Source organism: Saimiri boliviensis, chromosome 20, assembly GCF_048565385.1.
Source record: "Saimiri boliviensis isolate mSaiBol1 chromosome 20, mSaiBol1.pri, whole genome shotgun sequence".
Classification (NCBI taxonomy): Eukaryota; Metazoa; Chordata; class Mammalia; order Primates; family Cebidae; genus Saimiri; species Saimiri boliviensis.
Window position 1 is genome coordinate 34,888,316 of NC_133468.1, and position 52,567 is coordinate 34,940,882.

The 52,567-nt window shown below is 56.6% G+C and overlaps 1 protein-coding gene and 1 long non-coding RNA gene across 10 annotated transcripts; one reads left to right on the plus strand and one right to left on the minus strand.

Moving 5' to 3' along the window:
* Positions 1 to 4,053: 4,053 nt before the first annotated feature.
* Positions 4,054 to 48,992, plus strand: ELN (elastin). 9 transcript variants are annotated; one of them, XM_039460511.2, is made up of 37 exons: positions 4,054 to 4,226; positions 11,507 to 11,548; positions 12,637 to 12,666; positions 14,047 to 14,079; positions 16,266 to 16,295; positions 17,422 to 17,457; positions 18,822 to 18,914; positions 19,172 to 19,294; positions 19,378 to 19,428; positions 20,152 to 20,199; positions 21,775 to 21,846; positions 23,024 to 23,053; positions 23,751 to 23,822; positions 24,725 to 24,766; positions 25,162 to 25,221; positions 25,516 to 25,566; positions 27,522 to 27,599; positions 27,684 to 27,746; positions 28,820 to 28,921; positions 29,995 to 30,045; positions 31,845 to 31,952; positions 32,186 to 32,227; positions 33,189 to 33,275; positions 33,445 to 33,501; positions 35,997 to 36,176; positions 36,265 to 36,324; positions 37,554 to 37,652; positions 38,263 to 38,301; positions 40,528 to 40,560; positions 40,646 to 40,705; positions 40,958 to 41,038; positions 42,566 to 42,604; positions 42,824 to 42,877; positions 43,576 to 43,620; positions 44,620 to 44,649; positions 45,731 to 45,781; positions 48,111 to 48,992. In XM_039460511.2, exons 1-37 carry the CDS (start codon positions 4,145 to 4,147, stop codon positions 48,152 to 48,154), a joined length of 2,298 nt encoding a protein of 765 aa, XP_039316445.1. In that variant the 5' UTR covers positions 4,054 to 4,144; the 3' UTR covers positions 48,155 to 48,992. The 9 variants fall into 9 exon arrangements, with proteins under 9 accessions (XP_039316445.1, XP_039316447.1, XP_039316450.1 ...); XM_039460513.2 differs by lacking the exon at positions 44,620 to 44,649; XM_039460516.2 differs by lacking the exon at positions 42,824 to 42,877.
* Positions 18,084 to 19,210, minus strand: LOC141582479 (uncharacterized). The gene is made up of 2 exons (XR_012515333.1): positions 19,155 to 19,210; positions 18,084 to 18,233 (listed from the first exon to the last, which is right to left on the minus strand). It is a non-coding gene; the product is annotated as an uncharacterized LOC141582479 (long non-coding RNA).
* Positions 48,993 to 52,567: the final 3,575 nt, after the last annotated feature.

Sequence of the window (52,567 nt, forward strand, 5' to 3'; positions counted from 1 at the left end):
AGAGGGGAGCTGCAGGGATCCCTTTCATTTTCCAGCTGAGCTGCTGGCTCTGGGCCGACGCTGCCGAGCACCCCACAGAAGGTGACCGCCCTCTCTGGCTCGATCACCAGCACGAAGGCAGGGCCTCTCCTTTGGGACTGCTGGTCACGGATGCCCCTTGCCCGCCCCCAAGCAAGGACATGCCTCCTGCTCTGTCCCTCTCCCCTGTCCCCAAGCCCCGTCCCACCTTGCACCTCTGCAGGATCCAGATTCCCCCTCCAAGAATATCAGAACTAAGACCAGCTCATCTCGCCAATCCTCTTACGGTCTAAGCCGGCGCTGTCCCCGGCGGCGGCTGCTGGCCACGTGTGGCAGATGGAGCACTTGAAATGTGACAAGTCCAAACTGAGACCCACGCTTGACGTCAAATACACACCAGTTTTAAGACTTGGTACAAAAACCGAATGCAAAATATCTCAATAATTTTTATTTTGATTGCATGTTGAAAGGATTATACCTTAGATATGTTGTGTTAAATATATTATTGAGAATAGTATTAATTACGTTTTATTTTATGTATGACTACTCGTAAATTTAAGATCAGAGGAGGGGCTGGACTTGGTGGCTCACATCTGTAATCCCTGCATTTTGGGAGGCCGAGGCGGGCGGATCACCTGAGGTCAGGAGTTCAAGACCAGCCTGGCCAACATGGTGAAACCCTGTCTCTACTGCCGGGCATGGTGGCGCATGCCCATAGTCCCAGCTACTTGGGAGGCCAAGGCAAGAGAATCGCTTGAATTCAGAAGGCAGAGTTTGCAGTGAACCGAGATCATGCCACTGCACTCCAGCCTGGGCAACAGAGCGAGACTCTGTCTCAACAAAAATAACAAAAGAAATCTGAACTTTGTCTGGATAGCAACTGAGGGTGTCTGAACAAAGCAATGACATTCTCAGAGCTCTCCAGAGGCTGGGAACTCTGTCCTTCCAAAATGGGCGCACCGAGAGGAGCTGGAAGACAGAGATGGCCTGTAGGTGACTCATCTGGTTGCTCCTTGGTAGCATTGAGCCAGGCAACAAGCGTGCAAGGCTTGTCGATGAAAACAGCAAAACCAGAGCTCACCAGGCAGCCGAGTGCACCCAGTAGCCCCCTGTGGGCAGTTCCGCGTGTCTGACCTTAGTTAATCATACAGCTAGGCAACAAGGGGACACCAAGCCGTTGAGCACTGATGAGGTCTTGAATGAACAAGTGAATGAATGAATGAATGAATGAAGGCTGATGACTGTCGTCTCCAGTCCTTACATTATATATTGCATGCTTTGGGCTACACAGCACGGATATTCAGTACGATGGATTTGATTCTGAATTGAGGCCTCTTTTGATGTACAGATTTGATGTACAGATTTACATGTACAGATTGCAGGTACAGATTGTGTGTACAGATCACATGTACAGATTGCATGTACAGACTTACATGTACAGATTTACATGTACAGATTGCAGGTACAGATTGCGTGTACAGATCGCATGTACAGATTTACATGTACAGATTTACATGTACAGATTGCAGGTACAGATTGCATGTGTGCAGTCCCATTGCATGTATGTTCGTGGAACTCCTGCCATGAGCAGAGGCTGCTAAGCAGAAGCAGCGCACAGGCTGAGACAGGACGCAGGGCCCGGGGCCCGGGGGAGAGGTCTATTCCAGCCACCTCAAGTCTATCCCTGCGAGGGCCCCTCCACACCCCTCCTGGATCCCCCCACTGCAAGCTCTCTCCCCCTGGCTCCGGACTCTCCCCGTCCTGGAATTAATAAAGACTGTGTGCAGACTGCGGTTTGCAAGTCTGAAAGCTGGTTCCTGCCCACGTCACTGCCTCAAGAGGAAAAGGGTCCAGCTCCCCACAGCACCCCCTGCCTTCCTCCTTCCCAGGAAGTGGGAGACACCAAGATGCGCCACTGACTTCCCCTCCCTTTCAGCAGGCACATCCCAGGCATCGAGCCTCGGACCCTGCCCCTGAGCAGCCCCGACCCCCACCAACAAAGGCTGGCTTGGGGTGGGGCTTTCACCTCAGCACAATCTTCATCAGCCACCCTCAAGCCACCCCCAAATAAATACATACCATAAGTAACAGCTGTACATGGGCTACGTGTGTACATCTTCAAGACAATTCTCCTGGCACGTCCCCACCTTCCAAAATTACAGAGCTGCTCCCTCCAAAGACCCAGGAAAGGGAAGAGTTTGTCCAGGGTCCCGGGGTGGCCCCTTATAGACCGGAGCCTGATAGCTGTCCTCGAAACAAGAACAGCTCTTCCAGGATGAGTGATGGCAGTCATGGTATTAACGCCAGTCCTAGTGCCAGCTGAACACAGAGCATTTTTGATCTAGAAGAACTACAGGACCACAATGTATTTACCTCTGCAATAATCTCTTAGCTGGGAATGTGGATCACCCTTAGACAGATGAGGAAACCGACGCTCTATGGAGAGGTTATCCCACTAGAAAGGCTAGAGCCAGAAATTTACTTCTAGGTCCACCAATGTCTGCCTTTGACCAGTGCCTGCATTTGACCTTGCCACTCAGGGCCACCCGTGCTGGCACTCCAGACTGCAACAGTGATCCTGGCTGCACAAGGTGGCCTTTAACCCATCCCTTGGAGCCACCATGCTTCAGCGAAAGGCCCACGGAGCGTGTGGCTTCCATGCTGAGTCCTGACCGGCTGTGACCCAGGACCAGCAAGTTTCCCTCTCCTGTTCTCTGTGGGCCTCACATTTCTTCCCCACTAGCAACAGTGGGAAGTGAAGAGTCGGGGCCACGACCCTCTCCTGTTCTGCCCCACACATTCCAACACCCAAAATTCCCCAGGGCCCGGGTCCAGCTCGGTCCTGGGAGCAGCAACGCGGAGTTCTACAGGAATGCGGTCCCAGCTGTTCTAATGCAGGTCGCCCCCTCCTGGCCACCCGAGGAATGTCAGCCCCAAGCCTTCCCAGAGGGGCCGGAGAACCGCAGTCCAGAGGCTCCCAGGCTGATCTGGGCCAGCCGAGCTCAGCGTGGGGGTGGGAGGTGACCCAGTGATCACGGGAAGCCGGGCTGCCTCTCAGTCTGCAGGGGGCTCCCACCTCCCCGTTCCCGGGACCACAGGGCACCTGGGGATCCAGCCTGATTTTTGCCAGCCCCTGAGGCCTGCACGGGGCGGAGTACAGGCTGTGACCTTGACCCATGCAGAATAGAACCCTGAGTGTCGGGGTCCTCCCTGTGCTCCAGATGTCCCAGGAACAGCACTGACAACGGCCTTAACTCCCAGGCCATTCCCCTGCCTCTAGCCCGCTGGCCCCTGCAGGCATCCACCCCAGACCCAACACCTCCGCCCCAGCTGCAGGCAGGAGGCTGAGACCTCGGCCACCGCAAAAGGCAGCCCTGTCCGGGGTCCCCTACCACCCGCCGGGTCCCTCCCAGAGCCATCCCATCCTGATCCCACCTTCCAGGCCATTCAACCTGCAGCCCCCTGACCTCTGCAGACATGGCCTCCCACCCCCACCCCCACCCCGGGAAAACCCAGACCTGCCCGACACCTCCCCTCCCTAGCTTTGGGCAGAACCTGTCTCTAGCCAGGCCTGGGGGGGTCGGGGAGTCTGGAGGGCCGGGGTGGGGGCCGAGGCGCGGGACAGCTGGCCTGTGTCCCCACACTGGGCCCGGGGCCCAGCCGGAGGGGCGGGAGCCTGGCCACTCGGGCCTTGGCTGGGGCTGGGATTTTTTGGCCGGGCCGCCAGGCCCTCCCTCCCGCTTCCTCTCCCGAGGGCTGTCCTGGCAGGGGCCCCCCTCGCACTTTCTGGCGGGAACAGGGCCAGCAGCGAGAGAACAGTCGCGGAGGGAAAGCGGGAAAGAGATGGGGGAGAGTGTGTGTGTGAGTGTGCGCTTGTGCGCCCGTGTGTGCGTGTGTGTGTCAAGGAAGAGAGCCTGCGGTCCAGCAGCCCGAGCCCGGGAGGCTTGTGAGCCCGGCCTTTCGTAATTGTCCCCTCCCCGCGGCCCCCTCCCCCGGGCCTCCCCCCTCTCCCGCCCTCCCGCCCGCCCTCTCTCCCTCCCTCCTTCCCTCGCAGCCGACGAGGCAGCAATTAGGCTTTGGGGATAAAACGAGGTGCGGAGAGCCGGCTGGGGCATTTCTCCCCGAGATGGCGGGTCTGACGGCGGCGGCCCCGCGGCCCGGAGTCCTCCTGCTCCTGCTGTCGATCCTCCACCCCTCTCGGCCTGGAGGTAAGGGCCCCTCGCCCCGTCCCCAGCGCTGCCCGCAGCCGCGGGCCCTTCGGGCCAGGTGACTGGACGCGCAAGAGGGAGACCTTCACCCCGGGGTCCTCCAAGGGGTCCCAGGTGGGAGCCCCTCGGCCGCTGCCCGTCCAGGAGCCGGCCCCATGCCCAGCAGGAACCTGCCAAACACACCCTTGGCTCAGAATAGTCCCAACCCGGCATCCAGGCTTTGCTGCTCTGCGAGGGCTGAGGGGGTCCCCACTCAGGTGCCTGCCCCGTGGGGGGGGGGTCAGAGCATCCTGGGGGAGGGCCCAGCGGGAACCCCTGGGTCTGGAGGCGCCGCAGTCTGCACACCTGTGGACACAGCCGGGTGTGGACACGCCGGCCCTGGGGACGGGGACCTGGGTTTGAGACCGGCTCGGCCGCAGTGAGCTGTGTGACCTCAGCAGGTTCCTCGCCTCCCTGGGAAGCCGGGATCCCCCGTGAGGAAGGGCACGGTGTGCAGGTTGGGAAGCTGCCGCCAGGGTGGGGACTCCTGGTATGCGTGCGTGCGCGTGCAGGAACGATTGCTCGTGTGTGTATGTGTGAGTGCACAGGTGCGCACTGTGCAGATGCCGCCTATGTCACCGGACAGGGCAAGCGACTTCCGGAAGGTACATAGGTCTGTTGACGGGTCCACGCTGAGACAGGTGTGCGTGTGTTTGGGGGAGGTCCACGAAGCTGCTCCGGAGCGTGTGGGAAAGCCTGCCACCGACGGACAGGTGGACCTGTGCGCGTGCAGACACGGGCGATCTGGCCTCCAGGTGTGGCACTGGTGTGGATTGTCACTGTGTGTGTGACGGGGCGTGAGCGTCTGTGTGTGTGAATGTGCGTGTGATGTGGCATGCGGGCACGAAGAGGCGGGCTGGAGAAGGCGTCTGTCTCCTGGCAGAGGCCGTGTGGCCGTGTGGACGGGGCACCTGGGTTTGAGACCAGCTCAGCCGCAGTGAACTGTGCGACCTCAGCAGGCTCCTTGACTTCCCTGGGAAGCCGGGATCCCCCATGAGGAAAGTCAGAGCTCTGCTGTTTGACGCTAGGGCATCTGCTGTGTGCCCCGACCCAGGCACAGTTGGGGATGGAGTTTGAGGGTGTCCCTTGCGGGGCTGCTATGATGTGGACAACTGGGGGACACCGAGGATGCTCCCTGGGCATGGGAAAGAGGAGGGCATTTGGTAGGGGGGTCTGGATGGGGTCTGGTTTCCTTGGGAGTCCTCCTTGCCATGAGAACCAGGCGCTGAGTAGGGGGCAGGGGGGCCACAGGGTGGAGTCAGGGGCCCGGGCAGGAGCTGCAGCTGTTTCCGTGAGATTGGACGGTCTTCCTGTTCAGGGCCGGCTGCTGGACCTGGGAGAGCCCAAGGGACGTGGGTACCAATAGGCGGGGCCTGGCGGGGGCAACAAGCCAGGTCCGAAAGCCGCAGTTCGGGTCCATCTCAGCCTCCTCCCCAGGTGTACCCCCCCCAAACACCCAGCCACCCGCCTTCCCAGATGGAGCCACCACCTATAGCGTGGCTGCTCATCATCGAGGAACCTTGGGAGTTAGAAATGATTGGCATCGCTTGGCAAACGCTTCGGCAGGCTGTGACAGTCCCTGGGACGTTAATATCAGTCAACTCTCTGCCCCAGGTCAGAGAGCGAGGGGGTCAGGAGTGAGCTAGCAGGCAGCATTCAGGAAAGGTCTGGGGTTCAGTCCAGTCCTTCATAGCGGGCATGCCCTGGGCGGAATCAGCCCTCGTCCGTGTCCTCAGCGACACTGCGAAAAGCCCAGCTGGCCCGGCTCTTCGCAGAGATCAATCTCAGCTCTGTCCCAGGTGGCTGGACTTTCGAGGTCCAAATAAGGGGCGTGTGAACTGATGGGCTCTTCTGGGGTTTTGCACAGACGTCCTACTGAAGTCTGCAGAGGTCAGGGAGCCGAACAGGCCGTGGGGCGCTCTGTCACGCGCTCACGGCCGCGCACCTGGCCGCCCTGGGAAGCCTGGCTTCTCCCTCAAAGAGGGGGGTGTCATTTATGCAAGCTCCTCATCTCCAAGGGACCCTGTTGGGGGCGGGGTGGGGGAGCAGGAGGAGGGGACAAGCCACCCAGCCCCCACCCTGTTTCAAAAGTGAGCATCAGAAATGAACCCAGGTATCATTCTTCCCCATTCCCCAGAAATAGTATCAGATTTGGGGTTTTTATTTTGTTTTCTGATTTCAGAACTAAAGATAGTTGAAACAGGGGTTTCCTTTTCTTTCTTTTCCGTTTTTTATTTGTTTACCTTGCTTTTTTTAAAATTTGAGATGGGGTCTCACTGTGTTGTCCAGGCTGGTCTGAATCCCTGGGCTCAATGGATCCTCCCACCTTGGCCTCCCGAAGTGCTTAGATTACAGGCATGAGCCACCGCCTCTTTTTAAATATTTTTTAATGATTTTTTTCCCTGTCCTGACGTAGCAACAGGAGTTTTCAACCTGGCTATCTACCAGAGTTTCCCCCCTCCAAGAATCCCTGCTCGCTTTGGTTGGGGAGGGACCTGGACCCGGAGCCTTTTCAAGCTCCCCAGATGACAGTGGGTCGCCGGGGCAGACAGCACGGGTTCGGAGGTGGATCCCACTCCGTATGTCTGTCTGCTGGTCCCCAGCATGAGGGCGAATGTGCCCTGCGTGGGAGGGGACAGTCACCGAGTAGAGGACAGCTTGTTTTTGAAAAACCCTTGGCAGCCTTCTGCACACAAACAACAAACAGCCTCGTGTGGTCTTATCTGCTCTCTGAGCCGGCCCCTTGGACTTCGGTTTGGCAAAGCCCCTGCCAAGGCCGGCTGGCCCCAGGCTCGCTCCCAAACAGCCCGCTCCCAGCTCTTTGAACCTGGAGCCCAGGGCCCGGGCAGACAGCCCTACATGAGACTTGGGGTCAGCTGGGGGTCCCAGACCAGGCACTACAGCTCGCTGGTTCTCCGTTTCCCCAGTTGCAAAATGGGGAGAAACATCCCTGCCTGCAGTATCTCCTAGGGCCAATGAGAGCTTCCAGCAATGTAATATCTGGGGGGGAAAAAAACGCATCCAATAAAATGACCGTGGGGCTGGGCCTTTCAAAACAATCTCTTCTCTTATTCAGAGTCTGCTCATTTGGGCTCTTGATTCTGGAATTCGTTCACATTTCTAAGGGTTCATTCTCCCTCTCGCTACGTACGCCAGGTTTTGTCGGGTGGGGAGGCGGCTCACGTGTAAATAGACGTGCGGTGATAAAAGACGAAGACAGGACAGGGTTGGGAGTGGCCAGAAGGAGCATGGGGAAATCCAGGAAGGCTTCCCAGCAGAGGTGACATTTGAGTTAGACCTCAAACTAAAAGTAAACGGGGCCAGATGCAGTGGCTCATGCCTGCAATCCCAGTACTTTGGGAGGCCTATGTGGGCAGATCGCTTGAGCTCAGGAGTTTGAGACCAGCCTGGGCAACATAGGGAGGCCCCCGTCTCTATTTAAAAGATAAATAGGCCGGGCGCGGTGGCTCAGGCCTGTAATCCCAGCACTTTGGGAGGCCGAGGCGGGTGGATCACGAGGTCGAGAGATCGAGACCATCCTGGTCAACATGGTGAAACCCCGTCTCTACTAAAAATACTAAAAACTAGCTGGGCATGGTGGCACGTGCCTGTCATCCCAGCTACTCAGGAGGCTGAGGCAGGAGAATTGCCTGAACCCAGGGGGCGGAGGTTGCGGTGAGCCGAGATTGCGCCATTGCACTCCAGCCTGGGTAACAAGGGCGAAACTCCGTCTCAAAAAAAAAATAAAAATAAAAATAAAAATAAAAGATAAATAAATAAACATTTAAAAATCAATAAATAAGAAAGAAAGGTAAATGTGGCAGGGGCAGTCCGGGGATGAGGGGCAAGTCTCACACTCACAGGATCTAGCAGGCAGAACTGAAGAGACAGAGGAGCAGACTCCTTCTTGATTGGAGGAAACCCCGTCTGCGGGCAGTGCTAACAGCATCTGGAGGTGGTGATTTTCCCGTCACGGGAGGTATGCAAGCAGAACACGAAGGATGTTTGCGGAAGGAGGTCCAGCCCAGGCCAGAAGGCTATTATGATCCCTGAGAGTCTCGGATCGTGATTCTAAGATGCAAGAGACAAGTTCCACCCTGGGCTAGTCGGTGAAACATGCCAAAACCACATAAAACAAGACAAGCATTCTCCAAGCCAACTGCCGAGCGCCAGCTGAGCAGCGCAGTCAGGGAGAGCCGGAGGCTGGGGAAAGGCAGTCGGGAGAGTCTCCGCTCAGCCCTGGTGCAAGGGTAGGGCTTGGACGGACGCGAGGACATTCCTGGCAGGAGAAACGGCTTGTGCCAAGGAGCGGAGGGAGAAGTGAGGATGCCCCGCGGGGCACGGGGAAGAGGCTGGTCACCTTTCCAAAGGCCCTTCCAGCATCCAGCTGCTGCCTCACCGTATTCCCGCCTCTCTGCGCCTGCCGACAGACAGGAACCCTTTGCAGCCCCTGAATCTTCTACATTTCCTCATTGCAAAATGGGGATTAAAACTTCGGGCCTCCCCAGGCCCTCACGGTTCAGGCGTGAAGTCTGGCAAATGCCGTCACCATCAGGATCTGAACGGGGGCGGGGGGTGGAGAGTGAGGACGGAGGAGAGCTGGGGGAGGGAAAGCTGAGTCTTCCCCCAGAAAGACTCCTGGGGTGTGGGAGGGCAGAACCCCAGGAGAAAGAAAGGCAGGTTCAGCCAGGCCCGGAGCGTCAACAAGCCTGAGGCAGGGGGACCCCTAGGGCAGATGGGGATGAAGGTTAGAGCCGGATCCACAGACAACCTCCCTGTCTCCTCTCCACTTGATTCACCCATCACGTATTGAGTAACTGCTGTATACCTAGCCCCGGGCAGGGGACCGTGCAGTGAAGTGGAAAAAATGAAACGGAAGGGCCACTGTCTTTTTACCGTTGGGCAATGACTGTGTGCCAGGTCCAGAAGAGAACCCGGCCCGTTACTTGAACCCTTTTACAACTTGCAGCAACTTGGCAACCTTGCAGCAACCAAGTGATCATCTGCCTCCTGTTGCAAAAAAGGCAACGGATATTCAGAGAGGTTGAGTGACCTGCCCAAGGTCACACAGCTGGTCAGAAGCAGCAAAGCCAGAATTAGAAGCCAGAGGGGTCTGTCCTGAGTGTCTTGCTCTCTTGCTCTTCCCCCGACCTCCATCACACTGTTCCGTGCAGTCTGCTCTGGAGCCGGAGAGCAGAGAGGAAGGAACAGAGGGACGTGAAGAAGGAGGGAGGTGGGAGGAAGAGGAGGAGGGAGAAGCCGAGGCAGAGAAAGGCGCGTAAGACACTGTGCAGAGCTGGAGGCCGGAGCCAGAGAAGGCATCTGAGGCCCGGGGCGGGCCATGTGTGCGCTTGGCAGTGATGGCAGGGCCCGAGTGCTCCTTCCCAGCAGGCCCAGCCCCCGCGGGGCCACTGCTCCGAGCCTCGAGGTCCTGACCAGATCACTTGCACACTTCAGGCCTGGATTGCAAGGACTGGGGAACCACAAGTCGGGGAGCGGGTGGCACTGGGGTCTTGGCACGGGATGGCTGTGACGGCTCCGCGGCCCCGACCCTGCTGGGCTGCAGCTGAGGCTGACAGGGCCCTGAGGCCAGCAAGCCCAGCTGGGCAGCGTCGCCAGGCCTCGGAGGCCAGACGTCTGGCCGCGAGGCCTCCCTGGACACACTGCCCATGTGCCAGACACAGTCCCTGAGCTCCACCCATGCCCCACGGGACTCCCGGCCCCTTTCAGCGAAAGGAGCCAGGGAGGGCAGGGCTGGGGCGTTGGCAAGGTGGCTTGTCAAGCTCAGAGGGGGGCCTGGTGAGGTGGAGCCAGGGCCCCGGTTTGGGACCGGGTCTGTTGCCATGGCGACAGCGAGGGTCTGGAGCCAGCGTCGCGGCATTCCCCAGTGAGAGCTTCACTGGCCCATGGGGACTGAACTCGTGATCCTGCCTGGCCGGTGAATTCGCTTTTCCTTAGGAAACTATTCACTGTGCTCATTCACGGCGTCCCCCTGCGGCCCCGGCGCCTCCTAAGACAGCTGGTGTCAGACGGCCAGAGCCCCACCCAAGCTCGGCTGCCCAGTGGCTGAGGACGCTGACCTCACGCCGTCCTATCAGTGTGGGAATGCTGCGCCTCCTGCATGCTCGCCGTGGCAGCCCGGCCTGCCCTTCCCGAAGCTCTGGCCTCTACCCGGTGGCTCGGCTCCGGGAGAGACTGGGCCGCCTGGTGAGAGGCGCTCAGACCTCGTGTCTCCCGCCCCAGGCCCCTCCCCGACTCCAGGGAGAACCAGGTAACACAGTGAGAACCATCAAACCATACTCAAAGGACTGGAAGCAGGGCGCAGAGGTCTGTCATCCTAGCACTTCGGGAGGCCAAGGTAGGAAGACAGCTTGAGCCCAGGAGTTCAAGACCAGCCTGGGCAACATACTGAGACCCCCCCCCCACCGTCTTTACAAAAGAATAAATTAGCCAGGCATGGTGGTGCATGCCTGTAGTCCCAGCTATTTGGGAGGCTGAGGCAGGAGAATAGCTTGAACCCAGGAGGCCGAAGATCACAGAGCCAAGATCGCGCCACTACACTCCAGCCTGGGCCACAGAGCGAGACTCCATCTCAAAAATAAAGGACTGGCCTGAGCTTGAATCCAGGCTCCATCTCTCTCCAGCTGTGTGGCCCCAGGCATGCCCCTTAACCTCTCTGAGCCTGATTTCATGTCTGTTAAAATGATAATCTCCGGACGCAGTGGCTCACACCTGTCATCCCAGCTCTGTGGGAGGCCGAGGCAGGCAGATCACTTGAGGTCAGGAGTTTGAGATCAGCCTGCCCAACATGGTGAAACCCAGTCTCTACTAAAAACACAGAAATTAGCTGCGCATGGTGGCACACGCCTGTCATCCCAGCTACTCAGGAGGCCGAGGCAGGAGAATCACTTGAACCTGGGAGGCGGAGGTTGCAGTGAGCCAAGATCATGCCTCTGCACTCCAGCATGGGGAACGGGGCAAGACCTCATCGCAGCCTCAAAAAAAAAAAAAAAAAAAAACCGTGGTAGTAAGCTCCGCCTTCCAACTTCACAGGCCCATTTCAAAGAGCAGGAACGAGAACACACTTTGTAAATAGAAATCGTCCTGGAGACAAGCGGTGTCACTGTCGCCATCAGCGTCATTCTTGTTTCCACTGAAAGTAACGGCAAAACCACAGTCACTCTTGCACCCACCTGATCATTCTGGCTCCCGGAGGACTGACTCGGCCTGTTTCCTTGCAGGGGTCCCTGGAGCCGGAGTTCCTGGTGGAGTCTATTATCCAGGTAATGTACATGAAACTTCCACACACCCAAGTCGCGCGGATGATGATGATGTCCATAATAGATGCACATGTTCACATCCTAGAAGGTAGGCACATTGACACGCCTGCCAGAAGCGATGCCCACTTCAAAATGCAATTAAGAAGACACTGATTTACAGCTGTTAAGAGCATACAGGCTTACGCCTGTAATCTCAATATTTTAGGAGGCAGAGAAGGGAGGATTGCTTGAGGTCAGGAGTTTGAGACCAGCCTGGACAACATAGTGAGACCCCTCTCTCTACACACACCAAAAAAATTTTTAAATTACCTACATTCTATGTTGAGAAAAACGAAAATGAAGCATAGAAATTAAAAAAAAAAAAAATTAGCTGGACATGGTGGTGCATGTCTGTAGTCCCAGCTACTGGGGAGGCTGAGGCAGGAGGATCACCTGAGCTTAGGAGTTCAAGGCTACCGTGAGCTCTAATCGCATCACTGCACTGAAGTCTGGGTGACAGTAAAACCCTGTCTCTAAAAAGAAAAAGGAGGCCAGGCACAGTGGCTCACACCTGTAATGCAAGCATTCTGGGAGGCTGAGGAGGGTGGATCACGAGGTCAAGAGTTCGAGACCATCCTGGCCAACATGGTAAACCCCATCTCAACTAAAAATACAAAAATTAGCCAGGCATGGTGGTGCGTGCCTGTAATCCCAGCTACTCAGAAGGCTGAGGCAGGAGAATCCCTTGAACTGGGGCAGGGGAGGTTGCGGTGAGCTGAGATCATGCCACTGCACTCTAGCCTGGTGACAGAATGAGACCCTGTCTCAAAAAAAAAAAGAAAGAAAAATCAAGAGTAATACATCCAATACTTAAAAATAATTTAAGTGTGCAGAGCTGACATGGAAGTAGGGAGAGACACCAGCACCCCCCCCCCCCCAGATACAAACTGGCACAAGGTTGTTGGCAAAGCAGAAGAGGAAATGGAGGCTCGCAGAGGGCAGGGCTTGCCCAGGGTCGGGTCGTTCGGCAGGGGTGGAGTCAGCACGGCTGGGGTGGAGCGGGCTCGCCGGGCAGGAGTACCAATGCCCTCTCTCTCTCTTTCCCCCAACAGGGGCTGGTCTCGGAGGCCTTGGAGTAGGAGGTGAGCTCAGAAACCACACTTGCTCTTCACTGAAGGGGCCTGGGTCTCACCCGGGCACACACACCTCAGACCTGGGCATCCCGAGGCCTGCGCATCGAGGACTCCCCGATTTCACAGGCAGCATCCAGGCAGGGGGAGGAGGCTTGTCCAAGAACCAGAATCCACTGTCCTTCCCCGTCCCCCACCAGGCTTCATCCCTGGTGCCTCTGCCTTCCTATTTCTTCTTCCTTCTTTTTTTTTTTTTTTTTTTTCGTTTTTTTTTTTTTTTTGAGACGGAGTTTCGCTCTTGTTACCCAGGCTGGAGTGCAATGGCGCGATCTCGGCTCACCGCAACCTCCGCCTCCTGGGCTCAGGCAATTCTCCTGCCTCAGCCTCCTGAGTAGCTGGGATTCCAGGCATGCGCCACCATGCCCAGCTAATTTTTTGTATTTTTAGTAGAGACGGGGTTTCACCATGTTGACCAGGATGGTCTCGAGCTCTCGACCTCGTGATCCACCCGCCTTGGCCTCCCAAAGTGCTGGGATTACAGGCTTGAGCCACCGCGCCCGGCATTTTTTTTTTTTTTTTTTCGAGACAGTCTCATTCTGTCGCCCAGGCTGGAGTGCAATGGCGCGATCTCGGCTCACCGCAACCTCCGCCTCCCGGGCTCAGGCAATTCTCCTGCCTCAGCCTCCTGAGTAGTTTTTGTATTTTTAGTAGAGACGGGGTTTCACCCTGTTGGCCAGGCTGGTCTCGAACTCCTGACCTCAGATGATCCACCCGCCTCAGCCTCCTAAAGTGCTGGGATTACATGCATGAGCCACTATGGCCGGCCCCTTTCTATTTCTTTTGCTCCTCAAAAACCTCCCTGCCAAGCCAGCTAGGCAGACACCATCATCCTTTTCTTTTTGAGACAGAGCGTCACTTTTGTTGCCCAAGCTAGAGTGCAGTGGCAGATCTCGGCTCACTGCAACCTCCACCTCCCAGGTTCAGGTGATTCTCCTGCCTCGGCTCCCCAAGTAACTGGGATTACAGGCACCTGCCACCACGCCCGGCCAATTTTGTATTTTTAGTAGAGACAGGTGTTGCCACGTTGGCCAGGCTGATTTCGAACTCCTGACCTCAGTTGACTCACCTGCCTTGGCCTCCCGAAGTGCTGGGATTACAGGTGTGAGCCACCGCCCCCAGCCCATTATCCCCTTTTGAGGCTGAGACTCGGGCTCAGATAGTATAAACCACGCGTTAGAAATAGAGCTAGCCTCCCAGGGCCTCCATGTCCGAGGGGGAGGACCCAGGGCCTGAGATTCCACACTGCCCACACTCTGCCCGGGATGGGGGTTGGATAAGCAGTAGATGGATGGGCTGGACCTCCCCATTCACTGTCTTCTCTTCCCTCTACAGCGCTGGGACCTGGAGTCAAACCTCCTAAGCCAGGTAAGACGCAAGGCCTCAGAGCGTTGACAGAAAGCAAGGGGGCTGGAGAGGGAGGGGTCTACCCAGCTGGTGACGGGACAAGGAAGCCAACGGGCAGGGGGAAGGAGAGAGGTGTGGACCCCGGTTAGCATCGCAGGGATGAGCAGGCCGGGGCCAGGTCCCAGGGCTTCCAGGAACAGGAGGCTGGAGGCAGCTCCACCTGCAATGTCCCCTGCACACACCTGTGTGCGCGCCCAGCCGTGCAGAGGCTCCTCTCTGCAAAGGAGAGGCTGGCTCAGAGACAGCCTCGGTCCTACAGGCAACGTGGGGATTGCTCTGGATCCGGTGGCCTCCAAGCCTGTACGAGACGCTGTGGGGCTCAGATGCAGATCCTCAGACCCAGATGTCCCCTGAGTGGTCCCCTAGCCCTTGACTCCAAACCAACACCCCAGATAGCCATGACCTTGATGCCATTCTGAGCTCTTCTCCTGACTCCGGACAGAGCCCTGGTCTCAAGCTGACGCCTGACCCCAGCCCAAGCCAAGCCTAACCCCAGGTTGAACGCTGATCCTGTTGATCCTGGTCTCACAGGACCCCCAACCCTTGCCTCAGGCCCTGTCCCCCAGCCCAAGCTGAGCGCCGACCCCGGGCCCAGATGAGCTCCCCTCCTGATCTCAGGCCCCTTCCAGCTGTATCCAGACCATGGAGATTTCCAGTAAGAAGGTGTGGCCGGATCTATCCCGGCCTCACCCAAGGGACTGGGATCTGCCCCCAGGATCCACTCTCAGCTCTGGGGAATGTACCCCCAGGAAGGAGGGTGCGGGAAACACTGCTGGATAAGGAGCAGGTGGACGACACAGCATCTCTGTCCAGATTGATGGCCCCTCAGCGTGACATGCTCCACATGTGACTTTGGCTGCCCCACACCCTGAGCTGTGTTGCCCTGGCTCAGAAGCCCAAGGCTCTGGGACGCAGTTTAGATGTCCAAGAGCTCTTATGAAATCCTGACCGTTGATAATCCAAGTGCAAATGAATCTTCAAGCCCCAGATTCCCCTGCGCTGAAAGTCCATCTGGGTTGTGAAACGCCGGGGCTGGGGCCAGGAGAGGCGGGAGGAGAATGGGGTGCCTGGGGTCTACGGGGCTCTGCAAGGCCAGGAGACCGGGGGGGTTGCCACTTATCCCTGCCAGCACCCTGTCTTCCTGGAGCGGGTGAGGGGTCTTGGCAGGGTCTTTGATGGTGGAGAGCGGACAGGGAAGATGAGACTGGCACAGAGGTGTGGAGGTGAGACTGTGCTTGGCCTAGAAGACCCAAATTGTGGAGGTTGTGTCTGCAAAGCTGGAGGGTGCATTCACTGATCCCACTAGCAGCAAGAGACACATAGCAGGTGGTGGTTAAATACCAGAGAAGGACACAACACCCTGAAGAGCTCCAGGATGTACAGCTCCGAAAGTGAAGCTTTTGTTAAGCAAAGATTTAGGTTAGACTTCTGAAAGAACTTCCAGCCCAGGGCGAAGGAGTCGATCCAAAGGAAAGTCAGAGCATCGCCTTCTGATAAAAAGGGCACTGTTTCCTTCCAGGCAAGGGGCTGGATTCCATGACCTCCCTGAAGACTCAGGACGACAAAGGGGTTGGCAGAGTCCCCATGGCACCCCCAGGGAGGCCCCCACATCTGGGCTTCAGGGACGTCCGGGCCTGCCCAGGCAGGGTGGAATGGGGCACAAGCAGCGCGTGTCGTGCTTGGGAACAATTAATCCCTTGGCGATAGAGGGTGGGTGGCCTGGCAGCTGCTTTTCCACGTGGGCGCCACCTCGGGCCCAAGCTGGCCCCGCCCTGCCTCAGTTCTCAGCGGGGGACCAGGCAGCTGGGAGCCAGCATGCCCCACACCCCGAGCCCTAGCCAGAGGGGCAAGGACGAGAAAGAGCTGGGAGCAGCCACTGTGCGCCCAGGGCAGGTTGCACGCACTAGGTGCTTTCTGCGCACATGCTCACTGGTCCCAGGAAGGCAGGCGATGTAACAGCCATTTGGTAGACGGGGGAAACTGAGCCTCATCAGAGAGGGAAATTGACCTGCTCATGCTCATGGAGACGGGGTAGCAGCAGTGGGGTCTGAATCAAGAACTCTGACTCCAGAAAGAAGGACGGGGCTGCGCAGGTCCCTGGCCTCCCAGCTGCGGTCAGCCCCTCTTCGCTCACCCCTCCTTTCCAGGTGCTGGACTCCTTGGGGCATTTGGGGCAGGTGAGTGCAAAGAAAGGAGGGCAGGCAGGGGTGGAAGTGGTCAGGCCAGGGGACAGGACGTGCAGGCGGGGACCGTGGGGAAAAGGGCAGATGACTGCAGAGGGCGGCCCGTCCCCTGCTGCAGCCCCAGCCTCTTCTCACTTCCTATCCAGTCCTCAGCTTCCCCTCCCAGCGCCTCTGTGGAAAGGAAAGATCTGAGCCCGTCCGTTGCCCTCTCTGAGCTCAGGAAACAGGCCTGGCTTGAGAGAAGCAGCTGCCAAAGCTGGTGGGGCAGGGCCCGGGTGCTGGGAACTGAGTCCTGCCTCATCACCAGGCGCTCCCGCCCAGGGGCAGAGATGCCTCTTACATGAGGCTGGCTGAGTCTTAGAGGGGTCCAGTTCCCACTAGCAGGAAATGGGGACGAGGCGTGGTTAGTAACAGGGACCACACCCAGGGGAAGCCAGAGGGGCACCTCTCCGTGGCACGGCCCAGTGGGCTCCAGGTTCGGGATCCGTCCCTGGAGAGGACTCGTCCCTGGGGCTCAGGAATGGCACTTGTAGGAGAGATCCTCACATAATTAGAAGCAAACCCAGTGTGCTTGTGAACTCCAACCTGATGGCCCGTTGGTCCTGGCCCAGGCCAGTGGAATGTCTCCCGGAGTGGGAGATGAAGCGATTGGGCCCAGATGTGGGGAAGAGAGAGCCAGAGGGACCCATTTGGCGTCTAGTAAACATCCGATCAAGGAGACTTCTGAGCTGCAGGGCAGGCTGGACGGAAGGACAGGCAGATGGTGGGGACACGGGAGTTCCCCGATGCAGGTGAAGGGGAGTCAGGCCTCGCTCACAGACTCTGCTCAGCCCCGGCCCTTGCAGAAAGCCCTGCTGAATCCTCCTCTTCTAGGAGAGGCACAGGCCCGGCCTGGGTTTGTTAGGGGTCGATGCAATCACACTTGGCACTGCACATAGTAGCTGCTCACTACACTATTTTATCAGAATCGCCCCTGAGCGTCACAGGCTCAGGGACCAGCTTAGGGACCAGCCCAGGGACCCAGATGGCTGACCACAGCACTGTCCTAACTCCATCAGACCCTTCCCACTCTGGGCCCCGGAATGCTGCCTCCACTCATGTCTTTCTTTCCTTTCCACAGGTCCTGGAGGGCTCGTGGGCGTTGGCCCCGGGGCAGGTGAGTGCAGACCCCCAGACAAGATGCCCCTTGCTCGGACCAGCCCCCGAGCTCAACCCAGGGCTGGTATGGAGCACGGTCAGCGGACGGGGGTACAGGCCGGGTTCCATCCTGGGCACTGATGGGGTCTGATGCCGATACTGCCTGCCCCAAGCATCTGCCCAGGATGTGAGGAATCACAGCTGGGTACTTGGGGTCATTTATAACAGAGTGGCGAAGGCCCTATGTTATAAATATGGAGGAAGCCCCATGAACAGAGGGAGCCCAGAGGAGTCGCTTAACTCAGCAGGGGTTCAGGAAGGCATTCTAGGGGAGGTGGGTGGGGAAACCGAACCCCAAAAGATCCATGCAGTTTTCAGGAAGGCTGAGGCGAGAGGATCACTTGAGCCCAGGAGGTCGAGGCTTCGGGGAGCTGTGATCACGTCACTGCACTCCAGCCTGGGCGACAGAGCAAGACTCCATCTCTTTTGTTGCTGTTGCTGAGACAGCGTCCCGCTCTGTCGCCCAGGCTGGATGCAATCGTTTGATCTCAACTTGCTGCAACCTCCACCTCCCACGTTCAAGTGATTCTCCTGCCTCAGCCTCCCAAATAGCTGGAATTATAGGCACGTGCCACCACACTCAGCTAATTTTTGTATTTTTAATAGAGATGCGGTTTCACCATGTTGACCAGGCTGGTCTCAAACTCCTGGTCTCGAGTGATCTGCTCACCTCGGCCTCCCAAAGCGCTGGGAATACAGGCGTGAGCCACTGTGCCCGGCCACAAGACCCCATCTCTAAAGGCAAACAAACAAAAAAAGACCCATGCAGTTTTGTTAGAGCTGTCTGACACATTAACCTCTGCACAGAATCTAGTCCTGATGCTTGGGTTCAGTGGCCCATGCCTGTAATCCTAGCACTTTGGGAGGCCATGATGGGCAGATCGCTTGAGCCTGGGAGTTCAAGACCAGCCTGGGCAACATGGTGAAACCCTGTCACTACAAAAAATACAAAAAAAAAAAAAAAAAAAAAAATTATCCAGGCACGATGTCATGCAACTGTAGTCCCAGCTACTCAGAAGGCTGAGATGGAAGGACGGCTTGAGCCTGGGAGGTCAAGGCTGCAGTGAGCCGAGGTCACACCACTGCACACCAGCCTCAGTGACAGAGTGAGACCCTGTCTCAAAAAAAAAAAAAAAAAAAAAAACAGCCCAGTCCTGGTGAGCAGTGGTCACATCGATGTCCTGCAGGCGCTGACGTCTGGCCGAGAGCGGAAGAGCCACCAATGTGCTCCCTGAGAGGGGTACGGCCTGGTGGGGCCAGAGCATAGGAGTCTGGGGGGGCGGGTGGTAGCTCAGGACCTCATCCCATCCTCCCCTCCCGCAGGGCTCGGTACCTTCCCTGCAGGGACCTTTCCGGGGGCTCTGGTGCCTGGCGGAGCGGCTGCCGCTGCTGCAGCCTATAAAGCTGCCAAGGCTGGTGAGTGATGCTCCTTGGGACATGCCCCAAGCCCTCTGGCTTCAATGGGGCCTTCTGCTTTGCCAAGAGCCTTCCCTCAACCCAGGCCTGGGAGCCGGGTGGGTGGGATTGTCAGCTCCAATCTACTGGGGCTCAGGGGGGGCAGCTAGCTGTGCCCAGTCCACCAGTGAGTTGGCAATGGGGCCAGACCTCAATGCTGGGCCCCTCTGCCTCCCCACTGCTCCTCGTGCGATGCCTCACCTGTCCTGGCTCTGCAGGCGCTGGGCTTGGTGCTGTCCCGGGAGTTGGTGGCGTCCCGGGAGTTGGTGGCGTCCCGGGAGTTGGTGGCGTCCCAGGAGTTGGTGGCGTCCCGGGAGTCGGTGGCCTAGGAGTGTCTACAGGTACAGCGGCTATCCCCGAGCTCCCGGGGTCAAGGTGGCAGGCCTGGGTGGAGCCCATTCTCACGAGTCCCCGTCTGTACCAGGTGCAGTGGTTCCTCAGCCTGGAGCCGGAGTGAAGCCGGGGAAAGTGCCAGGTCAGTGCAGAATCCCTGGGGCTGCAGGACAGAGGGCAGGGAGGGGCAGAGGGCAGGGACGAGCAGAGCCCTCTCCGTGCCACCGCGCTTGGGGACGAAGGGCAGGGCATGGCTCCAGCTGGGCAGAGAAAATAGCCAAGCCCAAAGTGTGGTGCCTGCATCTGTGAAACAGAGAGGAGGGGCCTGGCCTACTTCCCGGGCCCTTCTCCCAGGATCTTAGGGTAGAGGGACAGGCTCTGTGGCAGGCTGTCTCGACAGGCAACAGAGGGGGAAACTGAGGCTCAAAGGGGCGAATCAGTGTGGAAGGGCTTGCAGGGAGTCCCGGCAGAGCTGGGGGAGCCCCGTGTCCTCTGCCTCCCCATCTGGTATACCCCTTGTGCCTCACCAAGCCCTTTAGGAAGTGACTTCAGGTTAAACAAAAGGCTGCTTGAGTCCACACAGCAGGGAGGGACATCTGGAAGCTGTTAGCCAGAGGTGGGCTGGCCCAGCCATGTAAATAGGCTCCAGGAGACAGAGATAAATCCACACACCGAAGAGTTTGCAGATGACTTCCGAAACTCGTGGGAGGAGGGTGGTGGCCACCCCACGTCTGTCCCTGGCTGTCCCTGTCGGGCACAGGGGCTGTTGGTTTGAGAGCCCCGGAGCTGCCTGGGTGGGAAGGGCCGGGAGGGGGTCCCTGGAGGCTGAGCTGCTGCTCCTGACTTTGCTTTCTTTTGGGCACAGGTGTGGGGCTGCCAGGTGTATACCCAGGTGGCGTGCTCCCAGGCACAGGTGAGGGCAAGGAGGGAAACAGGGACTCTATAGGAAGAAAGCAGCCTGGACATGGTGGCTCATACCTGTAATCCCACAACTTTGGGAGGCTGAGGTGGGAGGATGGCTTGAGGCCAGGAGTTTGAGACCAGCCTGGGCAACAGAGTAACACTCTGTCTCTACAAAAAAAAAAATCATCCAGGTGTGGTGGCCTCCTACTCGGGAGGCTGAGGTGGGAGGATTGCTCGAGCCCAGGAGGCCCAGGCCGCAGTGAGGTACAATGGCGTCACTGCGCTGCAGCCTGGGGGACAGAACAAGACCCTGTCTCAAAATAAGAAAAAGAAGGCTGGGCGAGGTGGCTCATGCCTAGAATCCCAGCACTTTGGGAGGTGGAGGCGGGCGGATCGCCTGAGGTCAAGAGTTCGAGACCAGCCTGACCAACAGGGAGAAACCCCGTCTCTACTAAAAACACAAAAATTGGCCGGGGGTGGTGGCGCAGGCCTGTAGTCCCAGCTACTCGGGAGGCTGAGGCAGGAGAATAGCTTGAACCCAGGAGGCGGAGGTTGCAGCGAGCTGAGATTACGCCACTGCACTCCAGCCTGGGCAACAAGAGCGAGAGTTCAGTCTCAAAAGAAAAAAAAGAAGAAAAAAAGAAAAGCAGCCTCCGTCAGCCTCCCTAGTACCCCCGCTGCCTTCCCAAAAAGCAAAGGCCACCAGAACACCTGGGGCTTGACCTGAGTCATTTCCCCAGACACCAACGCTGGGCTTAACAGACATAAGGTCCCCTGGCAGTCCCTCCCTCCCCCAAAGGTCAACAGGCTTCCTGTGCCCCACCCAAACCCTGATCCCAGGCCCAGACCATCATCACAGCCCTAGGCCGGCCCCCGAGGGCAGACCCCAGTGTGACCCGCTGCTTCCCAAAAGCTGTGAGTCACCAGGGGGCCACCCAGTGAGTCTGCCCTGCAGGAGACCCTGAAGAGCTGCCCCTCACCCTCCTTCCCCGCCAGGGCCTGACCACCCCACCCGGCATGTGATCGCCTGAATTCCCCCAAAAGCCCAGATTTAGGCTCTTCTGTGGGATTTGCTGACAGTGGCCCTTCCTCCCTCTCTCCCCCGCTACACCGAGAGCCAGGGCTACCCAGCCCCAGGGGAGACGGGAGAGGTGGGAGACGCTGGCATGGGTCCCAGCTGTAGCCGGATGTCTGCTTTGGGGGCATGGGTTGTGGGCGAGAGCCCCAGAGAGCACAGGCTTCCTTGGTCTACGGATGCGTGGCACCGCCCGGCAGCTTTGCCTTTTCTGCGGAGGGTGGTCGGGACGGCTTTTGTGATTAACTCCGCCTAGAGATGAGGCTGACTGAGGCACGAGCTCACATGGCTGGGAAATAGGATTAACATTCAGATCTTCTGACCTTGAGCCAGACAGGGGAGGAAAGTCAGCGCTAAACAGGTCCTTTCTCCACCTGCCCCCCCAGAGCCGTGCCTGTCACTGACGGTCGGTCCCGAGGGAGGTCAGCTGGGGGACCCGAGGAGGGGAGGGGTTTCTGGCAGGGCCTGCGAGACCTGCCTTTCTGTGCTCACCGCTTTGTTCCCCGGCAGGAGTTCGGTTCCCCGGTGTCGGGGTGCTCCCTGGTGTTCCTACTGGAACAGGAGTCAAGCCCAAGGCTCCAGGTATGCAGGTGTCTGGGCAGCGGGCTAACGGCGGGGCCTCTCCAGCCACCTTCTGGCCCAGGGTGTAAAATGTGGTGGGATCCTGGACTCAGGGCCCTCTGGGTGACACCTTTTATGTTCCTGAGAAACCCCAGAGTATGGCTGGGTACACTGGCTCACACCTGTAATCCTAGTGTTTTGGGAGGGTGAGCTGGGAGGATCGCTTGAGCCCAGGAGTTCAAGACCAGCCTGGGCAACATAGCAAGACCTTATCTCTACAAAAACACGATAAAAAAATTACCCAGACGTGGTCACACACACCTGTGGTCCCAACTACTCAGGAGGCTGAGACAGGAGGATCTCTTGAGCCCAGGAGATCAAGGTTGTAGTAAGCTATGATCTCACTACTGCACTCCAGCTTGGGCAACAGAGAGAGACCCTGTCCCCCCATAAAAAAAAAAAAAAGAAAGAAAAGGCCAGATGCAGTGGCTCGTGCCTGTAATCCCAGCACTTTGGGAGGCCAAGGTGGGCAGATCACCTGAGGTCAGAAGTTTGAGAGCAGCCTGACCCACATGATAAAACCTCATTATTACTAAAAATACCAAATTTAGCCAGGTGTGGTGGCACGTGCCTGTAGTCCCAGCTACTTGGGAGGCTGAGGCAGGAGAATCACGAACTAGGGAGGCAGAGGTTGCAGTGAGCTGAGATTGCACCACTGCATTCCAGCCTGGACAAAAGAGCAAGACTCTGTCTCAAAAAAAAAAAAAAAAAAAAAAAAAAAGGCTGGGCCCGGTGCTCACGCCTGTAATCTCAGCACTTTGTGAGGCCAAGGTGGGCAGATCACCTGACGTCAGCCTGACCAATATGAAGCACTGTCTCTACTAATAATACGAAAATTAGCTGGGCATGGTGGCATGTGCCTGTAATCCAGCTACTTGGGAGTCTGAGGCAGGAGAATCACTGGAACCTGGGAGGTGGAGGTTGCAGTGAGCTGAGATCACGCCACTGCACTCCAGCCTTGGCGACAAGAGAGAAACTCCATCTCTGAAAAAAGAAATCCCAGAATGCATGTGAGGGCAGCATGGGACGACTGGGCTGGGAAGAACTGGCCATTCCTTGGGCCTCCTGGCCCCTCAGTGCTGTCTGGCCCGGTGCCCACGGTGCCAGGGCTGTGGTGACAGCTCTTTTATCATTACAGTTGGAGCTGGAGCTTTTGCTGGAATCCCAGGTGAGGCAAGGATGGTGGGAGAAGCAGGGTGGCCAGCCAGGCAGGGGCTCTTGTCTTGGGAGGGGAGAGCCCTTGGGAGGTGGGCAGACCACCTGAGGTCAGCCTGACCAACAAGGTGAAGCCCTGTCTCTACTAATAATACAAAATCTTGGGCACCCAAGATCCCATCCAAGCCTGCCTGATTTCCCCCAGGCCTGCTTCCCCCGCCAGCACAGCAGCCCAACGAAGCCCAGAAAACCCGCCAGCCTGTGCCGAGGGCTGCAGGCCCAACCTGCAGGCCGGAGCTGGGGCCCATCCCTCCCTCCTTCCATCCATTCCTTGATGCATCCATCTATCCGTCCATCCACTCACACATTCCTTCATCTGCTCATCTACCCATCCATGCATCCATCCGTCCACTCATCCATTCATTCACTCATCCATCCGTCTCTGCCTCCATCCGTCCATTCATCCATCCATCCACCATCTATCCGTCTAGTCTTCCATGCATCCAGCTATCCCTTCATCTACCCCAGGAGGGAGAGAATCCTGCAGCTTCCTGGAGGAAGTAGCTTATCATTGGGAATTTCTCAGCTGACCCAAGATGGAGATTCAGGGAGGCCCTGGGGACAGGATGGTCTGAGCGGAAAGCGGAGCAGGTAGCGGAGGGTTTGGAAGGGGCTGCCGGGACCTGAACTGGCTCTCTTTATTCCCACAGGAGTTGGACCCTTTGCGGGACAGCAACCTGGAGTCCCACTGGGGTACCCCATCAAGGCCCCCAAGCTGCCCGGTAAGTCAGAGGGATGCTTCAAAAGGCACCACTCGGCCAGGCGCCGTGGCTCATGCCTGTAGTCCCGGCACTCTGGGAGGCCGAGGCGGGAGGATCACTTGAGGTCAGGAGTTCGAGACCAGCCTGGCCAACATGACAAAACCCTGTCCCTACTAAAAATACAAAAATTAGCCAGGCGTGGTGGCACAGGCCTGTAATCCCAGCTACTGGAGAGGCGAAGGTGGGAGAATCACTTGACTCCGGGAGGCAGAGGTTGCAGTGAGCCGAGATCATGCCACTGCGCCCCAGCTTGGGTAACAGAGTGAGACTCTTGTCTCCAAAAAAAAATAATAAAAACAAATAATGCACCACTCACTGAGCCTCCCTGCAGAGAAGTCAGCCTGGGTAGAGGCGTCTCTGGTGACAGGGGAGGGGTATTGAAGCCCCCGTATGGTCCCCAGCCAAGGAGAGCGTGGGAACTCATCTGCAGATACCGAACTCACACACACACGCTCATGCACAGAGACCCGTAGTCCCGATCGGAAGCCATTGTGCTGATGGAAGGGAACGCCGTTCACTGGAAAGGTCCCTCTGCCATCCACCCACCCGTGCTCCCGCCCCTACCTCCGCAATCAGCTTAGCCAGTGAGATGCTTTCCACTGAGGAGGGAAATACTCAGACCCCAGGACCGTGGTGGGACTTGAATTTGTAGGGGGATGGGTGTTCCATCGGGCCCAGCGGCAGAACTGGCCTCTCCCTCCTCCACCCAGCGCCTCTGCTCTCCTGGGAGCAGCTCAGGACCCTGGTCTGGGGGCAGGGGGTCTCAGGCCTCCGCACCTGTGGGGGCACATCTGTCCGCCCAGGTCAGTGGGAGCCCAGCAAGGCGTGGGGCGACTCCTGAGTCCGCCATGTCCTCTCCCCAGGTGGCTATGGACTTCCCTACAGTACTGGGAAACTGCCCTTTGGTGAGTGAGACCCTTCTAGACTGTGGACCATCCAGCCCTTTCCCGCTCCAGGGTTCTAGGGAAGGTGCTACGCTCCCAGCCCTGGCCAGGAGAGCACCTCGCTGAGGGAGGGTTAGGGGCTCGGAGTGGGAGTCTCAGAAGGAAAGGGCTTGGAATTTGGTCTCAGCGTGGGTCTCCATCCCTGCCCTCCCACCTATCAATAATGAGACCTCAGGTGAGCCGTGGTGCTTCTTTGAGCGTCTGTGTTCTCATCTGTAAAATGGGCGGAACAATTCCATGCTGGGGGTGACGGTGCAGACTCAAGACAGCCGGGCCCGCGAGAGCAGGGCAGGGAGAGGGGGAGGGCAGCAGTGGTGACGTCTGCACAGATGACACCGAGCCTCTCTGTTCTGCAGGCTATGGGCCTGGCGGGGTGGCTGGTGCAGCGGGCAAGGCTGGATACCCAACAGGGACAGGTAACGAAAGCCTCTCCTCACTTCCCGCTGAGGGAGCCCTGATCTTGTGGGCTCCAGAGCCCTGGGGTGGGCAAGGTTCTAAAGCAGGCCAGCCCACCCTGCATCCAGACCCTGGTCCGAACCTGGAACAGGATCCTGGGGGAGGGGTGGGGCAGCTCTGTCGCCTCTGCCTGCTGGGAGCCCCACTCACACCCCCGTGTCAGTGGAGCGGTTCTCTCCAGGCTGGGAACGAGCGGGCTCTGGAGACACAGGAGCACCGTTTCAGGGTCTCTCCCCTCTGCCCCCCTCCTCCAGGTGTTGGCCCTCAGGCAGCAGCAGCGGCAGCAGCTAAGGCAGCAAAGTTTGGTGAGTGCCCCTGGGGTCCCCGCCTGGTGGCCTCCAGCCCCCCAGCCTCTCCATTCCCATTACTGTTGAGAGCCTGCTTCACAGACGAATGACCAAAGTGCCCTACTTCCCCCATTTACTCAAGATTTTCAACATCACCCATCTATATATTCCTCCTTCCATCCATTCTTTCATGCATCCATTCATCCTTCCATCCATCTGTTGCTTTCTCCATCCCTCCCTCCCCCATCTATTCCTCTATGTATCCATCTATACATCCACCTACTCATCCAGACATCCTTTCATCCATCCATCCCTCCCTCCTTCCATTCCCATTCTCCCATGCATCCATCTATCCATCCATCCACTCATCCATTCATTCATCTAACCATCCATGCATCCATCCATCTACTCATCCATCCACTTATTCATCCATCCATCTTTCCCTCCATCCATCTACTCATCCATTCATCCCTCCCTCCCTCCATTCATTCCGCCATGCATCTATCATCCATCCATTCATCCATCCATTCATCTACTCATCTACCCATCCATGCATCCATCCATCCACTCAACCATCCATCCATCCATTTCTCCATGGTCCATCCATCCTCCATCCATCCATTCATTCCTCCATCCAACCATCCATCCATCCGTTCCTCCATTCTTCCATCTATCCATCCTCCCATCCATCCATTTCTCCATGATCCATCCATCCTTCCATCCATCCATTCATTCCTTCATCCAACCATCCATCCATCCGTTCCTCCTCGCATCCATGCACCCATCCATCCCTCCCTCCGTCCATTCTTCTACCCATCCATCCATTCATCCATCCATTCCTCCATTCTTCCATCTCCCATCCACCCATCCATCCATTTCCCCGTGATCCATCCATCCTCCAGCCATCCGTTCATTCCTCCATCCAGCCAGCCATCTATCCATCCATTCCTCCATGCATTCATGCACCCATCCATCCATTCCGCCATGCATCCATTCATTCATAACGGGAGGCATTCTTTCTACCTTGGGAAAGTTAGAAAGGCTTCCCAGAGAAAGTGACATTTGATTCAGGCCTTAAAAATAAAGATGGAGCTTACCATGTGGTTAGAACAGGAAAGAGGAGGCCAAGCAGAGGGAATGGGTACCATGGTGGTTGCAAAGATCATTTTAGGTGGTGCATATAGGAGCATTTAAGACGTTTAATAGTTATGTATTAATTTAATGTGTGCTATGAAAATGTTAACTCACTGCTCAAGCCAGTGAGCTCTTGGATAGCATGGCTGCAGATGGAATGTCGTATTCCTGTACCTATGCAGTGGGTGGAGTGGGCATCTGTCCCCCACCCCAGCTAGTCCCCAGCTCAGGGTCAGATCACTAGGGTTGAAGTCCTCCTGCATCCTCAGCCCCAGGGAAGCCCTTTCCTTCTCTCCCCACCCATCCAAGGAGCAAGAATGTGGGGAGAAGCCTGGAGCTTCCCCCTCAGAGGCCCCACAGGCCCCCCTCCCAGCACCCAAGGCTCCTTGGCCCCAGCGGCTGGTGGGGCTGGCTGGAATGTGGGAGCGGGAGAGCGGGGCTGCAAGGGGCTGCCAGAGCCAAGCGGCCAGGCGCTTGGATTACAAACTTGGCTTCGTCTTCGGAACACAGGGAGAGGAAGTCTTGAACATTCCTGCAGGGGCCCCTCTGGCCCGGGGAGTGGCCACTTGTGGTTTCTCAGTATGTGGCAGTGATTAGAATGGGATCTGTCTGAAAACATACAAGTCCCTTAATGAGCGTGTTGAAACAGACACTTTGGGGGTGAGTCAAGGAACAGCGGAGTGGGGTGGGGAACCTCCTCAAACAGGTCCATCTGGAGACCCCCGGGCCCCATTCCTGGATGAGATCACGCTGGTGAACATGCTGGCGTGTAAGTGGCCATCCTGCCTGTCCTCAGGAGGGTCCTCGGGAAACGACATTGCACTGCCCCATCTCAACAGGTGCTGGAGCCGGAGTCCTCCCTGGCATTGGAGTTCCTGGGGCAGCTGGTGCAATTCCTGGGATTGGAGGCATCGCAGGTAACGTCTGACCCCACACGGGGTGGGTGTGTCCTTGAGATGGCCACAGGGCAAGGACCTCACCCTTTCTGGCTGTCTCTTCAGGCGCCGCGACCCCAGCTGCAGCCGCAGCTGCTGCAGCTGCTGCCGCCAAAGCAGCCAAGTACGGTGAGTGCCTCCGGGGGCGGCAAGCCCAGGGCTCGGGCCCCTGCGTGGGCCTTGGGGACCCTAATCCTAAAACCAGGGGGACTTGGCGTTTGTCCCTCCCCAAATATACACTGTTCATGCCTCCTCACCTTCACTCCTTCTGGTCACTCTACCTGAGATGCCATCTCTATTGTTTTGCCCTGATTAACTCAGCAGAGGGGGGTACCCAGCAGAACACCTGGCTGCTCCCAGTCCATCCCCTCCAGGGCCGGCCCACAGGCATCTGCTGCATCAACTAAGTGGGTGCCCAGTGGCGAGAATTCTGATTGCGCCTTAGAAATAGGTCACATTCTAGCTAGGGACGGTGGCTCATGCCTGTAATCCCAACAATTTGGGAGGCTGAGGAGGATCGCTCGAAACCAGGAGTTAGAGACCAGCCTGAGCAACACACTGAGACCCCCATCTTTCCAGAAATTATTTAAAAATTAGCTAGCCATAGTGGCACATGCCCGTGGTCTCAGCTACCTGCGAGGCTGAGGTGGGAGGATCGCTTGAGCCCAGTAGTTCAAGGCTGCAGTGAGCTATGATCATGCCACTGCACTCCAGCCTGGGTGAGTGAGAATTTGGTCCAAAAAAAAAGGAAAGAGAGACAGAAAGAGAGAGAGGAAGGAAGGAAGGGAGGAAAGGAGGGAGGGAGGGATGGAGGGAGGGAGGGAGAGAGTGGGGGAGGAGAGTGGAGTGGAGGGAGGAAGGAAGACAGGAAGGAAGGAAGGGAGAAAGGGAGGGAAAGAGAAAGAGAGAGAGAGAGAGAGAGAGAGAGAAAGGAAGGAAGAAAGAAAGAAAGAAAAGGAAGAAAGAAAGAAAGAGAAATCGATCACGTTGCTTCCAGCCCACAGATCCAAACCCTTGGAGCTCTCTTCAGGGACCCTCAATCTCTCCGCATCTCTCTGATGAGTTGGATCTATGCAGAGGAAATGTCCACCCCCTGTAATCCTGCAATCAGGACCAACTGTCACTTCCATACTCCACTAACCACCCTTGGAGCCCCTGCGAGGGACCCATAGGTCAGGAGGGCAATGCCTTTTCTTTCACAGGAGCGCCTACAGCCTTTGGCCCAGGAGTAGTTGGCGTCCCAGGAGCTGGGGTTCCAGGTGTCCCAGGTGCTGGGATCCCAGGTGCTGGGGTTCCAGGAGTTGGTGAGCTGGGCTGTGTGTGTGTGTGTGTGTGTGTGTGTGTAAAAGAGAAATACTGACTATTGCCAACATTTTACATTTATCCCTAACACCTCAACAATGTACCTATACCCTTGACCGTGCCTGTCCCCTCGTCTTCTCTTCCTGAAGCCATGACAATCTCCTAATCAGCTCCTAACCTGTGTCATCTTTTCCAATTAACCTTCTGGCTATCAGTGTTCACCTGGGGGCAGGAACCATGTCTTTTTCATCTCCATGTTTCTAGCCCTTAGCTAAGTAGGTGCTCAGTTTATGGTGGCTAGAAGGGTAGGTGCGTGGGTGAATGGGTGAATTGGTGGGTGGATGAATGGGTGGGTGAGTGGGTGGGTGGATGAATGGGTGGGTGGGTGGGTGCATGGATGAGTAGATGGGTGAATGGATGTACGCATGGATGGATGGATGGATGGATGGAGTAGATGGATGAATGGGTGGATGGATAGGTAGGTGGGTAGATGTGTGGGTAGATGGATGGGTGATGGATGAGTGGATGGATGGATGGGTGGATGGATTGGGGGCATGGATGGATGGATGGGAGAATGGATGGATGAATGCATAAATGGGTAGATAGATGGGGGAATGGATAGATGGAAAGCTGGATGAAAGAATGGGTGGATGAATGGATGAAGGAACACATGATTTTATGAGCAGATGAATATATGGATGGTAGAAGGGTGGGCAGGTAAATATAAAATGGGTTGGCTAAATGGTTACATGAATGGCTAGATAGGCAGATGGGATAAGTTGGTAGATAGATGAGTGCATGAGTGGACAGAGAGGTAGGTGGTTGGGTGGTGGATTGAGATCCAAGGATAGACAGACAAATGGACAGGTACAGAGGTGGGTCGTTGGGTACATGGATGATGCGGGTGGCTGGGTAGACAGATGGGCAGGTGGCTGGACATCAGTGCATAAATGGATGTGTAGCCGACTCTACGTTGGCGTGAAAGAAGATGGCCCAACACACAGATGGGTGGACAGAGGGAGACAAACTGAGCAGCCCTCCTCCCACCTCTCCTGAGCATTCGCGTCCCTCTCAGTCTCTCCAGGAGCCGTGTCACCAGCTGCAGCTGCGAAGGCAGCCAAATACGGTGAGTGCCGTGCTAACAGCTCTGCCCCACCCTGTCCTGGCCTTTACTTGCCAGAACTAAAGGACTCTCCTCTACTTGCCCAGAGAAGGGGAGTGACTTGCCCAGGGTCGCCCAGCAAGTCACTGGCAGGTCTCAGGACAACGTCTCCCTCATTTGTCTCCCACCACAGGGCCATGGGGCTGAGTGGCGGGGAAGTCCCAGGATGGCATTCCCAGTGGGGGACAGTGACCCTGACCCTCCCTGCTCTGGCCAAGAGCCCCTCAGAGGAGCCCAAAACTGCCTGGGGATGTGGATTCTGCCAGTAGTCTCTCTGCGTCCAACAAAGGGGGTCTTCCCCAAGTGCTCAGAGAGGAGAGGGGCTGGAGAACGACTGAAGGGTGTCAGTAAAGGCTTCACGGTGGGGCTGGGCTCGGCTCTCACCTGTAATCCCAGCATTTTTGGAGGCCAAGGTAGGAGGATCATTTGAGGCCAGGAATTAGAGAGCAGTGCGGGCAAAATAGCAAGACCCTGTCTCTACATAAAATGTAAAAATTAGGCCAGGTGCAGTGGCTCACACCTATAATCCCAACACTTGGGGAGGCCGAGACGGGTGGATCACGAGGTCGAGAGATCGAGACCATCCTGGTCAACATGGTGAAACCCCGTCTCTACTAAAAATACAAAAAATTAGCTGGGCATGGTGGCGCGTGCCTGTCATCCCAGCTACTCAGGAGGCTGAGGCAGGAGAATTGCCTGAGCCCAGGAGGCGGAGGTTGCGGTGAGCCGAGATCCCGCCATTGCACTCCAGCCTGGGTAACAAGAGCGAAACTCCGTCTCAAAAAAAAAAAAAAAAAAAAAAAAAAAAGTAAAAGGTGGCTGGGCATAGTGGCGTGTGCCTGTAGCTGTTCCAGCTACTTGGGAGGTTGAGGCAGGAGGACTGCTCGAGCCTAGGAGTCTGAGACCAGCCTGAGCAACATAGCAAGACCCCATCTATACAAAAAATTAAAAATAAAAAAATTTAATTTTTTTTCTTTTTTTTTTTTTTGAGACAAAGTTTTACTCTGTTGCCCAGGCTGGAGTGCCGTGGCATGATCTTGGCTCACTGCAATCTCTGCCTCCCAGGTTCAAGCAATTCTCCTGCATCAGCCTCCGAAGAAGCTAGGCTCACAGACGTCCACCACCATGCTTGGCTAATTTTTGTATTTTTAGTAGAGACAGGGTTTTGCCATGTTGGCCAGGCTGGTCTCGAACTCCTGGCCTCAGGTGATCCACCTGTCCTGGACTCCCAAAGTGCTGGGATTACGGGCATGAGCCACCCCACCCAGCCAAAAAAAAAATTTTTTTTTTTTTTTTGTATGGAGTCTCACTCTGTCACACAGGCTGGAGTACAGTGGCGCAATCTCAGCTCACTGCAACCTCCACCTTCCGGATTCAAGTGATTCTCCTGCCTCAGCCTCCTGAGTAGCTGGGATTACAGGGATGCACCACCACATCCGGCTAATTTTTGTTTTTTTAGTAGAGACCCAGTTTCTCCATATTGGCCTAGCTGGTCTCGAACTCCTGACCTCAGGTGATCTGCCTGCCTCAGCCTCCCAAAGTGCTAAAATTATAGGTGTGAGCCACTGCATCCCACCCAAATTTTTTTTTTAGAGGCTTCATGGTGGAGGCTGCTGGGGACCCAGGCAGCCCAGTTTTCTGTCTTTTATGGACAAGGCTTGGGGGAAACTTGGATCCTCTTTGCCAGGAAATCAGCACGCCTCGGAGCCCGCCCTGCCTCTCTCACTGAGCTGCTTTTCCAATTGATTCTCTTCCCTCTGCAGGGGCCGGAGTCGGAGTTGGAGGCATTCCTACTTTTGGGGTTGGACCTGGGGCCTTTCCCGGCTATGGTGTCCCTGGAGTCGGAGCCGTCCCGGGAGCTGCCATTTCCCGTGAGCCTTAGTCACATCTGGGGACATCGTTGAGAAGGGCTGGGGGCTTCTCTTCTGCTGGCTGTGCACGGTCAGTGAAGAGTGTAGATCAGGCTTGAGCGTGCTCAGGGAGGGGCTGGGGGAGAGGATAGGGAGGCCGTCCGTGCCTTGCAGGGCAGAAGAGCTTTAAGCACGGCGCGGAGGAGACCCAGGCAAGGCTTCTGAGGGTCTCCATCTTTCTCGTTTCCCTGCAGCTGAAGCCCAGGCAGCGGCTGCCGCCAAAGCTGCCAAGTATGGTAAGTGCCCCTACCCTGCCCATCCCTAAGCCCTGTTCTCCCACGGGGCGCAGGGTCCAACCTCAGCAAACCGGCTCCCAGGCCTCCAGGACCGGAATGGCCTGGCCCCAGGTCATGAGGCCCCACCTTCCAAAGCCCCACACCCCACTCTACTGTCCTTTTCAGATGCCCGATGTTAGGACGGTTGGTGACCTGCTCACCACCCCACCCCCACCCCCAGAATTCAAGGTGTCCTGGCCCGGTGTGCTGGCTCACACCTGTAATCCCAGCACTTTGGGAGGCCGAGGCAGATGGATCCCTTGAGGTCAGGAGTTCAAGACCAGCCTGGCCAACATGGTGAAACCCCGTCTCTACTAAAATTACAAAAATTAGCCGGGCATGGTGGTGCACACCTGTAATCCCAGCTACTCGGGAGGCTGAGGCAGGAGAATCGCTTGAACCTGGGAGGCGGAGGTTGCAGTGTGCCGAGATCACGTCACTGCACTCCAGCCTGGGCGACAGGGCAAGACTCCGTCTCAAAAAATTAAAATAAAATAAAATATAAAAAGAATTGAAGGCCGGGCTCAAGCCTGTAATCCCAGCACTTTGGGAGGCTGAGGCAGGTAGACCACAAGGTCAAGAGATCGAGACCATCCTGGTCAACATGGTGAAACCCCGTCTCTACTAAAAATACAAAAAATTAGCTGGGCGTGGTGGCGCGTGCCTGTAATCCCAGCCACTCAGGAGGCTGAGGCAGGAGAATTGCCTGAACCCAGGAGGTGGAGGTTGCGGTGAGCCGAGATCGCGCCACTGCACTCCAGCCTGGGTAACAAGAGCGAAACTCCGTCTCAAAAAAAAAAAAAAAAAAGAATTGAAGGTGCCAGGAAGCCATTCTCTTTTCCCCGTATTCTCCCACTCACCCTTGCTCCCCCAAAAAGTGAGCACTGGGAGGGGCGAGGCTGAAAGTTCTCCACTCACGCAGGTGCTGGGGGCGCAGGAGTGCTGGGTGGGCTGGTGCCAGGTGCCGGAGTCGCCGTCCCAGGTGTGCCGGGAGTGGGAGGAGTGCCAGGTGAGCGGTGTGTCCAGCCCAGAGACGGGTTTGGTTTGTCTCGTGGAAGGGTCCCTGGAGTTGATCAAGATCGACTGCACCATTTTACAAACGGGAAGACCTACCTAGAGGTGGGAAGCAGGGAGGGGTGTTCGGACCGCTCCCTCACCCCTTCTCTTCCCGCCCCCAGGAGTCGGGACCCCAGCAGCTGCCGCCGCTAAAGCAGCCGCCAAAGCTGCCCAGTTTGGTGAGTCCCCTCACCCCCGCCGTCGCTCACAGATCACTGCTCTCTCAGGTGCCCTGCTCCGGGGTCTCACTGCCCAGCTCCCTGCTCCTTTCCACCCCGCCCCCCCAGGCTGTCACATTCTGGGGTGGGCCCTCCTTCGGGCTTTTGGCCCAACAACAGCCTCTAGGAGTAGTGGTAACGTTTCTGATGAGGGAAGCAGTGTAAGCCTCCCTGTTCCCAAAGTCCCGGAGCCTCTCGGTCTAGTGGGGACCTGACCCCTCCTGACCTCACGTGAGCTCCAGCCGCCTTGAGGGACTCCAGTTCTCCTCCTCTCCCTCCTCCTCCTCCTCCTCCCCCTCCTCCTCCTCCCCCTCCTCCCCCTCCTCCCCCTCCTCCCCCTCCTCCCCCTCCTCCTCCTCCTCCTCCTCCTCCCCCTCCTCCCCCTCCTCCTCCTCCTCCCCCTCCCCCTCCTCCCCCTCCTCCTCCTCCTCCCCCTCCTCCTCCTCCTCCCCCTCCTCCTCCTCCTCCCCCTCCTCCTCCTCCTCCTCCCCCTCCTCCTCCTCCCCCTCCTCCTCCCCCTCCTCCTCCCCCTCCTCCTCCTCCCCCTCCTCCTCCTCCTTCCTTCTTCCTCCTCCCCCTTTTTCTTATTTTTCTTCCTCCTCCCCCTCCCTCCTCCTCTTCTTTTTCTTCCATTTTCTTTCTCCTTTCTCCTCCTCCTCCTCCTTCTCCTTCTTCTTGAGACAGGGTATGGCTCTGTCACCCAGGCTGGGGTACAGTGGCACAATCGTCTAGCTCACTGCATCCTCGACCTCCCAGGCTCAAGCAATCTGCCTGCCTCAGCCTCCCAAGTAGCTGGGACCACAGGTGCACACCACCATGCCTAGCTAATTTTTTGATTGTTTTGTAGAGACAGGAGTCTCACTATGTGGCCCAGGCTGGTCTCAAACTCCTGGGTTCAAGCGATCCTCCAGCCTCTGCCTCCCACAGTGCTGGGATTCCAGGCATAAGCCCCTGCGCCCGGCCTGCAGTACTTCTGGTTCGAGATCTCTTGCTATATCTGAGGGCCACCCTGGCAGCCCCAGGTGCCTACACCTTTCTCAACATGACAAATTATGGCAGCACCAATTGTAGAGCCCGGCTGTGTGTCAGGCCCTGGGCGTGGAGTCTGCAGGCCTTGGTGTTAGGGACCTGTGAGCTGAAAGGTTCAGATCAGAGTCTCTAAGGCTGAATAGTCCAGAGAGCATTTCGACTGCAGGTCTGCAGAGCCCGAAATGCTCACACACAGCAATCTGTATTTATTTGAGACAGGGTCTCACTTCATTGCCCAGGCTATGATGCCATCAGAGCTCACTGCAGGCCTCGGACTCCTGGCTTAAGCAATGCCTCCCTCTTAGCTGAGGCTACAGGCACATGCCACCATGCCCAGTTTTAAAAAAAAAAAATTGCCGGGCGCGGTGGCTCAAGCCTGTAATCCCAGCACTTTGGGAGGCCGAGGTGGGTGGATCACGAGGTCGAGAGATCGAGACCAACCTGGTCAACATGGTGAAACCCCGTCTCTACTAAAAATACAAAAACTAGCTGGGCATGGTGGCGGGTGCCTATAATCCCAGCTACTCAGGAGGCTGAGGCAGGAGAATTGCCTGAACCCAGGAGGTGGAGGTTGCGGTGAGCCGAGATCGCGCCATTGCACTCCAGCCTGGGTAACAAGAGCGAAACTCCGTCTCAAAAAAAAAAAAAAAAAAAAAAAAAAAAAATTGTAGGTGATCCTTCCACGTTGGCCTCTCAAAGTGCTGGGATGGTAGGCATGAGCCACCACACCAGGCATACAGTCTTACACAGTTGGTTTCATTTTTCCCATTTTACAGGTGTGCAGACTCAGGTTCCTGGAGCTTAAGTAACTTGCCTGCAGTTGCACAGCTTACTGATGCCCAAGCTGAGATTTGAACACAAAGGCTTTCTGTCTTACAAACCCCCTTATATCATGTAACTCTGCCTCTATCACCCTCAAATCTCCAAGGAGTCCTTGTCACTGAAAAGATTAAGAACTCCTGGCCAGGTGCAGTGGCTCACGCCTCTAATCCCAGCAGTTTGGGAGGCCAAGGCAGGTGGATCACCCAAGGTTAGGAGTTCAAGACCAGCACGACCAACATGGCAAAACCCTGTCTCTACTAAAAATACAAGAAAATTAGCCAGGTGTGATAGTGCATACCTGTAGTCCCAGCTATTCGGGAGGCTGAGGCAGGAGAATCACTTGAACCCGGGAGATGGTGGTTGCAGTGAGCTGAGATTGTGCCACTGCACTCCAGCCTGGGCGACAGTGAGATCCTGTCTCAAAAAAAAAAAAAAAAAAAGGAACTCCTGAACCTGCCGCAGGCTTCATCTTAGGGGTGAGGAAGCTGAGGCCCAGCAAGGGAAAGCAACCGATCAGGGCCACACAGCAAGTCTCTGCCAGGCCGAGGCTCCAGCTCTTTTCATCAGCTCTGTTCTCTTGCATCAGGCTCTTCTCCATCTTACAGGCTTAGTTCCGGGTGCTGGTGTGGCTCCTGGTGTGGCTCCCGGAGTGGGCGTGGCTCCCGGAGTGGGCGTGGCTCCCGGAGTGGGCGTGGCTCCGGGTGTGGGCGTGGCTCCGGGTGTGGGCGTGGTTCCAGGTGTGGGCGTGGCTCCCGGCATTGGCATCGGCCCCGGTGGAGTTATAGGTGAGCTGCATGAGTCCATGACCCTGAGGGGCCCCTGAAGCCTCCGTGGGCCCCATCTCCATCTCTAATCCCCTCTCTCTCCCTCCAGGCGCAGGAGCCCCAGCTGCAGCAAAATCCGCTGCCAAGGCAGCTGCCAAAGCCCAGCTCCGTGAGTGCCTCGCCCACCTTTCTCTCCTCTCTCCAAAGAGCCCAGGGCTGGTTAGGGGCAAGGGCCAGGGAGGAGGCCTCTGCTTGGATCTGGGCGCCTTCCTCTGGGACTGGGCTCAGCCCCCTGGACAGGACCCCTCCTTGGGGCATGCTCCCTGCCTGCTGCCACCACCACTGCCCTCTGTCCTTGGGAACCCAGCTCCCAAGCCTGAATGGGAGCCAGGGCAGGGCCCTGCAGCCTCCTTAGATCCCTAGGGCAGTGGGCAGAGGAGTCAGAAGTGCAGATTTGGCTTGAGGAGGACCTGGGTTCAAGTCCTGGGCTCCACACTAGCTAAGGGACCTCTGAGTGACTGTGTCCTTGCGTGTTAAGTGTGGGTACAGACAGCACCTTCCACAGAAGGCTTTTAGGAGAATTAAACAACATCAACCAAGAGAGAAGAACAGGAGATGAGGCTGGAAAGGGAAGTGGCACCCACAGGGTGTGGTCCCGAAGGCCAGCCAGCAGGACTAGAGGGTCAGTGGGAGTTTTACAGAATCCAATCCCAGGCTGGGCATGTGGCTCACACCTATAATTCCAGCACTTTGGGAGGCTGAGGTGGGCGGATCACCTGAGAGCAGCAGTCGGGAGTTCGAGAGCAGCCCCACCGACATGGAGAAACCCTGTCTCTACTAAAAATACAAAATTAGCTGGGGGTGGTAACCTACTCGGGAGCCTGAGGCACGAGAATCACTTAAACCCAGGAGGTAGAGGTTGCAGTGAGCCAAGATCGCGCCATTGCAGTCCAGCCTGGGCAACAAGAGCGAAACTCTATCTCAAAAATAATAATAACAAAATTAGCCAGGCATGGTGGCACACACCCGTAGTGTGTGTCAGCTACTCGGGAGGCTGAGGGAGGATTGCTTGAGCCTGGGAGTTTGAGGCTGCAGTGAGTCACGATTGTGCCACTGCACTCCAGCCTGGGCAGCAGAGCAAGAGCCTGTCTCAAAAGAGAGAGAGAGAGAGAGAGAGAGAGAGAGAGAGAGAGAGAGAGAGAGAAAAGAAAAACCAGCCAGCGGCTGCATAGAGAATGGATTAAGCAGGCCAAGTCTGAAGAGAGGGCCAGGGAGGAGGCCGCTGCTTGGATCTGGGTGAATCCCTTCCTTTGAGACTGGGCTCAGCTCCCTGGACAGGACACCCCCCTAGGGACGCGCTCCCTACCTGCTGTCACCACCACTGCCCTCTGTCTGCAGGAGCTGCAGCTGGGCTTGGTGCCGGCGTCCCTGGATTTGGAGTTGGTGCTGGTGTGCCCGGACTCGGAGTTGGTGCTGGTGTGCCTGGCTTCGGGGCAGGTGAGGGTGAGGGGGCGTCTAGGGACTAGGCAGAGCCTGTCCCCTGAGCTCAGGGAAGGCAATCCCTCGTCCTCCCAGCACCTCCCCAGCACCCCCTCACCACCCCAGGGTGCATAGTAAATTCCTCGTTAGATTCTCCTAAGCATCTGGGGGTAACAGAAGGCAGGCGGAGGGAAGAGCAGGCAAAGGGATCCCGGGCTGCCACATTGCAGAGTATCTGCCTCCTCAGTAGAGGGGTGATGGGGTTCCAGACTGAGAAACAGCCCACCCTCCACCCAGAGAAGGAGCAGGTAGATCAGCCTGGCTCCCCTTCAGCAGTGGTCTGTGGCCAGGGGGCCACTAGGAACTCCAGTTCTTCACCAGGTGGTTACTGAGCACCGCTCTGTGCCCTGCCTCAGGCAGGCCATGCTGGGCCTGGGGAGAGAAGGAGGGGGCAGATGGAAGGTGGAGGCACTGTCCTGCCCTAGAGCTCTGTGCCTGCACAGCTTCAGGGTTTTGAGAAAGCAATGAAGGCCAAGGAAATCAGAGAGGGCTCCCTAGAGGAAGCGGCAGAACTCCCAGGCACAGAGCTCGGCTACTGACCACCCCCCTACTTTTTTTTTCTTCCCAGTACCTGGATCCCTGGCTGCTGCTAAAGCAGCCAAATATGGTGAGTGCACCCCACAACCCCTTGTGGTTCCCTTGCCACCCTGCCATCTCTAACAGCACAGGACAGGGGTTGACGAGATAGAAAAAGGCAGTTTCAGGCCGGGCACAGTGGCTGCCATCCCAGCACTTTGGGAGGCCGAGGCAGGGAGATCACTTGAGGCCAAGAGTTCGAGACCGGCCTGGCCAACATGGTGAAAACCTGTCTCTGCCAAAAATACAAAAATCAGCCAGGCGTGGTGGCGGGCGCCTGCAATCCTAGTGACTTGGGAGGCTGACGCAGGAGAATCGCTTGGACCCAAGAGATGGAGGCTGCAGTGAGCCGAGATCACTGTCATTGCACTCCAGCCTGGATGACAGAGCGAGAGAAAAGAGAGAAAAAGAGAGAGAGAGGAAGGAAGGAAGGGTGGGAGGGAGGGAGGGAGCGAAAGAGAGAGGGGGGAGGGAGGGAGGGAAGAAAGGAAGGAGAGAGAGAAAAGAAAAAGGTGGCTTCTAGGACACATTTATGACAGTTTAAAAATCCGGCCCCTGCCCACTAAATGTCTGTGGTGCCTTCAACCCCTGTGACCACCAAAACCACCCCCGAAATCCCAGTTGCTCCCCAGGAGGCGATTCCACCGGCCCTAAGGCCCCTCAGACCCGGACAGTTTCGTGATCACCGGGGCCAGGGAGGGGCCGGGCCCGCTGTGGGTATGAGGAGGCCGGGCAGTCTCTGCCTCCACCCCAGCTCTCTGGCCCTAGCAGAGGAGCTGCTGTTCCTCATCTGGGCACCCCCGGCCCCCGCCCGCCTTCCCATCCTGCCAGCAAGACTGCTGCTGCCATAAGCCAGCCCAGAGGACGTGGCAGTCCCACAGCCTCTGCACTTGGCACCCTGGCAGCCCCGCCTGGCCAGACCCACGCTGTCTGTGGCCTCTGCATTCCTGGCCTCTTGTGAGCAGAGTTGGGGGGAGGCAGGGGACTCCACCAGCGATCCACTAACCGGCCGGGCAGGTCCACTTGGGACCAGTTTCCACCTTGGAAAATCCCAGCTTCCTCAGCCCGGACCCCCAGCGGCCCTGGCCTCCTCCCCTCTTCACTGCTGACTGCTTGGCCTGCCTGAGTCAACAGACATTGCCAGGGAAACAGAGGGGTGTCATGTGGTGAGCAGAGCCGCTTCCCAGCCTGGAAGCCCTGAGCACATTGCTTAACCTCTGCTCTGCCTCAGCGTTCTCATCTGTAAAATGGGAATGACAAGAGCGCCTGCCTTTCCTGCTGCAGTGCATAAAAAATGGGCTGCTGGGGCCGGGCGTGATGGCTCAAGCCTGTAATCCCAGCACTTTGGGAGGCCGAGGCGGGTGAATCACGAGGTCAAGAGTTCAAGACCATCCTGGTCAACATGGTGAAACCCCGTCTCTACTAAAAATACAAAAAATTAGCTGGGCGTGGTGGCGCGTGCCTGTAATCCCAGCTACTCGGGAGGCTGAGGCAGGAGAATTGCCTGAACCCAGGAGGCGGAGGTTGCGGTGAGCCGAGATCGCGCCATTGCACTCCAGCCTGGGCAACAAGAGCAAAACTCCGCCACCAAAAAAAAAAAAAAAGGGCTGCTGAGTGTGAAGCACTCAGAACCTTAAGTGCCTACTGTAGATACTATCACTGCTTTTTTTTTTTTTTTTTTTTTTTGGTGGAGTCTCGCTCTCTGTCACCCAGGCTGGAGTGTAGTGCTTCGATCTTGGCTCACTGCAGCCTCCACCTCCTGGGTTCATGCGATTCTCCAGCCTCGGCCTTCAAGCTGGGATTACAGGCCCCTACTACCCTGCCCAGCTAATTTTTGTATTTTTTAGTAGAGACGGGGTTTCACTATGTTGATCAGCCTGGTCTCGAACTCCTGACCTCAGGTGATCCACTGGCCTAGGCTTTTCAAAGTGCTGGGATTACAGGCATGAGCCACCACACTCGGCCTTCAAAAGAACTTTTAAGTCCAGGCACAGTCCTTTGGGAGACTAAGGCGGGAGGATCGAGTGAGCGCAGGAGTGGGAGGCTTGCAGTGAGCTATGAGCGCCACTGCCCTCCCGCCTGGGCAGCAGAGCAAGACCCCATCCCAAAATGAAACAAAAACAAGGACTGGACTTCCTGTCCAGGGCTCCTCCACTGTGTCACATGCCCTGCCACCTGTCTGCTTGCCCTGAGTACCTGGGGCAGGGACACCCCATCCTTTAGAAATGGGGGACTCATCTTTCTTCCTTCCCCGCAGGAGCAGGAGGGGTCGTCCCAGGCGGTGTGGTGGGTGAGTTGAAATGCCAGGAGGGGCTGGGTGGGGAGCGAGGTTAACCGGGACAGAGTCCCTCCCTGAACTCGGTCTGTGTCCCCAGGAGCCGGACCCGCCGCCGCTGCGGCTGCAGCCAAAGCCGCTGCCAAAGCTGCCCAGTTTGGTGAGCGCTGGGTGGGGGTGGAGCTGCCCCCGGCCCCCCCCCCAAGGTCCCCAGGGTGTGGGAGGAGCTTCCGACCAGGCACTGTAGACTCAGACTCCCTGCCCCAGGCACCTCCTGGCCCCACTGTGCCACAGAAGGCCGGGAGAGCTCAGGCTCCACCTGGGTCCCCCGAGGACACCTGCACCCTCCGCAGGCTGAGCTTGAGTCCCCACTTTCTGACCAGCCGAGTCTAATGCTCAGCTCTCTCCGCAGGCCTGCCGGGAGCTGCTGGGCTTGGTGTTGGAGGACTCGGAGTTGGAGGGCTTGGGGTCGTCCCAGGTGTTGGCCTCGGAGGTGAGCGTTATTCGGAAATCAGTGAGTGCATGCGGGGGGTGTGTGTGTGTGTATGTCTGTGTGTGAGAGGCACACAGAAGGAAAGAGTGTCTTTCTCTCCCAGCCTTGCCACACCCTTGCTCAAGATGTCCCTCTCGGCCAGGTGCAGCGGCTCACATCTGCAATCCCAGCACCCTGGTAGGCCAAGGCGGGTGGATCACTTGAGGTCAGGAGTTTGAGACCAGCCTGGGCGACAAGGCGAAACCTCATCTCTACCAAAAATGCAAAAATTAGCCGGGCTTGGTGGGAGGCTGAGGCCAGAGGATCGCTTGAGGCCAGGAGACGGAGGCTGCAATGAGCTGAGATTGTGCCACTGCACTCCAGCCTGGGCAGCAGAGTGAGACCCTGTCATTAAAAATAAAAATTTTAAAAAAGGCCGAGCATAGTGGTTCACACCTATAATCCCAGCACTTTGGGAGGCTGAGGCGGGCTGATCCCCTGAGATCAGGAGTCAAGACCAGTCTGGCCAACATGGGCTCCAGTGATTCCACCAGTGTCTCTACTACAACTGTAAAAAATTAGCTGGGCGTGGTGATGCATGCCTGTAATCCCAGCTACTCAGTGAACTGAGGCAGGAGAATCGCTTGAACCCAGGAGGCAGAGGTTGGGGTGACCCGAGATTGTGCCGCTCTGTTGAGCTGTCACTGTGTCTCCCTCCCTAAACCCGCCTACACGGCTCTTCCTGTGAGTGCCGCAGGCCAAATACACAGTAGGAGCTTAACAATTAAGACTTTTGGGGCTGGGCACTGTGGCTCATGCCTGTAATCTCAGCACTTTGGGAGACTGAATTGGGTGGATCGCTTGAGGCCAGGAGTTCGAGACCAGCCTGGACAACGTAGCAAGACCACCCCTCACCTGCCATCTTTACGAAATATTTAAAAATTAGCCAGGCATGGTGTGGGCCTGTAATTTCAGCTACTTGGGAGGCTGAGGCAGGAGGATCACTTGAAGCCAGGAGTTCACGGCTGCAATGAGCTATGATCAAGCCACTACATTCCAGCCTGGGCAACAGGGCAAGACCCTGGATTAAATGAAGGGGGAGGTGAGGAAGAGATACTGGGAGGGTGAGTCCATGAGCAGATGGCAAAAGGTGAGTAGGTCAGAAGACAGGGCCCAGGCAGGCGCGGTGGCTCACACCTGTAATCCCAGCACTTTGGGAGGCCAAGGTGGGTGGATCACCTGAGGTCCGGGGTTCGAGACCAGCCTGGCCCACATAGTGAAATCTGTCTCTACCTAAAATACAAAAATTAGCTGGGCCTGGTGGTGGATCCCTGTAATCCCAGCTGCTCGGGAGGCTGAGGCAGGAGAATCGCTTGAAACTGGGAGGCGGAGGTTGCAGTGAGCTGAGATCGCACCACTGTACTCCAGCCTGGGTGACAGAGCAAGACTCTGCCTCAAGACAAAAAAAAAAAAAAAAAAAAAGAAGACAGGGCCTGACTCTGGCAGGGAGGTGGCATTCCTGAGCTCTCCTGTCCCTCATCTCTCCAGGTATATCTCCAGCTGTAGCTGCCAAAGCAGCTAAATACGGTGAGTTCCCCCCAGGCTTTCCTGCCAGTGGCCTGCACCCCCTGCCATGCCCATCACCACCCTCCCCCACCCTCCCCCAACCCAGCTCGGGCCTCCCTCTGGTTCCTCCTACCCCTGAAGATCTTATCTAGGGCATTCCTTACCCCAGAACCCAGCAGGGACCTCAGGGCCTCCTCCCAATGGGTGTACCTTGTCCTGACCCCACCTGCCTCTTCTCAGGTGCTGCTGGCCTTGGAGGCGTCCTAGGGGGTGCCGGGCAGTTCCCACTTGGAGGTAGGGGCAGCCAGCCCTGCTGTGTAATCCTCAGCTCTGCCCAGCTCTAAAGGGGGCCTGTCTGTCTAGCAATGGGGACTCCTAAAGCCTATGACCACACAAGGACAGGAGACAGGGGCTCCAGAGGGTGTCCTGGGCAAAGGGGCAAGCTGAAAGGTTGGGGACAGGGCCAAGCTGAGCTCAGGCCACACCTGGTTGCTAGGTGGGGGCATGTTATATTGAGACAGCCACTCTGGCTATAGTGGGAGGGACGGGCTGAGCACGGTGGCTCCTGCCTGGAATCCCAGCACTTTGGGAGGCTGAGATGGGAGGATCTCTTGAGATCAGGAGTTAAGACCAGCCTGATCAACATGGAGAAACCTGGTCTCTACTAAAAAAAAAAAAAAAAAAAAAAAAAAAAGCAAAAATTGACTGGGTGTGGTGGGCTGCCTGTAACCTCAGCAACTCAGGAGGCTGAGGCGGAATGGCTAGAGCTGGGGAAGCAGAGGCTGCAGTGAGCCAAGATCGCGCCACTGCACTCCAGCCTGGGCCACAGAGCAAGATCCCATCTCAAAAAAATAATGAAATAAAATATAAAAAATGCTATAGTTGGGGGAATGGAGAAGAGGTGGTCCCAGACAGAGGGTCTGGGGTGAGCTGGTGAGTCTGGACCCGGGTCCCACCCACACCAACCCACCAACCCAAAGTCTCTCCCGCAGGAGTGGCGGCAAGACCCGGCTTCGGACTGTCTCCCATTTTCCCAGGTACGCCAGGCTGCCTGCCCCTGGGCCCTGCCCTGGCGCTCCAGTCACCTCCCCCTCCTCTCCTGCATCATCTTCTGCTTGGAAGGACTGAGCCGGCACCTAGGGGTGGATCCCACAGCCTCAGGTCACACGAGGCTAGACCCCGAGCTAGATATAGAGCCTCCCCTCCTTCTTGCTTACCTCTTACAAAAACAGGGAGTGCCAGCTTTTTAAAAACACATTTCAGGCCTGGGAGGGTGGCTCACTCCTGTAATCCCAGCACTTTGGTAGGCCGAGGCAGATGGATCACGAGATCAAGAGAGTGAGACCATCCTGGCCAACATGGTGAAACCCTGTCTCTACTAAAAATACAAAAATTAGCTGGGCATGGTGGCGCGTGCCTGTAATCCCAGCTACTCAGGAGGCTGAGGCAGGAGAATTGGCTGAACCCAGGAGGTGGAGGTTGCAGTGAGCCGAGATTGCTCCTGTACTCCAGCCTGGTGCCTGGTGACAGAGCCAGCCTCTGTTTCAAAAAAAAAAAAACCAAAATACAAAAATTAGCTGGGTGTGGTGGCTCATGCCTGTAATCCTAGCTACTCGGGAGGCTGAGGCAGGAGAATCGCTTGAATCTGGGAGGAGGAGGTTGCAGTGAGCTGAGATGGCGCCACTGCATGCCAGCCTGGGTGACAGAGCGAGACTCTGTTTCAAAAGTGGGAAAACAACAACAACAACAAAAAAAACACACATTTCATGCCCCTCAAGGTCCCTGGAGGAGAGAGAGCTTTTCTACCATGTTGCAAAGCGGGGAGACTGGGGCTCAGAGAGTGCCAGGGACTGCTCCAAGATCACACAGTGAGCGGAGGCAGAGTCCAGGGCTCCTGGCACCCCAGCCCAGAACTTGGCGTCTGGCAACCCACACTGCCCCCTGCCCCCACCTCCGGCTGAATCCATGCTTGGTGTGAGGGCTTAGCCGGCTCCCCGGAAGTGGGCACTCTCACAGCCCCTCTCTTTGGCTTGCAGGTGGCGGCGTCGGGGGCTTGGGAGTTGGTGGTGAGTCTGCAACAAGAAATCACCTGATGCCTGGTGGGCCCATTTCAAGGAGGGTCCCTGAGCTTTCATAGGGTGGCTGCGGTGGCGGCCATAGCCCTGGGCTGGCACTCTGGTGTGGGGGCTTCAGGGAGCCCCTAGGGAAATCATGGAAGCTGGAACTCCAGCGCTGGGCTGGGAGAGGAGGAGCCAGGAATCCTGATTCCTGGGACTCCTGGCCTGCCCTTTGACGAGGCACCCAGAGCCAGACAGGGACCTGAGTCACCCCAGAGTTTACTGTCTGACTGCAGAGATTGACAAAGTCCTATAGAAAGGGAAATATAGTCTGGCGCGGTGGCTCACGCCTGCAATCCCAGCACTTTGGGAGTCTGAGGCAGGAGGATCGCTTGAGGCCAGGAGTTCGAGACCAGCCTGGGCAACATAGCAAGACCCCATGTGTACAAAATATTTCTTCCTTTTTTTTTTTTTTTGAGATGGAGTCTTGCTCTGTTGCCCACACTGGAGTGCAGTGGTGTGATCTCGGCTCACAGCAGCCTCCACCCCCTGGGTTCAAGTGATTCTCCTGTCTCAGCCTCCCAGGGAGCTGGGGTTACAGGCGCCCACCACCACACCCGGCTACGTTTTATATTTTTAGTAGAAATGGGGTTTCACCACGTTAGTCACGCTGGTCTCGAACTCCTGACATCAGGTGATCCACCCGCCTCAGCCTCCCAAAGCGCTGGGATTACAGGCATAAGCCACCATGCCCCGCCTAAGATATTTCAAACAGAAAGAGAAATAAGCTGTGTAAGGGAAGAATAAGGTCAGGAGAAGCAGGGTGGGCTGGGAGGGGGAGCTGAGTGGTCAAGTGGGCGAGGCTGGGACGGGGACATGGCTTGGGCACCTGCTGAGCCGCTCAGGTCTCCACAGAGCGGATGCATCTGTGATTTACGAGGAGCATGGCTGGGCGGGGCTGAGGGGCAGGCTGGAGGCAGGAAGGCCTTTGGAACCTGCTACGACAGAATGGAGGCCAGGTGCAGGGTGGCGCAGCTGGGAGAGGCAGGAAAGCGGGCTGCCTCCTCCACCCTGTCCTTCCTATCCACAGGAAAACCCCCCAAGCCCTACGGAGGGGCCCTGGGAGCCCTGGGGTACCAAGGTGAGTAGAGATTCAGCCCCACAAAGAGGCAGGGCTGGAGGGGCAGAGACAGAGGCGGAGGGATAGTCCGCCAGCCTGGCTTCTGGAGCGGGCAGGGTACAGAGGGGGATGGATGCCCCCCGCCCATCCCTCCTGCCTCCTCCACAGACATTCAGAGCTGGGTGTGGACTCAGCGTCCTCCAAGCTCACCCTCCCAAAGTCCCTCAGCCTGCTACAGGAAATGAGCTGGCAGAAGACTGGAGGGGCAGGGAGGGAGAAGGGCTGGGATCATCGGAGCCGCAGAGTCAGGGACATCAGAGGGTGTGTCGACGGTGGGGGGCATCCAAGGTGGCCCTGGGCTGGGTGGGGAGGGCTGAGGCCACCCTCTAGGGCTCAGCCACCTTCCTGCTCAAAGATGCAGGCCTGGCCGGGCACCGTGGCTCACACCTGTAATCCCAGCACTTCGGGAGGCCGAGGTGGGAGGATCACATGAGCCCAGGAGTTTGAGACCAGACTGGGCAACAAGGGAGACCACCCTGTCTCTGCAAAAATTTTAAAAATTAGCTGGGTGTGGTGGTGTGAATCTGTAGTCTCAGCTCCTCCGGAGGCTGAGGTGAGAAGATTGCTTGAGCCCAGGAGTTCAAGGCTGCAGTGAGCTGTGACCACGCCATCACACAGCAGCCTGGGCAATAGAGCAAGATCCCACCCCCGCCCCCCAGAAAGATGTCGATTCGCCTCTGGGGAGGCTGTGGGCAGTTCTTTCACTACCCCCACAAGGTCCCTCCATGTGATACCAGAAAGAGTCCCAGAGGTTACTCAGGACTGTGAATTTCCTTCCACACAGCCCTGTTCCCCACTGCACAGATGAGACAGCTGAGGCCAGGGGTGGGGGGCAGAGGCAAGACCAAACTGACCCTTTGCAGAGTGCCCAGTTTTCAACCGGACAGCAGTCTTGCTTGTGACCCTATCATGGTATCATCTCCCAAACAAGCAGACAAACTTCAGAGACAGGGCCGGGTGTGGTGGCTCATGCCTGTAATCCCAAGACTTTGTGAGGCCGAGGCAGACAGGTCACCTGAGGTCAGGAGTTCAAGACCAGCCTGGTCAGCATGGCGAGACCCCCGTCTCTACTAAAAATACAAAAATTAGCCGGGCGTGGTGGCGCACGCCTGTAATCCCAGCTACTCTAGAGGCTGAGGCAGGAGAATTGCTTGAACTCAGGAGGCAGAGGTTGGGGTGAGCCGAGATTATGCCACTGCCCTCCAGCCTGGGGGACAGAGCAAGACTCCGTCTCAAAAAAAAAAAAAAAAAAAAAAAAAAAAGCAGAAAGAAACAGAGGCAGATGTCTGTTCCTGCCCTACTCTCTGCTTGCTGCCACCAGGTGGCGGTAAGGAGCCACATCTGGCTCTAGCTGGGGTAGGATCTGCACCAGGCCCGGGTACTAGACAATGGTGCCTCACCTAACGCAGACTGATGCCTTGAAACAGGTTCACCCATCAGACCATTCCCAGGAGCGGGTAGGAATCCTGGGTTCGAGTCCCAGCTCAGACGCTAAGTGGATAAGACCCTCTCTCCCTCTGCTGGCCCTCAGTTTACTTACCTGATGCCCTCTCAGCTGTATGGATCCACCCCGCTCCCTGAGAGGGCCAGACGTGCAGACACTGACTCTCCCTTCACCCCAACTTCCTTGGTGGAGCTGCTCTTAGCTTTTTCTCGAAACGCTTCTCGGAGCAGTGGAGCCGGTACAGACACCCTGTCCAGGCCCGGTCTTTCCCAGGCATACCCCATGACCTGCCCCCTTTTCTGCTAGCGTTGGTTTCATCCAAGCAGTATCTTTTTTTCTTTTTTTTTTGGACGGGGGAGACAGAGTCTCCCTCTGTCACCCAGGCTGGAGTGCAGTGGCGCGATCTCCGCTTGCTGCAACCTCTGCCTCTCGGGTTCAAGCGATTCTCCTGCCTCAGCCTCCTGAGAAGCTGGGATTACTGGCGCGCGCCACCACACCTGGCTGGTTTTTGCATTTTTAGTAGAGACAGGGTTTCACCGTGTTGGCCAGGCGGGTCTCGAACTCCTGACCTCATGATCCACTTGCCTTGGCCTCCCAAGGTGCTGGGATTACAGGTGTGGGCCACCTTGCCTGGCCTCATCCAAGTAATGTCTTGGGGGCTTCTCCCGGCCCCATCTGCCCAGTGGAAGTTGATGTCATGGGCCAGGTCTGAGTTTGGCCTGGGGCCACAGCTTGGTTTCTCGCGGCTTCTTGGAGCCTCCGTCTGAGCGGGTCAGAGCAGGCGGGAATGAGAGCTGCCCCTGAGAAGGGCCAGGCTCCCAGTGATGTGCCCCTCCTCCCGTCCAGCTGGGGCCTGCCTGGGGAAAGCTTGCGGCCGGAAGAGAAAATGAGCTTCCCAGGACCCCTGACTCACGACCTCATCAACGTTGGTGCTACTGCTTGGTGGAGAATGTAAACCCTTTGTGACCCTATCCCATGCCCCTCCGACTCCCCACCCCAGGAGGGAACGGGCAGGCCGGGCGGCCTTGCAGATCCACAGGGCAAGGAAAAAGACGGGAGTGGTCAAGGGCCCCAACCGGGAGCCCCCACTTCAGAGGCAAGGGCTTGCGGTCCTGGCCCCCGGCCCATCCCTTCCCACCTAGGAGCTCCCCCTCCATACAGCCTCCATCTCCAGGGGAACTTGGTGCTACATGCTGGTGCTCTTATCTTCCTGGGGGGAGGGAGGAGGGAAGGGTGGCCCCTCGGAGAACCCCCTCCCCAGGGGCTCCTCTAAAGATGGTGCAGACACTTCCTGGGCAGTGCCAGCTCCTCCTGCCCACCAGGACCCACCCTTGGCTGCCATCCAGTTGGTACCCAAGCACCTGAAGCCTCAAAGCTGGATTCGCTCACAGCATCCTCCTCCCCCCCGATCGCTGTTCCCCACATCTGGGGTGCCCTTGGGTTGGAAAACCACCCCACACTGGGAATAGCCGCCTTGCTCTTGGAGAATCCATCCACCCGTCCGTCCATTCGTCCATCCGTCCGTCCACCCATGTCCCCAGTTGACCACCCGGCACCCCTGGCCGGCTGAGTGCACCCGCCATCAACCTGGTTGACCTGTCATGGCAGCCTGTGCCCTGCCTCCACCCCCACCCGACGCTCCCCAGGGCGTGCGGGGCCGAGCAGACTGGGGTGCCAGCAGGCATCTCCTTTTCACCCAAGGTGTCCCACATGCAGTACTGTATTCCCCACCCCTCCCTGGGTCCACTGGACTTCAAAGCAGTTCCCACCCCCGCCCCTCCCATCTTTTTGTGTCTCGCTGTGATAGATCAATAAATATTTTATTTTTTGTCCTGGATATTTGGGGATTATTTTTGATTGTTGATGTTCTCTTTTGGTTTTATTTTTGTGGTTCATTGAAAAAAAAGAGAATTTTTTTTTTTTTTCTGATCCGGGGAGCTGTATCCTCAGTAGAAAAATCATTTTAATCACTCTGATATAACTCTGGATGAAACACATCTTTTTTTTTTTTAATAAGAAAAGAGAATTAACTGCTTCAGAAAAGACTAATAAATGAAAACCTTTAAAGGAAACTGTGTCTTGGGTTTCTTTATATGATTTCATCTGCCTTCAACTCCCCGGCCTGCAGGCGGATCAGAGCTCTGCTTCTGGGAACCTTCCACGGTGTATTTGAAAGGTTCCCAACCAAAAGTTCCTGCTGCTGGCTTCTGGGGCATCGATCTTTCTCCAAGTTTGGCTTGTTCTTTAACAATGAGGCCAGGAGATTGAGACCGACTGGGTGACATAGTGAGACCCCTATCTCTACAAAAAAAAAATTACCCAAGAGTGGTGGCTTATGCCTGTGGTCCCAGCTACTCGGGAGGCTGGGGTGGGAGGATCACTTGAGTCCAGGAGTTCGAGGCTGCAGTGAGTTATGATTGTGTCACTGCACTCCAGCCTGGGTGAGACAGTAAGACCCTGCCTCAACAGAGAGAGAGACAGAGACAGAGAGGAAAGATGGCTGACCTAAGAAAACTCAGAAGACAGTCAAGGGTAACCATTTTCCTCTGAAACAGTCCCCTCTAAGGAAGACCCACTCTTGTGTGTGGCCCATTAAGGCATCATTTGACTTCTTTGAGAAGCGCAGGCTCAGCTCCACCCTTACTCAGATGTTCCCATTCCCATTCTGGCCCTTCCTCCTCACTTTGAGGCCAGAAGTCCATAGGGCCTGGGAACGTGCTCACCTGCAGCCCACATCCCCATCTCTAGACCACACTCTGGGTACCAGATCCTGGACTTCCCTCCCCAAACACCAAGCCTTCTTCCAGGACTCACAGCCTCAGGCCTGCGCCATCCTCCTGAGAGGGGGCCCCTGTGCTGAGTGTGCACACCTATAAGCCAGAAACGTGGCAACAGAGCTACTCATGGGGAGTGTGGATGGGGCTCACCGTGCAGACTGGAGCACCTACAGGTTTGCACGCAAGGACCTTTGAGGTGCCAGAAGGAGCTGGGAGGGAAAGAGAAAGCTGGTGGAGGGTAGTGCTCAGGGAGAGCTTCCCAGAGGACAGCAAAGGGCAAAAACATTTTACTAGGCAAAGAATAGAACAGAGAAGAAGGTCAAGCCTTTCAGGTGGAGAACAGGACAGCCAGAATGTCTGGCAGGAGAGGGCAGCGCTAGGGACTGATGGATGGATCAGAGGGGCCGATGGGTGTGGTTCAGGGAGATGCACAGAGGGCTGCTGCCATGGTCCTGGGAGGTGTGACACAGCCTACCCCTAGAGTAGCGGCAAAGGAGAGCTATCCACCCATCCCCCCATCCACCCGTTCATCTGTCCACCCATCCACCCACGCACCCACCCACCTGCCACCCATCCACCCATCCATCATACATACACTCAGCCATCTGTCCATCTACCCATCTACCCTTCCACCCATCCATCCATCCATTCACTCATCCACCCACCTATTCATCCACCTGTTCATCCATCTACCCATCTACCCAACCAGCCATCCACCCATCCACACATCGATCCATCCATCCATCCATCCATCCACTTATCCACCCATCCATCTACCCATCCACAATAAAATAGGCCAGGCACGGTGTCTTACGCCTGTAATCCGAGCACTTTGGGAGGCTGAGGCAGGCAGATCACTTGAGGTCAAGAGTTTGAGACCAGCCTGGCTAACATGGCAAAATCCTATCTCTACTAGAAATACAAAAAAAAAAAAAAAAAAAAAAAATTAGGTCTGGCACAGTAGCTCACGCCTGTAATCCCAGCACTTTGGGAGGCTGAGGCAGGCAAATCACCTGAGGTCGGGAGTTCAAGACCAGACTGACCAATATGGAGAAACCCCGTCTCTACTAAAAATGCAAAATTACCTGGGCGTGGTGGTGCATGCCTGTAATTCCAGCTACTCAGGAGGCTGAGGCAGAAATCCTTGAACCCAGGATGCAGAGGTTGCAGTGAGCCGAGATCACGCCATTGCACTCCAGCCTGGACAACAAGAGCAAAACTCTGTCTCAGAAAAAAAAAAAAAAAAAAAAATTAGCTGGGCCTGGTGGTGCATGTTTGTAATCCCAGCTACTCCAGAGGCTGAGACAGGTGAATCACTTAAACACAGGAGGCGAAGGTTGTGGTGAACTGAGATTGCGTCTCAAAAAAAGAATTTTTTTTAAAGATTATATCTCCAAATACAGTCATGTTCTGCAGTATTGGAGTTAGTGCTTCAACATGTAAATTTTGGGGAGACACACTTCCACCCCTAAGAGTTACCTCATATGGAAAAGGGGTTTTTGTAGATGGGATTAAGTCAGGATCTTCACAGGGAGGGAGATTAACTGCAGGCCTCTCAGTCCCATCATAGGTATTCTTATGAGAAGCTAGGCCGGGGCGGAGTGGCTCATGACTATAATCCCAACACTTTGGGAGGCCAAGGCAGGAGGATCACTTAAGCCTAGGAGGTCAAGGCTGCAGTGAGCTATGGTTGTGCCACTGCACACTCCAATCTGGGTGACAGAGTAAGACCCCGTCTCTGGGGCGGGGGGCTGGCGGGGGGAGAAGAAGCAGCAGCAGCTAGAATACTCATGAGCCAACAAATGGAAAAATCTAGATAAAATGGATACATTCCTAGAAAGCCACAACCTGCCAAGACTGAATCATGAAGAAATAGAAAATCAGCATAGACCAATAATGAGTAAGGAGACTGAATCAGTAATAAAAAGTCTCCCAATAGAGAAAAGCCCAGGACCAGATGGCTTCACTGGAGAATTCTAACAAACATTTAAAAAATTAACACCAATCCTCCTGACACTGCCAGAAAATTGAAGAAGAAGGAACAAATCCAATCTCATTTTCACAGGCCAGCAATGGCCATGGTGGCTCACACCTGTAATCCCAGCACTCTGGGAGGCTGAGGCGGGCGGATCACGAGATCAGGAGCTCAAGACCATCCTGGCCAACATGGTGAAACGCATCTCTACTAAAAATACAAAAAATTAGCTGGGCGTGGTGGCGCGTGCCTGTAATCCCAGCTACTTGGAAGGCTGAGGCAGGAGAATTGCTTGAACACGGGAGGCGGAGGTTGGAGTGTGCCGAGATCGCGCCACTGCACTCCAGCCTGCACAACAGAGCAAGACTCTGTCTCAAAAACATTTTCTTTCACTCAATATGCAAAAAATTTTGAAAACAAAAAAAGAGGCCAGCATTATGCTACTACCAAAGACACAAGAAGAGCAAACTACCGGCCAGTATCCCTTATGAACACGGATGCAAAAATCCTCAACAAAATGCAAGCAAAACAAATTCAATCACAGATTAAAA

What these genes read in the sequence shown, in the direction of transcription:
- ELN (XM_039460511.2), top strand. Translation starts at nt 4,145, where the DNA reads ATGGCGGGTCTGACGGCGGCGGCCCCGCGGCCCGGAGTCCTCCTGCTC. An exon ending in GGGCGTTGGCCCCGGGGCAG is followed by an intron (nt 17,458 to 18,821) that starts GTGAGTGCAGAC and finishes CCCCTCCCGCAG; the next exon opens with GGCTCGGTACCTTCCCTGCA. An exon ending in AGCTAAGGCAGCAAAGTTTG is followed by an intron (nt 25,567 to 27,521) that starts GTGAGTGCCCCT and finishes CCATCTCAACAG; the next exon opens with GTGCTGGAGCCGGAGTCCTC.